Source organism: Lemur catta, chromosome 15, assembly GCF_020740605.2.
Source record: "Lemur catta isolate mLemCat1 chromosome 15, mLemCat1.pri, whole genome shotgun sequence".
Classification (NCBI taxonomy): Eukaryota; Metazoa; Chordata; class Mammalia; order Primates; family Lemuridae; genus Lemur; species Lemur catta.
Window position 1 is genome coordinate 42,027,458 of NC_059142.1, and position 65,003 is coordinate 42,092,460.

The 65,003-nt window shown below is 43.4% G+C and overlaps 1 protein-coding gene and 1 long non-coding RNA gene across 6 annotated transcripts; both read right to left on the reverse strand.

Annotated features, from left to right (window-relative positions):
• Positions 1-873: 873 nt before the first annotated feature.
• Positions 874-52,028, reverse strand: LOC123620555 (leucine-rich repeat-containing protein 37A2-like). 5 transcript variants are annotated; one of them, XM_045525889.1, is made up of 15 exons: positions 51,865-52,028; positions 48,235-48,312; positions 44,377-47,588; positions 41,040-41,111; positions 34,326-34,397; positions 31,080-31,151; positions 30,340-30,420; positions 21,139-21,210; positions 20,447-20,521; positions 12,147-12,265; positions 8,082-9,868; positions 7,635-7,739; positions 2,597-2,649; positions 1,111-1,251; positions 874-1,004 (listed from the first exon to the last, which is right to left on the reverse strand). In XM_045525889.1, the coding sequence occupies exons 3-15, from the start codon at positions 47,586-47,588 to the stop codon at positions 929-931; spliced, it is 5,937 nt and encodes a 1,978-aa protein (XP_045381845.1). In that variant the 5' UTR covers positions 48,235-48,312; positions 51,865-52,028; the 3' UTR covers positions 874-928. The 5 variants fall into 5 exon arrangements, with proteins under 5 accessions (XP_045381845.1, XP_045381847.1, XP_045381843.1 ...); XM_045525891.1 differs by lacking the exon at positions 51,865-52,028 and adding an exon at positions 48,437-49,071; XM_045525887.1 differs by lacking the exons at positions 48,235-48,312; positions 51,865-52,028 and having other exon boundaries at positions 44,377-47,038; positions 47,135-47,854.
• A 6,263-nt stretch (positions 52,029-58,291) lies between these two features.
• LOC123620557 lies at positions 58,292-59,151 on the reverse strand. The gene is made up of 2 exons (XR_006728904.1): positions 58,532-59,151; positions 58,292-58,425 (listed from the first exon to the last, which is right to left on the reverse strand). It is a non-coding gene; the product is annotated as an uncharacterized LOC123620557 (long non-coding RNA).
• Positions 59,152-65,003: the final 5,852 nt, after the last annotated feature.

The window sequence follows — 65,003 nt, forward strand, 5'->3', positions numbered from 1 at the left end:
AAAGATGGAGCAGAGGAACCCTTGCATCTTCTGCAGAGTTGCACTTGAGTTACCACTTGGAACAAGGCAGCCATGGATCTGCGTTGGGTGAGGCAGGAAGTGGGTGGATTTGGTGCTGGGCGGTGCTGGGGGTGCGGGAGGGTCAGGAGTGGCCAGGGCAGAACGTGTGAGTGGAGAAGCAGCCCCTCCAACGAACGCGTTTTCTGCGAGAAAGGCTGCAGGAGGGCTGTCTTGGGAAATTACTGCTCCCACACGTTCTTCTTTACCTTACCCCCCAGCTCCTCCCCACTAGCTATTCAAGGGTTGGGATTTTTAAAAGGAAAACACAAACCAATAACCCAATGTGAATTTTCCAGCTTTAAAGGGTGGAGAACACCCTACCAAGGCAAGACACACATTCACACAGGAGATTGAGGGCCTGGGAAGAAAGACAGGACTCGGCCCCACAGTGCAGGGAGGCTCAGCCATCCAAACATTCTGGCAACCCCACTGACCCTATGAGAGGGGCCAGAAGGTAGACGACCCCCTGTGGGCAGGAGGTCAAGTATGTCACAAATGACTGGTTCTTGAAGAACCAGGGGAGAGATCCCCAGAACAACTGTATTTGAGGATGATATGTTTTCAGGTTCCCAGAGGCTGATCAGACTGGGCAATGAGGCTGGGGAGCCCCTGGGAGTCCTCTGCCCTCACCGCCCTTGGGGGAGTGTTGGCCAGCACCAGGGATTTGGACCTCAGTCCTGTTTTTCTTTCCTGTGGCCCTTGTGAGGTGTAGATAAATATTTAACTAGTTACATTTTAATTTCTTACCATATGGGTGGAATTGGCAATGGATACAGTTTAGTACGAGAAAAATAAGTCTCTTACAAGCGATGCTGAGAAGCCAATGTTAGAGAATTTATTGACAGGCTGCCTGAGGCAGGCTGGGGCACTATGCTTCCTCCTCCTCCTCCTCCGGTGCTTCAGCTGACTCCACCGGTGTGGTCACCACAACTTCCGTGAGCTCCCTGGGATAGGAAGACAATGCCAAGGCTTTCACTCTTGAAAGGAGCAATTAAACTTTTCATTATCCCTCATTTTAGATACGATTCTAAATTGTCCCCAGCCATTTACCCTGCATCCTTGTGGAAAATCTCCTCCTCATCAGAAGACTCCTTGTCGTGTAGCTTCTCTGCCATATTTTTCTGGCGTGTGGCATTGAGAGGTCTGTACATATCCCTAAGCCAAAGTGGTCGCCATCCGCAGAAATAGCGCCTTGGGGGAAACACACACACACACACACAAGACAATTAGTGATTCCTGCCATGTTCTAGGTCTCTCACGATGTACATCTCCGGTCTTATTAGGACTAAATGCATACCTTGGTCCATAATCACAGTGAGCAACATCACTACAGACCTTGGATCCTGAAAATAATTCCATGTGTGCTGGATTCCAGAAGCTCTCCATGTCTGTCCAAGAGGGCCCCACAATGTCACTGCGGAGACCTTTGTGCATGGCTTGGCATGGAGTGCAGGCAGGATTATCAGCCCCACTTACCCCCTTGGCCACGTGCTCTTGTGCAGTGAACAAACCACACAACCATACAGGGCAGAAGTGTTTTACTCTATCCAGAAGCATGTTACATCAGTCCCTTTCCAACTTAGTCCCACATGCAACATTTGCTGGGGAGTGAGGGATAAAGTGCTTCTATTTTCCTAGAAGCTTTACCCTATAAGTTGAGTCACATCAAGCAAATGCCTGGGTGTAGCTAGCAAAGTTATCTGTCTTACAGATTTTCATACTGCAGGCTGTCACTGGGGAGTGAGCTGTGAAATCAGTTTAAAGGACAAAATATTCTTTTTGAATATGAACAGAATGGAAACAAATCAGAGTGCATTGTTTTAGAAATTACTTATGTCTACACAGCATATGTGTATTGTTTGTGATATAAAATGCAGCTCACAGCCCAAGTAGAGTATAATCAATGGAGAAGCCCCCGGCTGGAAAGGGACCATTCTCTTTCTGATACTCACTAGCAGTGTGACCACAGGGCAAGATAATTTCCCTTTCTGTGTCTCTACTTCCTTCTTATAAGAGGAAGAGACAAACTACTGCCTAAGGTCTCTCCTAGTTAAAATTCTATGAGGTTGAGATAAAAGGAATAGAGAGTGGGGTCCCAAAAACCAGTAGGATGAGAAGGTAGGTTATCCTGCCACTCTAGAGGCAGGATTCATATCTTCTACCTTCCATCAGTCTTGAAGGAGACTAGCTCCCTTGCCCCCATATCATGTGGCCTTCCCTATCTCTTCCCCACAGCCTATGAAAAGCCCTCCGGCCTGGCCTGATGCCCACCACCAGCAGGGACAGACACAACCACAACTCCCCCACCTTCCCTTGGAGCACTGGTGACAGTAGGTGCGTCCTTGCCAGTCCTATCCAACTCAGCTTTCCTGGGGAGCTAACTTTGCTGGAACAAGGCAAAGCGCTAGGGTAAGTAAGTATTCGTCCTGCCTCTGGCAGTTTCCTCCCTGTAAAATGAGGGGACTGAAATAGATGAGTTCTAAGTTCTCCTCTAGTTCTAAAATTCTAATTTAAAAATCGGCAGACCAATATTTACCTCCTCGAGGATCCTTCCAGTTCTCCCTGTGTTCCTCCCCTGTGAACATAAATCTGTTTTGGAAGAAAACAATCATGATTATCCATCATAATGGCCAATATCTCCGAATCTTTGTTCATTCCTTTTAAGTCTTATCTACCCAGTGGGGTAACTACTTTTTATTTATTTTTCAATAGAGAAGGGTCTCACTCTGTTGCCCTGGCTAGAGTACAGTGGCATCATCATAACTTACTGTAACCTCAAACTCTTGGGCTCAAGTGATCCTTCTGCCTCAGCCTCCTGAGTAGCTGGGACTACAGGTGAGGCTAAGAGATAACTTCTTTGAAGACAGGAATTCTTTTTGTTTTTCGAGACAGAATCTTGCTCTGTCACCCTGGCTAGAGTACAGTGGCATGATCATAGCTCACTGCAACTTCAAACTCCCAGGCTCCAGTGATCCTCTTGCCTCAGCCTCTCAAAGTTGCTCGGACTAGAGGTGCATGCCACGACACCTGGCTAATTTTTCTATTTTTAGTAGAGATAGGGTCTTGCACTTGCTCAGGCTAGTCTTGAACTCCTGACCTCAAGCAGTCCTCCTGCCTCACCCTTCCAGAGTGCTAGGATTACAGGCATGAAGCGCCACTGTGCCTGGCCTGAAGATAGGAATTCTATCTTGTTTAATTATTCTTTGACTCTTTCCTTGGTATCTTCAGGGTACTGGTTCCAAGATTCCCCCCACCCCCATCCAATACCAAAATCCAAGGACCCTCAAGTCCCTATATAAAATAGTATAGTGTGTATACATAACCTATGTACATCATCCTATATACTTTAAATCACCTCTAGGTTGCTTATAATATCTAATACAATGTAAATGCTATGTTATTACACTCTATTTTTTATTTTATTTTATTCATTCAAATATTTGGATTCACTGGTTGGTTGAGTCTGCAGATGTGGAACCCAATAATGCAGAGGGCCAACTGTACCTAGCTTGGGGTCTTGTATGCAGCTGGCACTTAATACATTTTATTGACTGTCTTAGATAACGAATAATTCCTGATAAAAACTCTTAAAATTAGGAAAAAAAAGAAACATCCTTAACTTGATCAAAGTATCTATCACAAACCTATACAACAGCATTGTTTTAAAGTCAAGAACAAGAGTAGGACGCCTGTCATTATTGCTATTATTCATCATTGTTGAGGAGGTCATGATCAATGCAATAAGAAAAATAAATGGGTTGTAAGCATTGGAAAGGAAGAAACAAAAGTATCACTGTTTCCATATGAAATGATAGACAAGCTAAAATGCCCAAGAGAATCAACTTTTTATTGGAAGTATATGAAAATTCAGTAAGGTGGTTATATACAAAATCAAGAGATCAGCACACAAACCTCAATAGCTTTCCTGTGTACCACCAATAACTAATTAGAAAATGGAAGAAAGATTCCACTTACAAACACAATAGAAATGTATAAAGTATTTAGGAACAAAGATACAAAGATCTTTTACCTAACAGGAGATGTAAGGTCTATGTGATGCAAACATGAAAACTCTTCCGAAGGACATTAGGAAGAAATGAATACACACCATGAGATACCATGTTCCTAGAATGATATAAAGATGTCAATTCTCAAATTAGTCTACAAATTTAATGTGATCCTCTTCCAATCCCATGATAGTTTTTTACAAAAACTGGCTAGCTGATGTCTGGTAGAGAAAATATGCAAGAATAGCTATGACATGTATGAAAAAAATAAGACCAACGAGAAGGAGGTTGATCTGCCAAATATTTAACTCAAAATATGTCACAAAGCAACTGGAATTAAGTGGTATGATACTGGTACTGGTACAGAAAGACAACTAGATCAATGGAAGAGAACAGATTTCAGATATAGATGGTATTTTAGGTCAGTGAAGAAAGAATGAATCATTCCACAAAAATTATTTTAAAACAATTGGGTATTCATGTAAGACAATAAAAGATCCTGTACCTCAACCGTACTAAAAAACAAATAATAGAACAAATTCCATATGTGTTAAAAAATTTAAATAATACAATGTCATGAAAGTACTAGAAGAAAATATCAGGGATGGCCTCTTTCCCCGCCCCCACACCAGGTAAGCCGTGAGGTGAGGGCCGCCGATGGGATGGCTCAGACTAAAATCACACCTGCTCGTCATAGCCTTTGTTCCCTTTTCCACTGGATTGTTGGGCTTGTTGATTTATAACACTCTTTTTATATTAAATATATCAATGCTTTCAAAGGTTTTCATTGTATTTCAATGTTTCAAATACTTCCCGGTGTTTTTGTCTTTAAGGAGGCGGAACGGTAATGAAGAACGCAGGCTTTGCAGTGAGCGGGATCTAGGCTCTGTGTTTGGTTTGCTACTGGGGCTTTAAGGTGATCTCCTTCATCTGTACAAGAGGGATGATGGTCTCTTCCTCACAGGAGCGTTGTGAGGATTAAACCAGACAGTATACGGAAAACTCTCCAGCCCATGCTTGGCCTCCCCCAGGGCTAAGTTTGCCAGTGGTCTCACAGACAAGGTGGTCAAATCCACCAAAGGTTTCTGCCTGTGCTATCAGGCGTAGAAAGCTCTTTTCCATCACATGATTATAAAAATATTGCTTCTATTTTCTTTCTAATACTTTTCTTTTTTTACATACACTGATATATGCTTAAGGTGAGAGATAGGGATCTGCCATTACGTGTCACCCAAAGAGCTAGGCAGAGCTGCTCCATTTCCATTTATTCATTTTCTTTCACTGCTTGGAATATGAAAAGGTGACATTTCAAGAGCCTTAGGAACACATGGATTGTCTGTTGCCAGACTCTATATGCTAATTCAAATAAATATTAGGTTGCGTTATTCCTCATTGTGGAATTAACAAAATGCCACATCCCTCTTCCTGGAAATGCCTTCGTCTACTAAAGGTAAAACACCACATACTACCTTATCCTCAAAAAACTTATCATCTAAGTGGGGAGAGGAAATAATGAAAAGATATAAATACAAATATAAGGTTAAACTGTACATAGAAACTAAAAGCAATAGAGGAGTTTATAGGAATTTCAAAAAAAAAAAAAAAAAAAAGCAAAAGGCCACATGCCACCTGGAGATGATGCAGAGGGTACTGTCTGGGTAATGGCCAGGGACCGTCTTCCTGAGGCCTTGACAAACTGACCCCATGCTGGTCTCTGCTTCCTGGGCTCCGAAATCAGACTCTGTCCTCAATTCACTTCTTCCTCTTGGAGCAGTGTCACCATACCAAGATCACAAGACTGACCAACAATCAGAATGCCAGATCATGCCTTGTCGATGAGAAATACATCTGCTCCTTAGACAAAACCTCTGTGGAGGGAGGCCTCCGCGGCACGCTCAAGTACAACCAGAAAGCGACTTAGGGAAAACAGAATTAGAACAAAAGGAATCAGCCGAATCCAGAGTTTAATGGAAAGGGCTGAGGTGCCTGCCAGGATGCGGCCCTCTCCCCCTAGGCACAGTCTCAGCAGTGGGCCTGACCCCACGTCTGCCGCCTGAGGCCCAGTGTGCTCTTGTGCGATGGTTGGATGGACGCTGCCCACGCTGGTCTCTTCCTCACCTTTTCTAAGTTTTTACTACTGACCAGCCTCCTGCAGATAGATGTGTTTTTCTTTAGATAAGTTAATACAGGTTGAGTATCCCTAATCTGAAAATCTGAAATCCAAAATACTCCAACGTCTGAAATGTTTGAGCACCAACATGGCACTCCCAGGAAATGCTCACTGGAGCATTTTGGATTTCAGATTTTCAGATTAGGGATGCTCAGCTGGTAAGTATAAAGGAAATATTTCAAAATTTGAAAAATCTGATATCTGAAACACTTCTGGTCCTGAGCATCCAGACAAGGGCCAGTCAACCCGTACATTCCGCCAGGTTCTGCTCCTGCCTCGTGGACCAGGGGGCCACTGGTCCTTGTGGCTCTGCTCTGCTGCATGTGCTGACCCAGGGGATTCTGTCTCGGATAGCCGTCTTTAAAAAAATTGTTTGCCACATTTTTAAGTTCTGAGGGGAGGGGAAAATGCTTCACCATGGCCTCTAAGAAATGGTGACAAATCTCACAGAGGGACTAGGACCAGGAGGGCTGGAGTATTCAGGGAAGGCATCAAGAAGAAAGATGAATGTGAGCTGGCTTTTGACAGGTTCACAGCATTTCCACGGGCAGAGTGAAATAAGAGAATTGTAGATGGGTTGAGGTGCAGACGAAAGCAGGGATGGGCATGGTGTGACTGGGGTACGGTGTGGGGCTGCTTTGGCTGGAATGGAGGGTGGCCTCGACAGGAGAAAAGGTAAATTAATTTGGATTGGTAGGGTAGAGTCATGATTGTCACCTTATTAAACCAGTCTTTTAATATGCTAGAACCTACCTGCTGTGAAAAGTAATAGACCATTATGAAATTGAACAAAAGGTAAACGGAGGCAAGCTCCAGGAAGGAGCCACTGTAAATATGACACACCTTAGAGTAGCTGGATGCAGGGTTTAGCCACAGGGCTTTAACTGGACCTATTTAGACAATGCCTTACACACTGGAGGAAGATGCTACCTGAATCTATTGAATCTACAAGATGACACTTCTATCTTTGCCTGTGTCCTTTCTCCCCAGGGTGATGACAGCTCAGTGAGGGTGGAGATAATATATTTCAGCAACAAAGAAAGAAATCAGTGGTAGAATGAGAGTGATTGGTGAGTACATCAAATTGTTGACATAGTTTTGGGTTGGAAAAATTTTGCTGTCATATCAACTTTAGCTTTCTTAACTTTAACTTCTCAAAATAGCATCGTGGTTTGTTAACTTGGTTTCAATCCACAGTGACCTCCTGGGAGTGGGGTTACTTCAAAAATCCTTGTATATACTTTGCAATAAAAGAACAAAGCATACCTCAGTCTTAGTGACTGAAGAGGAATGTCAAGTAATAGTAGGTAGGAAAGTAGATTTGATTTTCAATTCATGGGTTCTGAATCTATTGTAAAGGATGTATTCTGGAGACCTGAATTAACTGTTGTCCTTACCTCAAGGAGACAGAAAATTATAATCAAAATCGTCACTGTTGCAGTCACAGATATTGCCAAGATGAGTTTGTTGTTATAGCCATATCCTGGAACTTTTTTAGTGAGCTAAAAAAAAGGAAAGAACAATTAAAAAAAAAAAAACAAACAAAGAGACAGAAAGGATGAAAGCTAACTATTCAAAACCCCATTCTTCCAGGTAAGTAGCTTACAGGTTCTTAAAGAACATACCAAGTTTAATGTGTTACATAATCTTATTATTAAGGATTTTGCTCTACAATTTATCTTGAGTGTTAGGTCTGTTTCATTCCCTAAATGAGCAAAGTGGGAGATCAGTGTCACGGCCAGGACAAAATATGGGCTTGTCTACCCGGGTCTCGCTGCGTGGGTGTTTTCATGGCCTGTGCTAAATGATGGAAAAGTCCATCCTGTTTCTGCAGTTGTCCTCACCTCACTTGACTCCTGCTCTTTCTGCTCGCTCTGGGGTTCTGTGTTCTCACTGATATAGTTCTCGGTTTTCCATTGATCTGTGTCCCATTCTGCCTTGGATACTTTCACTTCTTGCTGCTCACTGAGAAGCTTCATCAGGAGGCCTGTTCTAGCGATGAGCTTGGCACAGGCCAAGTGCACATGGCTCTCAGAACAGTCCATTTTCAAAGTCCGGATGACGTGAGCAATGAGCCTTCGCACATCATTGTTGGGGATGAGGGATCGTAGCTGCTGGTTTAGCTGCATTTCAAACTGATCACCTGGGGATGAGCGCACGGGATAATTAAAGTCGTGGGGCATGGGGGTGAAGTCAGTGCCGGTGTTGTGGTATTCCCACTGGGTTTCGCTGGCTTCTTTAACCGTTGGCATTATGTTGAATGCAGCCCCAGTGGACCCTGCAGTGGAAGGATTCTCATAGGTTGGGCTTTCAGGGACAGCTTCTCCGGGCACAGCAGTGCTTGCTACAGAAATCTTTGCATTTCCTTCAGGGGATGTACCAATGTGTGCTGTAGAAACTTCTGAAAGGGAAAATAACTCTGGAAAAGGATTCTCCTGATGACTCGGGTCTCCTGAAGATGAAAAAGCTTCACGTGAAGGGGAATTGATGAGGCTCCTGACTGGAGAGAACGGAGGCCTGTTTGCAAACACCAGTCTTTTGAGCAAACTTTCCGTTTTGACCTCTTGACTTAGTTTGCCCTTGGGTGTCCCATGGGCCACATGGGAATGAGTTTTACGAAAGCGGTATTTTTTTCTGGAATGTACGATTGGCTTAGCAGCCTCCATACTTTTAACTCTAGCATTTGCGTCTTCTAAAACAAAAATGGTGTCGGTCAAGTCTTTTGATTTGTTTTTAACCTTAGGTGGGGGTTTTGCAGTGGTGGGAGCAGCAGACACGCCCACCGAGACCTGTTGCAGTAAAGAAGAGACAGCTGCCTCATGCTCCTGCGTGAACGAAGGCTTGGTGTGCAAGGAGCTTCCCACAAACTTCTTGGGGCTCTGCACCCCGGGAAGCTGTTCCAGTTCACTTGGGACTGGTCTCCCAAGCCTTCTCGCTTCGGCAATTTCCTTTGCAACTGGCCAGGCACTCTGTTTCCTCCTGATTCTCTCCTCTACTAAGAGCTTTTTCCTTATGCCCTTGGGCCCCTTGAGGACTATCTTCATCCTCTGCCGCCTTTTCCCTATACCCTCAGTCTCTGCCAGGCTGTTTTCCTGTGGTTGAGCGGTTTCCAATTTTTTGGGAAAGATTTGGCGTTTAAATTTGGGACCTAAAAGGCTGGACTGCATAAGCATAGTAGCTTTTTCTTTCTTTTTAACCTCATCAATTTTTTCTTGAATTTCGGCATGTAATAAATTTTTCAGGAAATACAGTTTCCTCAGTTTATTTGTGTACATTGGATTGTTGGATGCAGGTTGAAGAGAGGGGGTCTTTATATTGTTTTGCAGATGACTCAGGGGCTTGTCTCCATCTTGTTCGTTTGAAAAAAGCAGTTTAATGAACGGTAATAACGTTGATTCTACATCTTCTAGATTTCCCTCTGAGAAGTAAGGCAATATGTAATTTAGTGCACTAATAACATTGCTTTCGTCATTGAAGTCCAGCGGCTTGTTCGTGAAGCCTGACAAGCTGATGCCATGTTTATCCGAGGGTGCCTCTGGCTCAATAGTCAGCTCAGTGCTGGTGTGCTTCTTTCGGGCTTGTAATACCTTCATGAGCGATCCTTCTGTATTCCCTAGAGATGCTTCTTCACCTGTCAAAAAAGAAGAGACTGGTTTTGATCATGGAAGACTGATGGAGCAGCTTTTTTTCAGGCAACAACCATATATCCAGTCAAAGAAATCATCAGTCACCAAACAGGTGAGTGCCATTCAGAGAGGAGAAAAACTAACCCAAACTGAAACCTATGAGGCGGCCACAGCAAAAGGAGAAAGAGGCATCTTTTGAAACAGTGTCTACCTACTGAGAACATTTCATAATGTGAAATACAGCAACTCTATGTAGGATTATTCCACTGGTCCGCAAGGGCCCAGCACTCAGCCCAAGCCCAGGGCAGAAGCCGAGCGCCCCCCACTGAGGCAGCCTCTCTGCGGATCTGCTTCCTCAGGCTCCCCTAGCCCGTGCTGTCCTGCTCACATGCAGGGGGCACGCCTGCGTTCTCGCTGCCATCACAGAGGAACAGGACGAAAGACAGTCCCCTGAGGGGAGCGAGAGCACAGGCCCCACGCCCACTGCTGAGAGGTCCTCCTCTGGACGCGGCCTTCTCCGCCTCCCCGCCAGTTCCCCTGCGAGGCCCCTGCGGCCATGTGTACTGGCACCCAGGGCAGAAGGCTCTCTCCACACAGAAACCAGTAGGTCCATCCCGGTTCTTTCCTTAAATTTAGGCAGGGATCTCGGGTGGACGTGAAGAGAGTTTTAATTTGCCAGATTGTATGCCTGTGTGGAATGTTCAATAAATTGAAGGAATGACAGAAATTTCTGGATAAACAGTAATTGAGGGCCGGGCGTGGTGGCCCATGCCTGTAATCCTGGCACTCTGAGAGGGCGAGGCGGGCGGATTGTTTGAGCTCAGGAGTTCCAGACCAGCCTGAGCAAGAGCGAGACCCCGTCTCTACTAAAAAAATAGAAAGAAGTTAGCTGGACAACTAAAAATATATAGAGAAAAAATTAGCTGGGTATGGTGGTGCGTGACTGTAGTCCCAGCTAGTTGGGAGGCTGAGGCAGGAGGATCGCTTGAGCCCAAGAGTTTGAGGTTGCTGTGAGCTAGGCTGACGCCACGGCACTCTAGCCCAGGCAACGGAGTGAGACTCTGTCTCAAAAAAAAAACAAACCAAAAAACCATTACTTGAGGTAATTACTTGAGGCAGAAGGGAAAAAGCAACTTTTGTCAGATGCCTACTTTGCTTTTATTTCATTTCTGTAATTTCCAGCTTTACTTGGGGTACCATCCAAAGCTTCTAACTGCATGAAGGACAAGTGTACCATGGTGTAGCTGGGTTTCTTTTCCAGAATTAAAAGTTTTTGTGGTGGTGGTGAGGGTCCAAGGAGTAGGTAAGCACTATGAGAAAGAAGGAACATGGGCTTGTGGAGAACCCAGAGTTGGGGACAGAAGACCTGGCGATAGGCTACGGCACTTAACGCCTCTGATCTTGTTTGTCCTCATCTGTAAAACAAGATTAAAAATGTTTGTTCTGCCCACCTCTGGGGAAGAATGGAATAATATAATACAGTTGGTGAAGAACTGTTGTAGAAAGTGAGCAACACTGTGTTTCTATAAGTAGCAAAGTGTTCTTATTGATTATCTGCCCTGTGTCACTGGTAGAGACCCGTATTCAGGTTGTCTGGACATGAAAGCAGTCGCATTTTGGAAGTCATGAAGTTAGCGCTAATAAACCCAATATGTAGAAAAACACTTGAAAGCACCTGAGTGTTTGCTCTGTGGCTAGAAAAGCTTAAGATTCAGAGCAAGTTCAGAGTTGGACAGTCTAAGAATGGAAGAGCCCTCCATTCCGTTAGAAGAGCCAGGTAGCATTTTCTGGCTGTGGAACCAGAAACTCTCGGGTTCCAAATAAAACAGAGTCACTTTTACTCTTCTATAAAATTATAAAAACAAACAAACCAAAACCAGATCTACACCTGTCCTATAAGGCAGAGGGCACTTGAGATCTAATGCATATAAAACCAGTTTATAAACTGCGATGTGCTGTGTGGACAAGTTGTCACCAGGAGGCAAAACACCAAGCAAAGGGCACAGTACACAGTTGTGGCCAATAATGTTATGCCCTTGCCCTTCCATTCCTTCCTCCTGGTCCTTTATGGACATGGAACAGTTATATTATTAAGTTACATAATAATAACTGAGAACTTGACTTTCAGCAAGGGAGTAGTTCAGAAATTTAGGGAGTTTAACTCTGAATGAATGAATAAAAATAAAGCAATGACAACATTAGCTTAAAAACTATCAATTAACAATTAAAAATTAAACAGCAAATAAAAATTTAAACATTTATCATCAGGCAATTTAGACTCACGACAATCTGTGGTGCTTGTCAGACATGCATTGTCACACTGTAGCTTCACTGTCTTGCAGACAGCCTCAATATTACTTTTAAATTGGCAGAGGCAGCAGGCCAGACGGCTAGGTAAGATCCTATAAATGGAAACAGAGAATTAAATTAACGTAAAGTAGGTACCAATCTTCTGTTGGTAAAAGAGGCAGGCCAAGGCTACCACAGGCGTAGGCAAAAAGGAGTTCTTGAGGCATATGGCCTGGTCAGTTGTTGGGTAGGAACCAGATGGCCGATAGGAAGGACAGAGGTGGGTGAGCATGGCAGTGGGTATGGTATGCCTAGAATAAAGGTGATAGAGATTAGAGTTGCCAGAAATGGTAGCTTACACCTGCAATTCTAGCCCCATGGGAGGCTGAGGAAGGAGGACTGTTTGAGGCCAGGAGTTCAAGACCAGCCTGGGCAACATAGCAAGAACTTGTCTCTTAAAAAAATAAAAATTAAGATAAAATAAAAGGGATTAAAATTGGGTGATTTGATTTGTAGTTTAATTCAGAAGTTATCTTCTCCCAACTCAAAAGTCTCAATTTGGATTGAGAGTACACAGCAAGAAGACCGACTTCTAAGAAGAGTCCAAATAAGCCCCCAACTTCTGAAGTCCCTTTCTCAATTACTGTTGAGAGTGGTAAATATTAGAAATTACTCTGGGCATAAATAACAGCTTAGTTTAATCCATATCGTGGGGTTAAACAATAATGGAGATTGCATTGGCCAAACCTGGACAATTTGGGCATTCAAAAGAATAATGATGATAATAAGGTACCACATAATTACTATAAAGAAGAATCCATGAATTCACATGGATGCTGTAAAAGAAAAGGGAGGGGTCCTTGTTTAATAGAATAATGCCAACTAATAAATGTAGAAGAATGACAGAATTAGAAAAGTGTCATTTTGCAACCACCAACATAATAATTGATTCAGATGAGGATCACCACGGATGCACAGTTGGGTAAAAAGATGTTTGAGAACAGGATCTTCACTGATACCAAAGTATCACCACAGAGATTATTAATTACCAAGGGAAAAGATACTTTTACAATGGAGACATCTGGAAGATAACACCTTAATCAAGTGATTAAACTTAGCATCATGGGCCACCTGAAGTCATGAGGTAGGAAGGATACATCGCCTATGTAGTATTCGTCCCAAAAATGTTTAACCTGAATCTAATCATGAGGAAACAGACAAATCCAGATCATGGGAGAATTTATAAGACAACTTTCTTAGACTATTCAAAAGTGCCAATGTCACAAAAGACCAAAAAAGGTAGAGAAATGTTTTAGACAAAAGGAAACAAAGACATGCCATGCAATGCCTCATCTTTGATTGGATCCTGGATCAAAACAAAACAGACTTAAAGAATAGTATTGGCTTCAGGCCAAGATGGAGTAATAGGGACATTGAGCCTTGTGCCTGAAACAACTAAAAATACCAGATAAAATATATTAAACGACAGGTTTCAAGACACTGGACATCAGGCAATGAAGAACAGTGATCTCTGTGAGATGGGAAGTAAATGAAGTGCGACCTGTGACTGCCCTAGCTTACCGCTTTGAGAGAGTTTCCGGGCCGTGGTGCAGGGAGAGGAAACTCAGGCATAGACCGGTGGACTCTCTGATTAAGGAAATGGAGCTGAGAGTCTGGGAAAACCAAAGTGGCAAGAATTCCCACCTTGCAAAGTACTAGAGAGAAAAGAGGCACACAGACAGGGAATTCCGGGATAGGCAGAGGGATCGCCTTAGCATTCAGCAAAGTACTGATTGGTGCGTGTGTGTGAAGAAACTCCTTGAGCCTAGGAAAAGAACCACCCAAAAGGATTAGACAGAAGAATAATCAGATATTGCACAGGATTAGGAATAGTGCCTGTTACCACAAGCTAGACTGGAAAACCTCGTGATTCATGGGGCAATGGGTACTCTCAACAAACTCAAATTCACAATGTCTAGGATCAAATAGAAAATCACCAAGCATGCAAAGAAGCAAGAAAATACGACCCATATTGAAGGGAAAAAGCAATCAATCAAAACCAACTCAGAACCTACACAGATGTTAAAATGACCAGACAAGGACATTAAAACAGTTATTTCAAAAACTTAAAGACTAAAAATGTTAAGTAGAGGCATAGAGGATATAAAACAGACTGAGACTGAACTAGGTATTAAAAACTACAATGTCTAGATGAAAAATCCACAGGACACAATGAATGGCAGATTAGACACTGCAGAAGAAAAGATCAGTGAATATGAAGGCATTGCAATAGAAACTACCCACATGCAACATAAGAAGCAGCAAAACAAAGCAACAAAAACAAACACAGCATCAGTGAGTTGTGCAACAACTTATATTCTGGGCCATAAAACAAATTTCAATATATTCAAAAGGATTCACGTCATTCAATATAGGTTCTCTCTTCTCTGACCATAATGGAATTAAATTAGAAATCAACAGAAAGATCTGAAAAATTCCCAAATATTTGGAAACTAAACAATACATTTCTTTTTTCCCTTTTTTTTTTCTTCAGACAAGGTCTAGCTCTATTGCCCGGGCTATAGTGCAGTGGCGTCATCATGGCTCTCTTTAACCTCAAAGTCCTGGGCTGAAGCATTCCTCCAGCCTCAGCCTCCCAAGTAGCTAGGACTACAGGCACGTGCCACCACACCCAGCTATTTTTTCTAATTTTTGTAGGCATGGGGTCTCGCTGTGTTGCTCAGGCTGGTCTTGAATTCCTGGCCTCAAGCGATTCTCTCTCCCCGGCCTCCCAAAGTGCTAGGATTACAGGCATGAGCCACCATGCCTGGCCTAAACAACACATTTCTAAGTAACCCCACGGATCAAAGAAATCAAAACAGAAATTAAAAACCATTTTGAACTGACTGAAACTGAAAACACAATAGGTGAACATGTAGGATGATGCTAAAGCAGTACTCAGTTTCTTCAGCTTCTACCTCAACAAATCAGAAAAGGAAGAGCAAATTAATCCCAGAGTATGGAGAAGAAAGGAAATAAAGAACAAAGCAGAAATAAGTGAAATAAAATGAAAAACAAAAAAATGAAATCAGGCTGGGTGCAGTGGCTCATGCCTGTAATCCCAGCGCTTTGGGAAGCTGAGGCGGTGAGAGGATCACCTGAGCCCAGGAGTTTGAGACGAGCTTGCACAACATAGTGAGACCCCATCTCTCCAAAAAAGTTAAAAATTAGCCAGGTGTGGTGGCACATGCCTGTAGTTCCAGCTTTGGGAGGCTGAAGCAGGAATTACTCGAGCCCAGTAATTTGAGGTTGCTGTGAGCTGTAATGATGCCACTGCACTCTAGCGTGAGCAACAGAGTGAGACCCTGTCTCACAAAAAAAAAAAAAAAAAAATTAAAGAAATCAGTGGAACAAAAAGATGGTTCTTAGAGAGGATCAATAAAATTGGTAAACCTCTAGATGACCAAGAAGAGAGAAGACGCAAATTATTAATATCAGGAATGAAAGGGATAACATCCCTATAGACTTTATAGATATCAAAATGATAAGGAATTATTATAAAATACTTTATACCAATAAATTCAACTCAAGAGGAAATGGACAAATTCCTTTAAAGACATAAATTACTAAAGTTTACTAAAGAATCAATATGTAACTTAAGTATCACTGTTAAGTTAATTGAATGGGTAGTTTAAAACTTTCCCACAAAGAAAGTTCAAATCCTATATGGCTTCACTGGTAATTCCATTAAACATTTAAGGAAAAAGTAATATCAATTCTACACAAACTCTTCCAGAAAATTGAAGAGAAGGGAATACTTCCCATTCATTTATAAGGCCAGGTTTTACCTCATCAAAATTAGACAAGAAAAAACTACAGAGCAATATCCCTCATGAACGTAGAGGCAAAAGTTCCAGACAAAATTTTAGCAAATCAAATCCAATATATACAAAGACAATATATTGTGATGAAGTGGTGTTTATCCCTGGAATATGCAATGTTGGTTTAATATTTGAAAGAAAGAAAGAAAAGTATGTATGTTAACAATTGAATCCACATGAAGGTCTCATGGGTGTACATTGTTCTATTCTTTCATCTTTCTGGTAGGTTTAATTTGGTCGAAATATAAATTTGGGCAAAAAAGATAACCAAGATAATTGATTAGCCTATCGTTGTGGTTTACTGGGGCAGTTTCAAGAAGATACAAAGTAACTGGAGTAAATTCTCAAGGTTAACCTTAAGCAGTATAGCATGGTGATTAAGAATGCAGACTCCATATTAGGCTCAAATACCAGCTCTGCTAATAATGTGAACTTGGACAAATTGCTTAATCTCTGTTCCTTAGCCTCCTCATTATGACAGCACCTACCTCTAATAAGCTTTGAGAATCAAATGAATCAATACCTGAAAAGTGCCTGGTGCACAGTGAATGCTCAATAAATGTTAACTGCTCTAGTTGCTCACTTGCAGAGACTGCCAGAAAAGTAATGATGCTCTCCTACCTTGGGTTGTTTGGGGTATTCTCTGCGCCCTCCAAAAGGATGATTTTATTAGGACCACATTAGGACCATGGAAACAAGTGTGTTTCATGCATACATATAAGGCTGTAAGTTGGGAGTATGATATATAGAGTTTTAGATTAAAACTGCATCCAGTAAGTTGGCCTGACACATCTTTCAAATGTATAAAGGATTAATTACAGGTGACTAATATGATTCCTTTGGGTCCAGTGGAAGCCTCTGATCTTCATATAAAAAGAAAGGACCCAGAACAGTAACCTAGCATTTTATATATATACCCTTCTTAAACTTGACACAAAGTTTTTGTTATTGCTTTCCTGGCTCCAAATTTTTATTCTGAAAATTTTCAAATCTACAAAAAACTTGAAAAAATAGTATAATGAACATCTGCATACCTTTCACCTGGATTCAACAGTTGTTAACACTTTGCCACATTTGCTTTCCATGTGTGTATGTCTATACATTGTCTGGGCAAACCATCGGAGAGAAAGTTGCAGACATAATGACCCTTCACCACTAAATACTTCAGCATGCAGCCCCTAAGAACCAAGGCATTTTCCTATATAACCGTGATGCTATTACCACCCAAAATGAAATTTAACGTTAATATCATTTTTTACTATATATAGTCCATACACAAATTTTCCCAATTGTCCTGATCATGTCATGGCATTTAAAGAAAATCCAGAATCTAATCAAACATTAAATATTGCATTTAATTTTCATAATTCTTTAGTCTCCTTCAGTTTAGAATGCTTCCCCATCTTTTTAAAATCTTTTATGGCACTGATATTTTTGAAGCAGTCAAGCCAATTGTTTTATGCAATGTTCCTCAATCAACCTGAATATAATGACAAGGGAATATTTTTAGCAAGGACACTTCGTAAGAAGTATTGTAGTTTTTATTACTCATTAAAATGTATGAGCTAGAAATTATACAAGTAATGATAAACGTAAAGAATTGTTTTACTATATACTGACAGATCTTTGAGACTGCAAATGACCTGAGCTATAGAGTATCCTTATTTGAGAATAATAATTTTTCAATATGCATTAAAGATCATTACACAGCTGGGCGCGGTGGCTCATGCCTGTAATCCCAGCACTTTGGGAGGCCGAGGTGGGAGGGTCACTTGAGGCCAGGAGTTCAAGACCAGCCTAGCCAACATAGCGAGACCTGTCTCTCCAAAAATAAATTAACTGGGCATGGTGGTGCATGCTTGTAGCCCCAGCTACTCAGGAGGCTGAAGCGGGAGAATTGCTTGAGCCCAGGAGTTGGAGGTTATAGTGAGCTATGATCATGCCATTGCACTCCAACCTAGGCAACAGTGTGAGACCCTATCTCTTAAAAAAAAAAAAAAAAAAAACAACCATTACTCACAACAGTTAAGACTCACATGAGCTGGCCTACTTACTTTGTATATAAGTGTGTAAACTCCTGAGGACTTCCGATAATGAACTTCCACATGGCAGTTGCTTTAATCTCTTTATGGCCTTGGTGGCAAAGGGCTACAGAGAATGAGAACACTTTCCTATCCACTACTGGTCAAGAAGAAAGCAGAGAGAACCCCACTACCTTGGACAACTGAGAAAGCTGGTTGATGATGAGGACTTTGACAACCCAGAGAGGAAGGCATCTAGCTAATGTGGAAGACGCTGCAAGACCTTGAGAAAGATGAGGCTAGAGCAGTAAGATGGGTCTGACATGGTGAGGATAAGAGAGTGATCTGGCAAAAACGATTGGAGCAGAGTGCTAAATGAGGGCCTTTTTCCATACTAAGCTTGTGTAGTCTTCTCACCTAGCCTTGGAATAACAGCAGGTTTCTATTTAGCTTGCCTCCATACTGGGGGGGGGGGGTGGCGGCACAATTTAAGCTGCAGTAAGTTGTATACCAAACTACCACACAGGACCCTAAAGAAATAGTTTTTAAAACTGCAAAAAATTGAAATACATCACACCATACATGAAAATTAACTCAAAATGAATCATAGACCTAAAGATATTAATAACTATACAATTTCTGGAAGGAAACATAGGAGAAAAATCCTTGTTACTTTGGATTAGACAATGGGTTCTTTGACAAAAATGTCTTAACTAAGACACAGAAAAGCACAAAGCACACAAGAAAAAAATTGCTAAATGAGAGTTAATCAAGACTAAAAACTTCTCTTCTTCAGAAAACACTTTTAATAGAATGAAAAGACAAACCACAACCGAGAGAAGATATCTACTAAACACATATCTCAAATGACTTATATCTAGAGTATAGAAAGCACTCTTAAAACTAAAAAAGAATAAATATCTAATTAAAATACGGGGTCAGATTTGAACAGACAATTCAGTAAAGAAGATATTTGCACACGAATAGACATTCCACATCATCAGCTATTAAAGAAATGCAAATTAAAACCACAATGAGATTCCACTACACACCTACTATTAGAAAGGCTATAATTTTTTTTAAAAAACTGAAATATAAGGATCTGCTGATGCTGTGAAGCAACTGCAGCTTTCACACTGCCCATGGGAATGCAAAATGGTACAGCCACTTTAGGAAACAGTTTAGCAGTTTCTTAACAAGTTAAATATGCACCTAGCATGTGATGCAGCAATCCCACCCCTAGGTATTTGCCTGAAAGAAATGAAAGTATATGTTTCATGCATATGAGAGTTTTTAGCAGCTTTATTCATAATTGCCAAAAAACTGGAAACAACCCAGATGTCCATAAACTGATGAATGGGTAAACTGATATATCTATACACCTGGAATACTACTCAACAATAAAATGGAATGAACAGTTGTCCCTCAGTATCAATGGGGGATTGGTTCCAGGACTCTCTGGAGATACCAAAATCTGTGGATGCTCAAATGCCTGTATAAAATGATATGCTAGTCGCATATAATCTCCAGTATACTTTAAATCATCTCTAGATTACTTAGAATACCTAATACAGTATAAATGCTATATTAATAGTTGTTATACTGTATTTTTAAAATTTATATTATTTTTATTGTTATTTTATATTTTTATTTTTTCCAAATATTCCCCATCTGTGGTTGGTTGAATCTGTGGATGAGGAGAGGACCAACTGGACTTATGGATACAACAACACGGATAGTAGCATAATCTCAAAAACCTTATGCTAAGTGAAAGAAGCCAAAGAGAAAAGGCTACACACTATTTGATTTCATTTATAAGACAGTCTGGAAAAGGCCAAACTATAGGAACAGAAATTAGATTGGTGGTTGCTAGGGGCTGGTGGTGGGAGGAGGGGATTGATTGCAGAGGAACATGAGAAGCCTTTTTAGGGCGACAGGAATGTTCTATGTTGGGAATGTGATGGTGGTTACATAACTATACATTTGTCACAACTCTTTGAACTGTACACTTAAAAAGGGTGAATTTTACCCTTAGCTAAAGCAAGAGCGAGACCTCGTCTCTACTAAAAAAATAGAAAGAAATTAGCTGGACAACTAAAAATATATATATATAAAAAAATTAGCCGGGCATGGTGGCACATGCCTGTAGTCCCTGCTACTCGGGAGGCTGAGGCAGGAGGATTGCTTGGGCCCAGGAGTTTGAGGTTGCTGTGAGCTAGGCTGATGCCTGGCACTCTAGCCCAGGCAACAGAGACTCTGTCTCAAAAAAAAAAAAAAAAAAAAGGGGGAATTTTATTACATGAAAAGTATACTTCAATAAACCTGACTTAAGAAAATAGAAACCTAAAAAAACAACTAAGTGAAAATTAATTTAAGAAAAAAAGTAACTTACAGTTTTTCCAACTCAAGAGTTTCCATGAGGATGTTCTCAATTGTTGTAAGTGAGACTTGTGTTGTTCCCACGTCTCTGAAGGAGAAAGCCCAAACAGTCATGATATGAACCCCAATACAAAAATTCTATACTTAAAAAGATATTTCAAAGACTTATGATCACTTCAATTTTGGCTTCTCTATAAAACAAGCCAGCTCAAGAGTTTATTTGCCATTGAAGATAATTCTAGACAGCTCTTATTGAAGAAATGTGATTATTATGTTCATTTGCATCGTCAAATGATGCAATGCCAATTAATGGCATTGAATAATAGAACTTACATACTTTTAAACCATTATCTTCCCATTTTAGTATTGCATTCACCTCTCTTGATCATTTACTCTATTTTTTCTTTTTAAAATAGTGAACACCTATTCCTCCTTGCTTTCTGGGATAAATGATGTTCCTACATGCATCTGTGCATTCTATATCTGTATGTGTTCTTCAGCACTGCTCTCTTCCCCTGCTGGCTGTCTTGCCCATCATACCTCCTTTCTTAATCTCTCGTCATTGCCAATAACTTTTTTTCAATAACCTAGTTAAAATTTAAATTATGACTTTTTAGCCTAAAGTCAAAATATTTGATCTTTGATGCAAATAAAATACAAGGGAAGAAATCATCCCATGACTCATGAGATTACTGTAATACTTACAGATATTTTAATGCTGGCAATTTATAAAGATATGAATCTTCAACAGTGGCCAGAGGATTTTGATTGAGAATTCTGAAAAAATGCAATGGAATTAAAATTACCTGCATTTTCCGTGCGCACGAGACTACATGAAAAGTTGATATTCATTTTTTAGTATGAAACTTGTAGGTAAAAAAAAATCATTTTCTGTCTTTACCTATAAATCACCCTTAGACTCTGTAAAACACTCTTCCTTTGGGAACTACCCACATTTCTAAAAGATAAAATGGAGACGAGAAAGAGAAAAAATAGGAAAAAAAAAGTGGATAGCAAGGAACAAATATGCCAATTATCCTCCATAATTCGAGGTGCTTGCCTTTCATCTCTAGAAATTAAAAAAATCATGGTTTAATACACACAGTTAAGAAAAATGTGGACCAAATCCTTGGCTTTAGAGCTAAAGAAAAAGAGATAAATCTAAGAGAAGGGAACTCTCATCACATACTCACACTGGTATTCTTGTATCACATCACAGCCTTGGTTACTTTGCACGTAATCACCTGTTCACTTGTCAGTCTCCTGGACTGTCAGCTCCTTGACAGCAGGGACCACACCTTATTGTCATTGTCATACCCGTGCCTGGCACAGTGCCTGAAATTTACTAGGTATTTAATAAATGTTCGTTGACAAATGATATTGTGTTTAAATATCAGTAACATGAATAAATTCATTTTTTGATGTAAATTTTATTCCAAACTGCTGGAACAGATTTCCTTTTCAATTCTTTAAAGCAAACAAAGAAACAAATAAACAAATAAAAATAAAACAAAAGAAATGGGAAGGAAGAGAAGGAAATCTGTCTTTAGGTTAACTCTACTCGGCCTGGCGTGGTGGCTCACGCCTGTAATCCTAGCTCTCTGGGAGGCTGAGGTGAGTGGATCGTTTGAGCTCAGGAGTTCGAGACCAGCCTGAGCAAGAGCGAGACCCTGTCTCTACTAAAAAAATAGAAAGAAATTAGCTCGACAACTAAAAATATATATGTAAAAAATTAGCCGGGCATGGTGGCGCATGCCTATAGTCCCAGCTACTCAGGAGGCTGAGGCGGGAGGATTGCTTGAGCCCAGGAGTTTGAGGTTGCTGTGAGGTAGGCGGACACCAAGGTACTCTAGCCCGGGCAACAGAGTGAGACTCTGTCTCAAAAAAAAAAAAAAAAAGAATAATAGGTTAACTCTACTCAAGAATCATCAGTATACTGCAGAACAATATAAAAATAACAATTATTACAACTGATATTTATTGCGCTGCAAGGCACTGGTGATTACCATTTCACATTTAATCCTCACAGTAAGCTCACATGGTAGATTTATTATCTCACTTTATAAATGAGGATACTGAGGCACAGAGAGGTTATATAACTTGTCCTAGATCACCAAGCTAGTTAGAAGCAAAGATGGAATTTAAACTCAGTACTGACTCCAAAGCCTGTGTTTATCTTCTATGAAGAAAAGAGGTTTAAAATAGTTGTTATTTTAACCTTAATTCCGAGAGAACTAAATATAAAATCCCTTTTCAAACTTCACCCACTCATGGGGAGAAGCTCTTGAGAATTACAGTTCTCTTTTTATTCATTTTCCCTAATCATTTCCTGTGATTAAGTATTTGATTAGCCCATGATCATTGAGGCTTTAGAAATTTAAAACCATGTTGTAGGTGACATCAGTGAAAATGGTGGAGTAAAGACATCTGAAAATTCATCTCTTCATAAAAGCAACAACAAAAGATATGGCAAAAGTGTCCAGAATCAACTTTTTCAGAACTCCGGAAATTTGCCTAAAAGCTTACAGCAGCCCAAGGAGCATTTATTCAGGGAAAATGGCTGACTTTCTGTAAGAACAGTGAGATTGGTGTTGTTTTAGCTTGCCCTAGACCATTCCTCACTCCCCAGCTCAGTAGTAGCCTTGAAAAATGGCTCACATCCGAAGTACCCGAGGGAACAGAATGGAGCTGGATGGAGCTCCTTCAAAGCCTCATCCCCAATGAACTGTCATTATTTGACCTATCTGGTGGTTCCATGGAAGACCTTACTTGAAACGTTTGTCTTTATTTGACCCAACTATGAGCTGTCAGGTGCTAAAAGCCTCTCCCCAGAGGGTGTCTGTGGAAAACAATTCCAGGAAAAGTGTTTAACATCACAGGTGCATGAGGCAATGGATAAAAGTTGGGGCAAAAAAAGAAAAAAAGCCTAATTCAAAACCTTAATAGAAAACGCTGAGGAATAAGATGTCCATAGGGGCTTTGAAACACTCCAACGTATCCTTGGGAAAGTGGAAGACCATGAAACATATTCCTGGGAATCTGGAAGGTCATGCACAGGTTTAGGGCTGTGGGCATGGTCAGGAAAGACCTGAGAAGTCCCTAAACTCTCATCTCTGGCTGATCCTGAGGTTCTGCACAAGCAGTAAGGGAAAGCTAAGGTGGAGCTGGAAACTACCTTGCTGAGTGCTGAAGCTATGCCCTAACATGCACATGATGAACACAAAATCTATAAAGACGTATATGTGACAATAACAGTATAAAGGGAGATGTGAGAGTGGAACTTTAGAGAAGCAAAATTTTTGTATCCTATTGAAATTAAGTTGGAATTAATCTGAACTAGAGTGTTATAAAGTACGATTAAATGACTAGAATGTAATCCCAGGGCAACCAGTAAGAAAAACGACTCAAAAAAATATAGTCAAAGAAATAAGGGAATTGAAATGGTATACTAGAAAATATCTATTTAACACAAAGAAGGCAATAATGGAGGAAGTGAGGAATGAAAAAGACATAAGACATAGAAAAAACAAGTAGCAAAGTGGCAGATGTAGATCCTACTTCATCACTAATTACATTAACTATAAATTTATTAGATTCTCCAATTAGAAGGCAGAAATTGGCAGAATGGATTTTAAAAAACATGATCCAACTATATGCTGTATCAGAAACTCACGTTAGATTGAGAGACACAAATAGGTTGAAACTAAAAGAATGGAAAAGATATATAATGCAAACAATAGCCAAAAGAAAAGCTGGAATGACTATCCTAATAACAGACAAAATAGACTTAACACAAAAATTGTTGCTAGAAACAAAGACGGACTTTTATAAGGACAAAAGACTCAATCCATTAAGAAGATAAAGTGATTATACATATATATGCATCTAAAAACAGAACCCTAAAATACATAAAACAAAAACTGACATAATTAAAAAAATAGATAATTCAGCAATAGTGGCTGGAGACTTCAATACCCAACTTTCAATAAAGGATAGAACTAGACAGAAGATTAGCAAGGAAATGGAAGACTTGAACAACTATAAATGACTAGACATAACAGACACCTATAGAACACTTTCCAACATTAGGAACATTAAAATAGCAAAAGACACATTCTTCTCAAGTACACACAGAACATCCTCCTGGATAGACCATGTTAGATCATAAGACAAGTCCCACTAAATTTGAAAAGACTAAAATCGTACAAAATAGGTTCTCCAAGCATAGTGAAATGAAATTAGATATCAATAACAGAAATAAATTTGGGAAATTCACAAACATGTAGAAAGTAACATATTCCTAAATAACCAATGGGCCAAAGAAGAAATCATAAGAGAAAGTAGAAAATACTTTGACATGAATCAAAAGGAAAATACATACGTCAATACAATGGGATGCAGCTAGAACAATGCTCAGAAGGAAATTTATAGATATAAATGCTGATGTTAAAAGTCTCAAGCCAATCACCTAAATATCCACCTGAACAAACTGGAAAAAAAAAAAAAACTCAGTAAACTAAATGCAAAGCAAGAGAAACAAAGGAAATAATAAAGATTAGAGCAGAAATAAATGAAATAGAGAACAGAAAAACAATAGAGAAAATCAACAGAATCAAAATTGGTTCTTTGAAAATATCAACAAAACTGATAAACCTTTAGCTACACTGACCAAGAAAAAAAGAGAGAAGATTCAAATTATTTAAATCAGAAATGAAAGAGGAGACATTACTACTGACCTCACAGACACAAAAAGGGTCATAAGGGAAAACCATGACCAATTGTTTGCCAATAAATTCGGTACCCTGGATGAAATAGAAAGATATAGACTACTGAAACTGACTTGAGATAAAAACAGACAACCGACATTAGGATCCTGCATTTGTGCCTAGTGAAATCAAAACAGGGGGACACTCCATGTTGTCCTATTTCTTCCTCCTGCTGTAGAGCTTTCTTGTTTTCACTATGTCTGTGCTGGGGCAATGGAGGGAACGAGAGGGAACTGACACAACAACTCAAGTCTGGGGATGCTACAAGCAACTCTTTTCCACAAACCAAATGATATGAATGCGTTTGGATTCCCAGTGGATACTGTCTTAAACCATTTGCATTTCTGGTTCAATTCCCTCATTTTACACATAAACTAAGGTGCACTGACACCTAATCTACTGCCTTTTTGATATCTTTATGGGAGTAAAATGTGGCACGCTTTTTATTTGCTTCAAAGTTTAAGAAATATCACTCTAAATAATTTTTTAAAATATACCTTATTAGAAGAGGAAAACCTAACTCTTTCTGTATAAACCTTTTGCTGTACAACAATGAGACAGAATAAAGGCAGCTCACAAAATAAGGGAACATTTCTTACCTGTTATTTTTTTTTTCTCCAAATTCTTCTATACGGTCCAGACAGATGGGCTACATTTCCACTCTATTAACTGAGGAGACACAGCAGACTTGAGGGCTGAGGCATGCCATCACGGCCCTGAATGTACTGAAATCCTAACAGCTTTAGCAGAACAAATGTCCAAAGCAGGCAGTGAAAATAAATTTTAAATAGGACAAACTCCAAAACTACCTATGCTAGAATCCCAAGGCAGGCAGGGAGAACCGGTTCCTTGGCAGAAGGTAGACAAAGAACGAGGCAGAGTGACCTAGACCCTGTTGCGGTATGTCTGAAGGACTCGGGGATGGAGTCACCCTTTCCTTCCTTCATCCACACGGCTCCATGAGCCGTGAGAACACGTCTCCCACGCGAAGCTCCTCAATACGGGACCTCTGACGGCATCACCTGAGGCCTTTCTCGGGGCAAAGTCTAAAGAATCTGAAATGGGGACCTGTACTTTAATCCAACTTCTGAGCATAGCCTTGGAGAGGACTCCTTGGCAGTGAAGAACAACGGAAGCAGCGAGGGCCCTGGAACCAGGCAGACCTGGGTTTGAATTCGGGCTCTGTCACTTTCTGGTGAAGTGACTTGAACAAGGACTATCTCTGAGCCTTACTGAGTAGCGTTCGCCTCACAAGGCAGGTTGGGGATGAAGTGAAAGCCCGTGAAGGCACCTAGTGCGGCGCTGGCCACAGGGCCGGTCTCCGCAGTGGGGATGTCGTACCTGCGCGGGACAGGGCGCAGCAACCCTGGGCATGCCCAGTGGCGGCGCGGCCGGGAGCTCCGCAAGCGTGCAATTCTCAGAGGGAAATGCAGCTCTCTGCTCTAAAGGTCCTGTTCAAGTTAAAAACTAACTGTAAGATAAAACGCACAAAAAGGCAAATGGTCGTCATTCAGCTCCTATGACAAGGGAACGAGGAACTGTATTGAAAATTACTTGCAAAGCTTGTAAGTGGTTCCACCACTTACTAAAAGGTGTGAACCTAGGCAAGTTATCCGATGTCACTGAGTTTCAACTTCCTCATCTGCAAAATGGGGATAACAATATGTACATCACAAGAGTTGTTGGGAACATGAAAATGAGAGATCACAGGAGGCAACATGTATCCATGTTTACCATGTGCCAAGCCCTGTTCTAAGAACTTCAGGCATGTTATCTCACTGTATATAAGTACTTAGGTGCCTGAAACATAAACGTCACCTATTAAAGTTATGGGGAAGAGGAAGAAATAACTCAGCTTCCAGGAGAAGAGAAGATAGCTTGTTATATACGTGGGAAGATTAAGACGCAGCTGGGAGAAGAAAAGTATAACAGCTGCTGGGTGTGACAATCTCAAAACTTTTGAACGATTACAAATTAAACAGCCATGTTAAATCGCCCCAAAGGACAGACCTGAATTGTTATTTCCATCTTTAATGTTTACGCCGCTCTGAATCTGAGAAAAAGCCGCCAGGATTCCAGTACATACCAAGACGTGATGACAATATCCCAACGATACCCTGAAGTGTGTAAGCTTTTGTGCATCTACAGCCTCCAGAGGAAGCTGATGTTAGTGGACTGGGGGCAAGGAGAGCATTGATCCAATAGGGATGAAGCTCGGAGTTTCCTCTTATTCTTAGTGTTTCCTTTCTTGGCCTAAGGTTGATGTACCGCTGACATGTCAGCATGTGAACGTGCTCTATCTGAATAAGGCTTTCTACACTGTAGAGTCAGTTTCTAAAATGATGGAGCTTGTACTATTAGAACCAATGAAGTGACTAAAAGAATTTTTAAAAATAAGCCATCAGTCTGGACCTGTGTAGGTGAATGAAGGAGAAGCACTTTAAAGTCAGGAAAAAGAAAGGATAGTAACATTTAGGATTATCAACCACTGCTGGTTTTCCACTAAATATTTCAGCGGAAAGAAATACGATTATTACCATCATTTCAATAGCAGTACTTTACTAATAAGCTCTTGGTATGTCTTTTTTTGTTTTTTTGTTTTTTTTTTCAGACAGAGTCTCTCTCTGTTGCCCGGGCTAGAGTGCCGTGGCATCAGCCTAGCTCACAACAACCTCAAACTCCTGGGCTCCAGCAATCCTTTTACCTCAGCCTCCTGAGTAGCTGGGACTGCAGGCATGTGCCACCATGCCCGGTTAATTTTCTCTCTGTATATTTGTAGCTGTCGAAATCATTTCTTTCTATTTTTTAGTAGAGACGGGGTCTCGCTCTTGCTCAGGCTGGTCTCGAACTCCTGACCTCGAACAATCCTCCCACCTCAGCCTCCCAGAGAGCTAGGATTACAGGCGTGAGCCACCGCGCCCAGCCTCTTGGTATGTCTTTGAGGTGGATTTCAGATTCAAAATAGACTGACCCTATATCACACTGCTGACTTGTTCACTCAGTGTTTGTCAATAACATAGAGGCTTCACCCAGGAGATTTCCTGGGTTGTAATTACCTGGAACCCAGGGGTGATTCTAGGCTTTGTGAGGCCTGAACCGTATCTAATTTGGGAAATCTTCTCTAATAAAAACACACAAAATTATGAATACAAAAACTGCTAGGGCCCCTCCCAGGACGTTGGAAGGTGCCGGTGTAAGCGAGGAGCCCTGAAGCTTAGGCTCCATTCAATTCATGATAAATCCACCCCAGCTGGGGCCTTTTTACAAACTTCTGCAATGCTGGGAAAAATATTGCTTCAACTTGTGAACAACCCAGAACTGTGTCATGTTGGTCATGAAATTACCGGCATCTTCCTTTGGCAACTGGCCTTGGGAAAGAGACGCAATAGGCTTCTATCTCACTACAGCAAATTAGCTTTGTCTATTAGAAAGGTGTGACCCAAAACAAAGGAGCACAGCCCCCAACACATGCTCGGTAAACTGTGACCCTTGTGGCTATCTCTGAAAGTAACTGTGAACTAGGTGGAGGGGTACAGCTCTATTCAGATCTCATAACGGGAGCATTAATCTCTAACACCAGCTAGCTCTGGTTTCCTCATCACCGTGAAGCAAATGCCTTTTTCTGCTGTTTGAGATGAACACAGAAACTCGAGATAAACAAGTTGGTGCCTCCTCCACTGTGAGTCTTTCCTAACCCACCCCTCAATTCCTGTGCTGTCCCTTCCCCTACCTTGTCACCCGGCTGTGTAGACCCCAGCATGGCTCTCATGTCTTCTCATCATCATCCCTCTTTCTCCTGATATGAAAGCCTCTTGGGGACAAAGAGGCTTTGTCCTATTCCATCTTGCACCCCCAGCACTTAGTATAGTACCTGGCACACAGCAGGCATGACACTCATTAATTTTTACCAAACGTGATTCCGTGGGTTGTGTTTTTTTCTGGTGTTGCCTACATAATTAGAGTGAAACTTGGGTTCTTATGAGGGACTCTCAGTGTTATAAAATGTCCACTAAAGGTGGTGAGTTTAAGACATTTGTAAGAAGACTCCGCCTAAACCTCTTGGTGGAGGGATCCAATGAGTGTGCCCTCTGCTGGGAGGGCAAACAAAAAACAGACCCACAGGGTTCCTCCCTAAGTGAGGCCTCAACAAAGTAACAAGGGGACAGAGGAGGCCCCTGAAGTTGGGCATTGGCAAAAACTGTTAATTCAGCCCCAGACACATCCTAAACCCCTTCCTCTAGCCCAAAATGAACTGTGGGAAATTAGACTTCTGAACCACAAGACAGGTGGACAGTCTTTTCCAGAGTCAGGTTTAGAGGAGGATCTTCACCTTGAGTCTAAAATCCCCTTCAGGCCACTGAACATACCCACTAGGATTTGCTTGTGTCACAGAGAAATCATGGAATTTTTGAGCTGAAAGAGAATAAAACCCACCCTTCTTGTTGAAGAGTAGTCAGGGAAGAAAGTATATGGAATTAGACTAGAGCAATGTATTTTCTTTACGAATATTTTTTGCACCGTAGCTTAACATAAATATTATCTTTTCCTACACTGCAAAGGTTCCTATTGCCCACAGATAATTCTTAACTTCTTAGGTATATACTTTTTGAAAAATAATGTTCTGGGTGATTGGGGAGAGAAGTGCCCTGTGGCAGGTTTTCAGGAATTCTTTCTGCTTTACCATCTAAAAGACACTGACACTGAGAAAGCATCCTGCACCTTTCACTCCCTGGAGGACTTTGTGTTAAGCTCCCTTCTTTATGGCTACATGTTGCACACATTTCAGCAGTTAGAAACTCTGCACATGAGGAGGAATCAAAGTCATATTCAAAAGGAGGATTTCAAGGATAATTCGCATAACAGGGCTCCCATGACAAAGCTAATTGGAGCATTACTTGCTTGCTGTCTCTTATTGCCCAAACCGAAGATGACTACTGGGGGAAAGCAGAGCCCGTCATATGTAAGTTACACAAGTCTCTTGGCCTCTTTGGACCTTAGTTTCCTCATTTGAAAAAAATGGATGGATCTTAAGACATACTTTTCAGAGTTCATGATGAGCTTATACCCAGTTAACCAGTAACTGTAGGATGGTTTCACACACAAATAGTTTTTTTTACATATGTTCATCTATTTCACTTACAACGTCTGTAAAAATTGCATTCCATGCCAAGCCTGAAATGTTCCAAAGGTCACTTCTGTCAGTGAATTGCAACCAAGATTTCTACAAAAGAAGAGAGAGACAAGCCAAAGAAGAAGAAGAAAAAAGATATTGTTTGAGAACATTTATCATTTGGCAGTGATCCTAATTCATATATGATGAAACATGCCCTCAATACTTTCTCCATACACTAAAGAAATCTCACTGTAGAAGATATTGGCTTACGATTTATACTTTCATATTTACACATGCAGTGCATTAGATACAAAACAGTGAGTGCTCAACCAATACTTGTGTTAAGAGATCTTTATTTCTCCAGAACAGAGTTTTACAGCTTCAGTGCTGTTGACATACTGGCCATGTAATTCCTTGTCGTGGGGCTTTGTCCTGTACTTTGCAGGTTGTTTAGCAACATCCCTGGCCTCTGCCTCCCAGGTGTCAGTAACATACCCACAGTTGTGACAGACAAAAATGTCTCCAGGCATTGCCAAATGTCAGCTGGGTACAAAATACATTGGATGAGAACCACTGTTCTATAATGATTCACTCTGATCTGTGTAATGATTCTCACACTCATCTTTTCTAGAGATGAAAAGGATTTGCTATATAATTTTAGTAACGTTCTACCAGTAAAATTTCAATATTTCAAAATGAATAGCAAAGAGGTTTACAATAGGTTTAATAAAAATTCCAAATAGAATGAAGTTATATTTGTAACTTACACAAACTGCAAAAACGGTGGGGTTTCAAATGTACCTCTTTCAATTGACTGTATTTTATTGCATGATAAATCTCTAGAAAAAAGAAGATATTTCTTTGATTAGCTATTAGATATCAAATTAGCGGGAACAAATAGCAGAGTTTAGAATGATAATACTGACTAAGTAGTTTTTGTCTACAGTGTCAACTTTTGGATTTGTATTAGAACTTTCCAGAGCCCCTAATCCTGCCTATACCTCTTCTAGAGTCTCACCTTCATGATTTTCATAAACATTTTTTATTTTATTTTAGTTTTTTTTTTGAGATAGGGTCTCACTCATGCTCAGGCTGGTCTCGAACTCCTGAGATCAAGCAATCTTCCTGCCTTGGCCTCCCAGACTGCTAGGATTACAGGCATGAGCCACCAGCGCGTCTCGCCAATTTTCATAAATGAAATATGCAACTATAGATCTTGATAGATTTTGGATGAGATCTTTCCCTAGAGCAGGAGACTTGATTACATGACCTTCTGTAGTCTCATCAAATTCTAGATTATGAGCTCAAAGTTTTTGTCTTTCAATAAAATTTCTAACATGAGAAGAAATGATCTCACATTTATTCACCTTCCTGGTTTAATTCTGTTTTTCGAAGGCAGTTCAATACCAAAAGAAATAAAAGATATCCTTTCACATCATTTGAGAGGAAATTGCTCCTCTAATTAATATCTAACTTTGAACTAATTCAGAATTTTACCATATTAATAGAAATTCATTTTGGTTTTAATATTCCACAAAAGCAACTTGTTTGTTGTACAGTGATGGGACAACAAAAAACAACATGGAACTGGATTTTTATTTGAAAACACCCATTCTTGACTACAGTTGACTATTTCTGTCGATGCCAGCCTGTCCCTCACTCTTCACCTGGCTGGTATAACTCTGTCTGACTGGTGTCTCCATCTGTAGTCTCTTCCTTTCTAAACTATCCTGCACACAGTCACCGGATGAACTCTCCAGAAGTGTTCTCAAAGACCAGTACCTGGGAATTTATGGAAGCTGCAAATTCTCGGCCCTACTCTAAACTGACTGAATCCGAAACTGTGGGGGTGGCATCCGGAACCAAGGCCTAACAAGCCCTCCAAGTGCTTGTCAGGCAGGCTCAAGGTGGTCTTCAGCACTGCTGGTATAACATGGTTCCCCATCATGGCTCCTTTGCTTGGCATTCAAAGCCCTAGAAAATCTGGCTCCAGTCTCCTACTGTCCCTCCTTCTAATCTACAGGTAGTCACGGCATTCCTCAAATACTTTCTTGCGTCTTGCCTTTCTCCCCTTTTCCAAGTTTAGACTATTTTCCCAAAGATGTCTGTCTAAGGATACCCAATGGCCCTGTGAGGTCCTGTTCTAAGAGCATTGCTCTGGTAACATCTTCTCCGATCCACACTGAAGTCCTTTCTCCCTTTTCTGTGCTCCAGAAGCAATTTGTCTCTCTTAGTGCCCATGTCCATTTCTTCTTTTTGATACAGTTATCTTTGCATCCCATTTCTTCTGAGTGTAAACTCCTTGAATGCGTGGACTATGTCTGGCTCATCTGCATGGCCCGCCGTGTTTAAAATTGACACACAAAAATCAAGCAAACTGAAATGTTTATAAAATGAATGAATAGCTGAGGAATGAACAGCACAAGAAAAGTAACTATTTTAAAAGAAATATAATTTTAATATTTGTGGTCCTTCTTCTGCACCTCTGCGGCACTTTGTCATCTACTTAGTGCTTGTTGCATCATGGTTTGAGCTTATTTGTTTGTTTTCCCCTGTGAGATGTTAAGTTCTTAGAAGGGTAGGAACCCTGTCTTACTCATCTGCCTCCAATATTGTCTGCCTCCAATATTAGGCACAGTGCTTGGCATATTCTTTCTTAGCTTTTTCCTTCATTGACTGGCATCTTTTAAATGAATGAGAATAGGTATGCTAACGTGAAATAATTAGCTTACAAAGTATTTCATAGTGGAAGTTATAAAGGGCCTCCTCCATTGAGCAATTCATTCATTTGCTTTTTTCCAAATGTGGCAGAGATTCCCAAGAAGACCAATACAAAAGTGGTCATCCCCTTAAAGCCTAGGAGGTTTGATAATTCAAAGGACTATTTGTAGTGTCATGTGAAGCTCTTTGTACCCACTTCCCTTAAGCCTTCTACATTTGAAAGAAGACTCTATTTGTGCAAGAGGATCATTAATTAGCTTTATGAGGATTAATGATGTACATACTTCTGGACCTCATGGACAAAGGATAAGAATCAAACTTTCATACCAAAGAATATAGTATCTTCTTATCTCTAAACAGATAGAAATACTACGCAAATATTCCCTCCTTGGCAACAAGGCTGGAGAGATTTTTATTTTGTAATTAGTGAAGAATTAGGAGCATTTCTGATATGCTTACTTAGTGTAAACATTTCTAGCTATACCACTGAATCATCATTCTAAACAACCATTTTTAATATAACAATTCCTGCAATAAAATCCTTAATACCAGTCTATTCTCTTAAATATATTTTAATATTCTTGATATTATTTATATTAATATAATTCATGTTATTTAATATTTAAATGTTAATTTAATTCAGATTAAATTATCAAAATATTCTGGACTAATGGCATTCGAACTAGTATAGACGGTCCATATTTTCCTTTCCTTTAGGCAATGACTTGAGGTAAACTTTAATTCCTCTCATTCTACTAAACCAACGTTTTCAAATCTTTTTCTGAAGGCTAGAGAGTGACTATTTTAGGCTTTATGGGCCACATACAGACTCTGTTGTATATTCTTGTTTCTATTCTTTTCTTTTCTTTTCCTTTTACACCGCTTTGAAAATGTAAACCATTCTTTACTTATGGGGTGTATATAAAAACAGACCGTGGATTAGATTTGATCTATGGGTTGTAGACTAAATATAAATATAAGCAGATGGTGTATGAACACTTATAAAACAAGGTTTACATGGGTGTCAATAATTGCTCAGATCTTATTACTACTTTTTCCCTGTAAGTGAAGTTCCTTTCTGTCTGTACCTTGTCTATATGATTTAAAAAACCGAAAATGCATAGCAAGTATCTGATGCTAGAGATGGGCTAAAACCCTACACAGATTTAGAGAACTGCAGAATTTTATTGCTGGAAGAAATTTTAGAGATTGTCTAATTTGAATCTCTTATTTACTTTGCAGATAATATCACTAAAGGCTCATAAATAAATATGATTAACTAAGTAACTTACAAATACCGGAGGGATAGCAGGCCTTCAAATGAATCTTTGCGTAATTCCGTCAAATTGTTTTCACTGAGAATTCTGGAAAATGAAAAGGTTATTTCTGGATCAAAATGCAAACTAGCAACAAGTATTTGCTACACAGGACTAACTCCTATCTATGGAGGAAACCTGGGTCACGGTGCTGCCCGAATGCCCTAATTCTGAATTAACTTCAAGATGGTAATGTCTGCTCTGTTTTCAAACCTTATCTCACGTTCTCCTTTTTGTGTCCATCTCTCTCCAACATGCGCGTGAACGTGTGCGCGCACACACACACACACCTCTACCCGCTCTTCCCACCAAATTTGTATTTAATGCCTACTCTTCCAAAGTCCCTATTAGAATCCAACTCTGGTAGCACACCAAGATCAGCAGAACTGCCATTTTCTCATCTCTTTCCCTAAATATTATTATGAAAGCCCCACATGGACCTATGTCAGGGCCACAAACAAGCTATTAGGTTTTTCCCCATTAAAAAAATCTTTTTGAGAACTACAAGGCGCACAACATGCACATAACATAAATGTTCAGTTTAACAATCAGGAAGCAGATGCCCATGCAATATCATCATGTCAGGAAAGAGCACTGCGAGCATCCAGAAGCCCCGAGGGCCCTTTCCAATCACAACCCTCTCTCTAACCCCTACAGGTAACCACTCTCCTGACTTTTATCGTAATTTCCTTGTGTTTAAAATGTAGTGTTACCTATTATATGTCAGCCATAAGCAACATACTTTAGTTTGCCTTTTCTTGAATTTTATGTAAACGGAATCTCATTGCACATATGACTTTCTATCTTGCCTCTTTCACTCAACATTCTGTTTGTAAATTTACGATGCTGCTGCACGTAGCTGAGGATGGCTCCTTTCGATGCCTGTATGGCGCGTCCCACAGGTCACCACTAGCTACATGTGGTTCCTGAGGTCTTATGTGTGGCTCAGTGTGACTGGGCAACTGAATCTTTAATGTCAGTAATTTTAATTATTTTTAAATTTAAGAGCTGATACTCAATGCAGTTATTAGAAAACGTTTAAGTGCGTTTTTCACCAATGTGAGTATAGGATGCTACTTTATTTTTTCTTTTGAGACAGAGTCTCGCTCTGTTGCCCGGGCTAGAGTGAGTGCCCTGGCGTCAGCCTAGCTCACAGCAACCTCAAACTCCTGGGCTCAGGCAATCCTTCTGCCTCAGCCTCCCGAGTACCTGGGACTACAGGCATGCGCCACTATGCCCGGCTAATTTTTTCTATGTATTTTTAGTTGTCCAGATAATTTCTTTCTATTTTTAGTAGAGGCGGGGTCTCACTCTTGCTCAGGCTGGTCTCGAACTCCTGACCTGGAGTGATCCTCCCGCCTCGGCCTCCCAGAGTGCTAGGATTACAGGCATGAGCCACCACGCCTGGCCAGGATACTACTTTCTAAACTGCATATTTTATGAAATCTAAATGTAGATTAAGTATTTTTGATGAAAATTCACCAACCAAATTTAGACTTCAAAAGAGCATGGAAAAAATAATGTGAACTCTTTAATAATAATTTTAGGCTAATTATATATTGAAATGATAATACTCTGGATGCAATGATAATATTGGAATGATAATATTTTAGATATATGCGTTAAATAAAATATATTAATGTTTGTTTCTACTTTTATTTTTTGAGTGACTACCAGAAAATTTAAGATTACATATGTGGCTCACACCAGGTTTCTATTGAATAATGCTGCCTTAGGGTATTTCATTGTATAACTATACCACAATTTATTTATTCCTCTACTGTTGATGAATATTGAGATTTTTCTAGTTTTGAGTTATTACAAACAATGCTGCTTTGAACATTCTTGTACATGTATTCCGATAATACTTTTGCCTGAGTTTCTCTAGGATGTAATAGGAGTACAAAATTGTTTTCCTAAGAGATTGTGCTATTTCAAGTTGGTAGATTGAGAACACGCCACGTCTCTACCCCTCCAACCTCCACCAAATCCCTAAAAATGATAGGATAGATATAATTAAAAATTTCACAACCTTAGCTCAAAACTTGCAAGCAGCTTTACAAATGCTCCCCCATGAGAAATGCGCTGGAGCTATCTGCAGGGTTATTGGTTGGGATACTACAGGAGGAGCAGCCAGAGGCACACGTCAACCCCATATACTTCCTCCTTGGACCAGGCAGCAAAGGTGTCTTCCTCCAGGCAGGAGCAATTGGCCTTAAAAGGGGGCAGGGTCCTGGAACCCTGGAGGAAGGGCACACACTCCCCTACTAGCTGCCTCCCGCCCCTTCCTTATTCTCAGAGGAATCCACCTGTAACACAAGCCCCGGCACCTCATTTCACCTCTCCCCTGCAGCTGGAAAACAGAAGCAGCAGAATTTCAACTACAAAGATGAATTACATTCAGGAGGGACCAAACAACAAGAGAAAGCTAACTCCAGTAAGAACAGAAAGCAAACTCAAAAACAACGGATTAGTTAACAGAGAAAGCACGAGAGGACTTTAGAATAGCAGCATTAATATCCACAGACAGATGTAAGCGGATAGTTTATCCACAAAAAGGAATCGACTAAAGATTATACAAATATAAGGGGTTATTAATAGAAAACTCAGTATATGGGCTGGGCATGGTGGTTCATGCCTGTAATCCCAGCACTTTGGGAAGCCGAGGTGGGAGGACTGCTTGAGGTCAGGAGTTCGAGACCCTGTCTCTACAAAACAATTTTAAAAATTAGCTGGGCATGGTGGCACACACTTGTAGTTTCAGCTACTTGGGAGGCTGAGCCAAGAGGACAGCTTGAGCCCAGGAGTTGGAGGCTGCAGTGAGCTATGATCATGCCACTGCATAGCCTAGTGGATAGAGTGACACCCTGTCTCTTAACAAAAAACAAAACAAAATAAAAACCTCAGCATATGAATAGCAGAAAGGACAGTGGAACAGGAATGATCCTGAGACAAGCCTGACACCTGGGCCTGCCCAAGAAATGTTACAGCCTTCACTTCAGCTACTCTTATAGTAAAGACTAGGGACCTCTTGGGGGAGGGGTACTGCACTGTTTCTAGAACCTGATGAACAAGCAGGCACATAGCTATTTCTCCAAAACAGTGGGGAAAGGAAGTGGTAGCAAGCCAATATGGAAGAAATCCTCTAAGATGTCCAAGGCAAGCTCCTTTTGCCTGGGAGAATCCATTTCTTTGCAAATGGTATCAACAGCTGTCCATCCTTTGGGAGCTTTCAGGAACTGAGAGCATGCTATGTTGCCTTATGAAATTATTTCCACCAAGTTCTGTATTCTTTGACATTTAAAACATTCTGCTTCCCCTCGCTGCATCTGTTGGTCACATATTTATATTAATTTCATCTCATTGTTTATGACAATAAAATTCTACTACCTAGAAAGCATGCATGCCACTGAAATTAAGGGCAGTTCTCAGTTATAAGGTGGTCCATATCATACACAATATAGTTACATATATATTAAAAAGATTATCATTAGGCCGGGCTTGGCGGCTCATGCCTGTAATCCCAGCACTTTGGGAGGCTGAGGTGGGAGGATTGCTTGAGGCCAAGAGTTCGAGACCAGCCTGAGCAAGAGCAAGACCCATCTCTACAAAAAAATGGAAATATTAGGCAGGCGTGGTGGCATGTGCCTATAGTTCCAGCTACGTGGGAGGCTGAGGCAGAAGGATCACTTGAGCCCAGGTGTTTGAGGCTGTAGTGAGCTGTGATGAGACCACTACACTCTAGCCTGGGTGACAGAGTAAGACCCTGTCTCAAAAAAGAAAAAAAAAAAAAGGGTACCATTAAAATAAAAACACAAAAACTTTAATTCCCAAAAAGAACGCTTGGAACCCTGAGAATGCATCAGATTCTGTCTGACCGCACCTGAAATCCATCGTGTTGGAAGGAACAGTGATGGTCAGAATACATGTGAAGGGGGAACCAGGCAATTTGACTTCTCACTTTGGTTAGCTAATACTTTCATGTTTCCATGGAAATGTCCAAAAAGGAAAAACAAATCAATGTGTCCAACAAGGTTTATAGTAACCCTCTTCATAACTAGAAAATGTTGACAAAACCCAACCTCCCTATCACATAACAAAACTGCATGGATATACTACGGGCAATATACAAAAAAGATATAGGAAATGATAGCGAATGAAAAAAATCCAGACAAAAATGAAATATTTATTAATTTTAACTTTAAAAATATTTTAAATTAATGGAGCTTCTTTCTGCAAAGTTGTCTGAATGACAGGACAGGACGGTAAAATCTTAAGAAGTAACAATAAATTCAGCTTAGAAGGAAAGTTTACCCTGAGAAGTGGGTAAGTCATCAAAAGATTACCCAAAAAAAGAGCTTGAAATAAGCAATTGGAATAAAATACATTAATTTATTGAACTCCAAATGTTTATTTTGATTGAAACAAAAATTTTAAAACTATAGGGAATCAATCAGTTATTTCCAGATCTAAAATTTTCTCAACCACGACAATATCCAAACCAGGCCTAAAGTAAAATTGAAGACATCCAGGTTTTGTATTTTTTTTTTTTTTTTTTTTTTTGAGACAGAGTGTCATTCTGTTGCCCAGGCTAGAGTGGCATGGCGTCAGCCTAGCTCACAGCGACTTCAAACTCCTGGGCTCAGACAATCCTCCTGCCTCAGCCTCCCAAAGGAGCTGGGACTACAGGCATGCGCCACCCGTCCTGGTTCATTTTTTTTCTCTTTTTAGTAGAGACAGGGTCTCACTCTTGTTCAGGCTGGTCTCAAACTCCTGAGCTCAAGCAGTCCTCCTGCCTCGGCCTCCCAGAGTGCTAGGATTACAGGCATGAGCCACCGCGCCTGGCCAATACATCCATGTTTAACTCCTGAACTTCACAATATTAATTCTTGCTTCTATATAATAGACAATTAGCCTTCACGCTGTCTTGTAACTTTTAGGAAATTGAGAGAACTCAAGGTTTATTTGGGTTTAAATATACATATAATGCAAACAGTAGGCCATTCTGAAATTGATTGACTCTCCTTTCCCTCCTTTCTCTCTCTTTTAATCACTTATCAGGACTTGAAATTATATCTATTATATTTATACATTTATCGGTATATTTATAAGCCCCTTGAGAACTGGGATATTTGCTTTGTTTTGTTCCTGGGCTGGTATCCCTGGCACATAGTAGATGCTCCATAAATATTTGTTGAATGAATGAATGAAGCGACAGATATCAGTTTTCAGATTTACTACTTTTACTTAAAACAAATCGTCCATTTATTATTATTTGTGAGGATAAGTACAGCTTTGCAGGAAGAGAAATGTCTTTCTTCTCCCCTACATTTGTAACTCAATCTTGTATCAGATAAAACCTTTTGAGAATCTCATAAAAGCTATGGATCCTTTCCCCAGAAAACTGCACTTTCCTGAATATATGCAAACATATGTATGTAGTTTCCATTTGTGGATCTCCCCTTTAGGGCAGAGGTCCATGAAAAGAACAGATTGAATTCAGGGGCCACACCTGAATGTGAAGTAAAATTACATCTCTATTTTCACAAATAGAAATTCAGAAATCAATGATGATACGACACATAAATTATTGTGAAATGGCAGTTAATTATTTTGAATGTAAGTATTTTTTTTCCAAACTCATTTATGTACATAAACTGATTCCTTCGACAAATCAATAAGAAAATGATAAAATGATTCAACATTAAAGATGGACAAAGGACAGAAAACTCAGAGAAGAAACACACATGTTCAATAAACATATAAAGATATTTAAATTCACAAGTAATGAGAAAAATCCAAATTCAGATGGGACCCCTATTGTTCACACATCATATCAGCAGAGTTGGAGAATACTCAGTGACCAAAGGGAAAAATGAATGCTGTCATATTCTGTTGACTGTAGTGTAAGCTGGCACAACTTTGTTGAGAACAATTAAAATTTCATACCTACATAGTCTTCACACCAACAATTCCATTTGTGTATGTCTATTCTACAGAAATACTCGCTCATGTTTATAAAGAAGCATGTACAAGGATTTTATAGCAGCAATGTATGTAACAAGAAAACTGGACAGAAAATATAAACATCCAGCAATAGGGTAATTATTAAATAAACCATGATACATCCATACTATGCAATATTATACAGGAGTTTAAATGAATGGGGCAACCTTCTAAGCACTAGGAAATAAAGAAATCTAAGACATACTGTGAAGTGAAAGAATCAAGGTGCAAGATGTTACCATTTATGTTAAAAAAAAGAAAAGATAAAAAGACCACACAACAAATCTGTTTTGCTATATGTAAATATGCATGTAGGGAAATACCTGGGAAAAGCTCTGGAAGGATATACGCCAAGCTCAGAGTAGTGGTTACCTCAGGGACCAGGGATCAGGGTACAATGAGGGTTTTCATTATGCCTGTTGTTTCGCTTTTATACATTAAGAATATATATAATCGTGTATTACTTGTATAATACAAAATAAATTTAAACTGCCTCGTATTTTAAAGAGAGCCCACCACATTTAGTTTTAAAATAATCATAGAATTACCATCAACAGAGGTTCATTTGAGATAGGGAGGGGGGAATACCTTTCCTCAGAAGTCTTGACCTCAAAATTCTGGACCAAGAAGGATCTTACAATGCAGTTAATTTTTTGTACTCATATTTGAAGAGCATATACTCACAGTTTCTCAGTCCAAGGGTATGATTTCCATACATTCCCATCAATGTGAGAAATAGCATTTCCATGGAAATTTCTGTGAAGAAACATAGTTCATATCCTTGAATAGGTAGGAAAAGAATGAATAGAATAAAAGAACCATGGCAACCTTGTAGGGGATATTCAAATACAGAAAACAATCCCAGCTTTCTAATTTCCAGAGCTATCAGCTTCCCAGTTTGCATAATTGATCTAGAAAGGAGGTGGGACCACTGGCACGGATGATGACGCATCTCCTCAGCAGCTTAACTATTTTTTTCCAAAATCACTTAAGTGTCTAAACTGGCTACTTCTACAAACCAATAAGAAAATGATCAATAATTCAACACAAAAAAGATGGGCAAAAGTTTAACATTATCAGCAAATAAGAATAAAGAAAAGAAGCCTATGTCAGGTAACAGCAAAGCTCTGCTTAATATCCTCTGTTGAAACCTCTCCAGGTATTGGAAGGATGAGGGCAATTAGAAATTAAAGGGACTAATGTGCTGGCATCGAAAGATCTCTTAGACATATTGCGTAGGGAAAAAGCACAAATCACAGAGCAAAGAGTAAAGTAGTACCTCATTAGGAAATAAAAAATGCAAAGGAGAGAGATTGGAAGGAAGGACACACACCAAAATGGCTAACAGAGTTATGGGTGGGAGGATGCAGGGGACAGGGGCGCTGGGAGGATGGGAGTGCGGATTTTCACATTTTATCCTACATATATATGCTGCTTCTTTTTTTTTTTTTGAGTGGGAATATATCCATAAATGACATATGTTTAAAAGAAAGGTGGGGCACGGTGGCTCACGCCTGTAATCCTAGCACTCTGGGAGGCCAAGGTAGGAGGATTGCTTGAGCTCAGGAGCTCCCGAGACCAGCTTGAGCAAAAATGAGATCCCGTCTGTACTAAAAATGGAAAAATTAGCCAGGCATGGTGGTGCACACCTGCAGTCCTAGCTACTCGGGAGGCTGAGGCAAGAGGATCACTTGAGCCCAGGAGTTCGAGGTTGCAGTGAGCTATGAAGACGCCACTGCAACTCTGCTCGGGGTGACAGGGTGAGTCTCTGCCTCAAAAAAGATAAATAAATAATTATTTTAAACTTATAAATAAAATAATTTTAAAAAATAAAAGCACGCATTATTTCCTGATGATTAGCTTCTTATTAAACACTTTTGTCAAGCATGCTAGATAAGTGATATCGTCTGTTTATTATATGATACCAGAATTTCAGGCTTTTCCACTATTGGGGTATGTTCACTGGTTAAGGTGCTGACCACCACGTCACTACATCGCAAGGGACAGTTCGTCCTTTGTAATCAGCAGGTTGGTATCTTGGCACCGTTTGAATATCTTATCCTTTCATTTAACTTTTATGTTTGTGTATATGTTTATAATATATAATTCTTATTTTTACATATATAAAATATTGTATTTTTTAACTGCTTCCTTAATTTCTATATTCTCCCAGTTTTTGAAAATACTTAATATATATTGATATGTTTAAGTTTTGTGCATTCACTATTTGGCCATTGTTTCCCCAGTTTGAGCATATGTTGAATGACTTAATTTTCCCTTAATGTAGCAAATTAAAGTATTTGAGTTCCTAAGAAAGCAAGCGAGCAAGCAAGCAAGCAAGAAAAGAAAGCTGTTAGGTACCTTATGTTCAGTTTCAACTCTGTGGGTGACTCTGAATCTTTACCTTTAACTCTGTCCTCGGTCCTCAGCAATAATTTTACTTATTCAGTTTCCAGTTTCAGTTCAGTTCAGTTTCCTCATTCAGTTTGCCAGTGGGGGGCAGAAAGCAGCCAAACAGACACTGGTCTGCTCATCTGCCTAGTGCACATTTCCATTCAACCAGAAGCTTCTGGTTGCTTAATGCTCACCATTAACAAATTTAAAAATATGCAAACTAAACTCCCTCCCTCAAGCTGACTCTCTTCCTGGACTGCTGCACTTCCACTTGTCACACCACCATCATTCTCTTCATCGTCCAGGATGGAAAGCTTGGAGTCACATTTGATTTCTCCCTTCCCTGTACACACCATTATCTGACTCCCTAGTCAGTCCCTAAATCCTGTCTGTTCTGTTGGTCGTGTTGCCAGGACTTTCGTCCAACTCCTGTCACAGTCACTGGGATTTAGCCCCTTCTCATTTTACTGCTAGATTTTGCTAGAGCTTTCTATTTGGTCCCCCCAAGTTAAGCTTTCCCCTCTACAGCACTCTACGTGTGGATTCTAAAATAATCCTCCTGTCTTAGTCATTGCTGTCTCTTGCTTGAGAACCTTCAATGGGTCTCCATACCTCATCGCATAACTTTCAAACTCCCACATCTGATATTCAAGGTTTCTCATAGTCACGTCTTTCATCGCTTCCTAACCCAATTCTTTGCAGCCAGACTGTCTACTAAATCCCCATCATGCCTCAGCCATGTCTTTGCCTAGGCTTTACTGCCTATGGTTCTTTCTACTTAACAAATTATGGCCACTCTTTAAGGCCCAGAAAGTTTCAGCTTCTGCAGGGAGCATTCCCCTGACCTCCACACCTCAGTGATTATAGATTCCGGTGAATTATGGCGCCTCTGATCTGCATCTCTCGTAGTACTTCATTATAAATCACTTCTCTTTTTATGCCTATTCCCTTTCTTCCCACCTGTCATTTTCATGCTCTACAGACAATGTCATACTTTGCCCTGGGTTGGGCACAAAATGGCTGCCACATATAGAAAGCCAGGTACAAAGATGAGTTTGGGACGTAACTAAGGAACTGAATATAATAATAGCGGCTAACATTCGTCGGTATGCCAGGCACTGATATATGCCTTACATGTCCTCACACACCTAAATCTCACAACAATCCTATGAAATGGTAACTATCGTAATCCCCATGTTAAAGATGAGGAAATTGAGTCACAGAGCAGAATAACTTGCGCAAGGTCACAAAGCTAATAAATGACAGGCCTGGGTTCAAACCCAGGCAGGCTGGCTCCAGAACCCCTCTTAACCACTTTGTTGTATCGTCACTGAGATGGGGAGAGGGCCACGCCACCGTGAAGAGAGTGGAGCAAACACAGGGGCAGAGGTTAAGCAAGGATATGATGGGGCTAAATAAAAATGGTTAAAGAAAAAAAAAAGAGTAAGCACAAGTAAGAGTTTGGAGAATGGCACAATAGCAACAAGGAGAAGGAGGATAAGGAAAAGTTGACAAGTAAAAGGTAAAGGGAGAAAGTGAGTCAATGAAGAAGGCCCAGGAAGGTCTCAAGGAAAATGCTGCCACACGAGGCAGGTGCAGAGAACCAAGGAGGAAAGGTGATGCTTACAAGATGGTGAAGGTGCCATTATAGGCATTAGGCTCCTGCACAGGCACTTGGCGGAGCCTCTTCTTTGGGCTGAGACCAACACACGACATTGTCTCATCTTTGCAGGTACAGAGCTCACATATGTTGGTGGCATATGTGGGGGCATTCTGTTCTGAGATGTAATTTACAGTAAAATCCATCTCAGAAGGTTGAACTGTAACTTCAGGCAGGTTTGGAGGCTGAGTCTGAACCTGGTCTGGAGGTGGAGCTACAGGCTTCTCCAGGGCAACAGGATGTTCAGCCTGCGTGGTGGATACTGAACTCTCGGTAGACTCTAGGTCCGAATGTTGAACTGGGACACTGGGTGACGCTGGATGCTGAGCTTGAGCTTGAGCTTGACTTGGTGTTGGAACTGTTATCGCAGAATACGCAGGAGCTATAACCTCCTTAGGCGGCTCTGGAGGCTGAGTTGCGGTCTCCTGCATGGTTGGAGAAGGGTTAACCTCTGCAGTGTGTTCTGAAGTTACAGTAAATTCCTGGTCCAAAGGTTTAACTGTGACTTCATTCAAGTTTGGCTGCTGAGTCTGTATCTGGTCTGGATGTGGAATTGTCACCTCAGGATGCTTTGAAGAAGGAGCTATAGAATGTTCATCCTCTGCAGTGAACACTGGAATTATGGTAAGCTGGAGGTGCAAAGGACTAACTGTGACAGTGGGTGACATTGGACGCTGAGCTTGACTCTGACCTGGTGTTGGAACTGTCATCTCATAATTCACAGGAGGGTGAGCTACAGCCTCCTTAGGCGGCTCTGGAGGCTGAGTTGGGGTCTCCTGCCTGGTTGGAGAAGGTTCAACCTCCGTAGAGGGTTCTGGAGTTATGGTAAGGGCCAGGTCCAAATGCTGAAGTGTGACAGTGGGCAATGTTGGATACTGGGCTTGATCCTGACCTGGTGATGGAACTGGCATCTCATAATTCACTGAAGGGTGAGCTACAACCTCCTTAGGCGGCTCTGGAGGCTGAGCTAGAAACTCCTGCTGAGGTGGAGAAGGTCTGACCTCTTCAGTGGACTTTGGAGGACGGCCCAAGGCTTCCTGCTGGGTCCCAGATGGTTCAACCTCCATAGGGGACGCTGGTGGCTCAGCTGGGGCCTCCTGTTGGACTGGAGAATGTATTAACTCCTTAGGGTGATCTGGAGGCTGAGCTGTGGCTTCTTGCTGGGCTACAGAAGACTCAAACATTTCAGGGGGATCATGAAGTGGGGCAAAGGGATCAGACTGGATTGCAGAAAATTCAGCCTGTTCAGTGGAAACTGTAGACTGAGCAGTGCCCTCCCACTGGACTGGGTAAGGCTCAGCATTCGTAGTGGGCTCTGCTGTAGTTATGGTAATGTCCAAATCCACATGGTTAACTGTGGTTTTAGGCAACACTGAAGGACCTCTGAAAATCATAGACAGATCTAGAGGTGACAGAGTAATTGCATCACCAATCGGACTGAAAACCGAATAGGATGCTGGGGGCTGAGTTACGTGCTGTTGCTGGCCTGGAGACGGTCCAATACCCACAGGGGGCTCTTGAGGTAATGCTGAGATTTCCTGCTGGCTTGGAGATGGTTCCTCAGGAAGCTCTTCAGGCTGAGTTGGGACCCCTTGATGCACTGGAGAATGTTCATCCTTTTCAGGGAAGTTGGGCTGCTGAAATATAACCTCTTCTTGGCCTTTCAGAGGTTTAAACTGCTGAGGGACCACTGAAGACTGAGCTGGGGCCTCCTGTTGGCTTGGAATTTCAAGTTCATTCGTGGACTCTGGAGTTGTGGTAACCACATGATCCACAGGTTTTATAGCGACATAGTGTAACACTGGAGGCTGAACTTGAGAAACTGTTACCTCATGATGCTCTGGAGACTGAGCTTGTTGCTCCTGCTGGGCTGCAGAAGATTCAGCCTTCTTGGAAGGCTCCGAAGTGATGGTAACCTCCACATCCGGAGGTTTAACTGTAACATGGGGCAAATTATAATGATGAGGTTGAACTGTCACCTCATAATTTGGTGGCATTTGAACAATAATCTCCTCAGGAGACTCTGGAGCTTGAGCTGTGGCCTCCTGCTGGGTCAGAGAAGTTTCACTCTCCTCAGGAGACTCAGAAGGCTGAGCTGACTGCTCCAGTTCACTCGGGGAAGGTTCAGCCTCCACAGGAAAGCCTGGAAACTCAGCTGGGGTCTCCTCCCAGGTGGCAGAAGGTTCCACCTCCTCAGAGAGCTCTGGTCTTTGAGGTTGGGTTGAGGGAGGTTCAACTTCCTCAGGAGCTGGGGCCTCTTGTTGGGTTGAGGAAGGTTCTACCTCCTCAGGGTGCTCTGGAGGCTGAGCTGGGGCCTGCTGCTGAGTTGGAGCAGGTTCAATGTTGGTACCTGCCTCTGGAGTTACTGTAAGCTCCAGATCCACAGGTTTACCTGTGACTCTGGAGAAGAGTGAGTGCTGAGCTGCAGTCTGACTTGTAGATGGAACATCTACTTCATCACGTGTTAATGGCTGAGCTACAACCTCTCCAGTATCAGGTAGCTGCTGAGCTGGGACCTCCTGCTGGGTTAAAGAAGGTTCTACCTCCTCAGGGGATTGTTCTGAGGCTTCTTGCTGGAGTGAAGAAGATCGGATCTCCTCAGGGGTCTCTGGATTTTGAGTTTCATCCCCTAGGTGGAATTGAGAAAGTTCAGGGGGCCTTGGAGGCTCAACGAAGTTCTCTGGGAATTCCAGAGGTGGACCAGTAGGATAAACTATACCCATACTTGGATCTAGATAAGCGTCATCCTGTAGAGTTTGTGGTTGTTGCTGAGGTTTCGATGTAAATTGATCTGAAGTTCCAGGAACCACCTTAGCAAGCCGTCGATGCTGACCTAGATCATTCTTCAGGTTCTTTGGTGAAATAATAAACCTTCCTGGTCTTGAACTCTGACTATCCACAGGTGGAACAAGTGTTTCAGATGCTTGGTGATCTGCAGCCTGATCTAGACCTACAGCTTGAATCTTACTTCTGAGTTGAGGAGGCAGAGCTACGACTTGAGTTTGATCCGAGCCTGGCACTGGAACCACCTCCGGGTGCCTTTGTTGTCCAGTCAGCTTGTCATTCGGATCCTGATGTGGAACAACAAACCCATCTGGCCCTGGAGGCAGCTCTTGAGCTGAACGCGTGTCCAGGAAGGGAGCCAAAGTGTCAGTCAACTCCTGAGGCGGGGCCGACATCTGGGAAGAAGCAGAGGACCCCAGGGAAGCAAAGCCCTCGGGGTGTGCCGCGGGTGCAAGCGCATGGGGCGATTCGGGTGGGGGATCAGAGGAGCGGGAAGGCCAGGGCTCGGTCGGTCCTCGGGGTTCAGAGGACAGCGGGACCGGGTCCCGGGCCGACCCCCGAAGCGGAGCTGCCTGGATCAGCAGCCACAACGATTCCCACGTGAGAAGGACCCGTAGGGTCCAGAGGCTCAGTAGGGACATGACGTGCGGAGGCTCCTGCGCGAGCGGGAGCCAGAACACTTCTGGCAGCCCCGCCGCGCGACCCTGTAGCAAAGGCGCGCGCGGCCCCGCCCTTTCTCTGTGACACCTGTATTTCCGCAGCGGCCTTTATTTAGCTCAGGCCCAGATGGGCTGCGTGCCACCAGGGCGCGCTTTTCCCCACAATCACTGGGCCCAAGCCTCTCTTCCCCTGCAGAGGGACAGCTGTCCCCCACAGGAACACCACTACCCCCTTAGCGAGGCAGCATTTGGGCCACAGACCCGGGTGGCCCCAGAACTCCAGCAGCCCATTGGGGTAGGGATGGCTGAGCTTCCCAAGGAAGTCACAGGGCCTCGCCTCTCCGTACATTCAGAAGTGTTAGTCCAGTCTGGGCAGCCTCACCTTGTCTTCCTCCAGGCTAAAATCTGAGAGAGATTCTTCCTCTCCCGGGCAGGACTGTTTCCAAGAAACGCAACTGACCTGCCAAATGAGCACCAGTTAGGGTGGCAGGCAGAACACACATTACGGTTATTTACTCGAAAATGTTACCATTTTTCCTCAACTTTCGGTATCCTTTGTTCCACGTTTGATAATTCATACTCACCACTCTATTAGATAGGGGCTGCCACGGAATCAGTGATGACTCCCAAATTTCTGTAGGATGGGTTTTAGGAGTTGTGCAATTCAGTCTAGGAGAGAATGTGTGAATCCGAGTGAATAGCCCTTTATGTCAGCATGGGCAAACTCCCCCCATCCTGCCTTGGCTAAACACAGCCATTACCCCAGAAGTAACTATGCCACTTTTCAGAGGTCTATCCTGTGTGACACACAGAGAAGACACTTAGGATCTTAAAGTCAGCAGGTTAAATAATTTTCTTGAAATACCGGTATAATAGAAACCAACTGACTTAATTCACAATGCTTCTAGAAACCAACTGACTTAATTCACAATGCTTCCTATCTATCTTATGACTTGTTGATTGTTTGCTACACCCTGTAATATGTAAACTGAGGTGCTTCATCTTTTGTCCCAGTGTCTAGCACATGGCTTGGTGCATAGTAATGGTTTTAAGTTGGAAGTGATTCCAAGATTTGCCTCATTTAGGGATGGACCTGTTGTTACAATCGTATTTCTCAAATCAGTGCTGACTTCCTTCCTTCCTTTCACATTTCACAGGAAGCTGGTATTCTTAACGTTTGACATTACCTTCACTGGTTTTATTTAAATAGAATTAACATAATGATTTTACATGGAAAAAAACTTCAAATACTTTTTCAGAATGCAACCACTTTCTCTCCCTTCTTCAAAACAAAACACTTTACAACTCTGGGGCCCGTTAAATAATCAAACATGTAGCCCCAAATTAAGTTCCCACTAACACGAAACACATTTTTTGCTCCTTAAAAGAAAAATCCTATACATAGTAAATAATGAGTATTTTAGGTATTACTTTAGCAACTTAATCCCTGATTAAGGGATTTCATATACAGTTATACATTGCTTGCCACGTGAGGAGGAGCTTGAAAAATGCATCACTGGGCAATTTTGTTGCTGTGCAAACATCATAGAGAGCACTGACACAAACCTAGATGGTATATCCTAACACACACCCAGGCTATATGGTATGGCCTATTGCTCCTAGGCTACAAACCTGTACAGCATGTGTTGGTGCCAAATAGTGTAGGTTTTTTTGAACTTAAAAGATATCATTGTACTAATTGAAGGAGAAGACAGTCACTGTTGAGATTCAAGTCTGTGGCCTGGAAGATCAAGCCTCAGAGCAAAAGTACATAGAGAGGAAGTGAGCTGGGAGGAACCCAGGCAGGAGAGCTCAGGCGCAAATGAAAGAAAAAGTGAAAGAGAAAATAGTCAAGAAATAGATTTTTTCCTGAGCTGAAAAAAGACTTGCATCTACAGACTGACAGGTTCGGTGGGGTCCAGAGGAGAGGATCCCCATCTAGACAAAGGCTACAGAGTGTGTGTTTGACTATGTGTTTGACAGGAGCCCCAGGGGAGGAGGCGGAGCCATTATTGCAATGGCAAATGTAACCGTGGAAGACAAAGGAAACCAACACGTGTAAAATAAGCCAGCATAGAAAACCGAGTACAGCCTGTCAGTTATTAAACGAAACTCGAACAGATCGAATTCTCCTAGTAAAAGAGTCAGCTCCGGATTTAAAATGCAGTGATAGCATGTATACAAGAAATGCAGTTTAGACCCAGCACAGTGGCTCACGCCTGTAATCCTAGCACTCTGGGAGGCGGAGGTGGAGGCGGGAGGATCGCTGGAGGTCAGGAGTTCGAGACCAGCCTGAGAAACAGCAAGGCCCCATCTCTACTATAAAATGGAAAGAAATTAACCAGACATACAGTTTAAAAAATGATAATGGTTGAAAATAAAAGACTTTATTTTTAACGTAATATAATGTAAAATAAAGAGTGGCCATAGTAAAAATAGAAGGGTAAAATTTCAGACTAAGCACTAAAACAGGATAAAGAGAGACGACATGTAATGACAGGAAGGCACAATTTGTAAAGCTAGAACATGCCAAATCTGCATGCTCCCGATTGTCCCATTGTTAAATATGAAAAGCAAAAACTAATAAAAACAACAGAAGAACTTTATAGGGAAAATTTGAGAGAGAGGTTTAATAAAACTGTATCAGAATCAGAATAAGAGACCAAAACCAAAAAGGATACAAAGGAAGTGAAAGTTTGAATTATACATAATCAATAAACTTAATAAACTTGATTTGACACCTATGGGACCTTCAATCCCTTAAATAGAAAGTATACATTTTTTCAATATGTCTATGAAAAACTTAGAAAAAATGATCTACTTGGGCACAATCAATAATAAATTTTAAAAATGTAATGTATACAAATCTAGAGAAAACAAATGCTTTCCTAGTAAAATATAAAATAACCAAAATTAACTAGAGAACCAGTAGACAATTGAATAGACATAATTATCAGCGAGAAAAAAATCTGCCACTGAAAAAGCACCGGGTCCAGAGGGCTTCATGGGAGGAAATTGTAGAAACCTTTAGATTTTGCCTCTGGCAACACCTTCCTCCTCCAGGAGGCATCCCTAGAGCTTCCTCTGGCAGCAAGAGCCTGCACCCCGCAGACGCGCCACGTCATGTCATAACCGCCCCATAGCGCATGGCCACCCGTATCATGTTCTTCCCATGCCCCAGGGCCTGGCACTGACCACCCGTGCAGCTGGCATGTCGGTACTGATGCCCGTCCCCTCCCACCACTGGACACTGTGGGCTCTAGGAAGGGCAGAGAAAATAGGCGCAGACGGAGGCCGACTGCTGGGGCCCAGGAAGGAGGTGAGGAGGCGGGTGGGCTCGTCAAGGGCCCAGCTCAGGAGGCCTGGGGCTGCAGGGAACCAGGGGCTGAGAGGTGAATAATGGGGCCGGGCTCCGGGGAGATCCCCAGAGGACCATGGGGCCGCCTCACGGCCTGCAGGGGACGGAAGGGTAGGTGGGGAGAGCTCTGGGTGGCCAGAGTTATGAGGGCTGGGGGGGGGGACCCAAGAACCTGCTCTCTCACAAGCCAGGACACAGGCTGGGCAGCGGGGCTCCCGGGCCCAGCAGGTGAGTCACGGGGAGGGAACGTCAGGCCAGCTGTGAGGAAACCAGCCAGCAACCCCAGGGCTGCCCTGGCTGGGGGGCGGGCAGCTGTTGGAGGAGGGGGACAAGGGGCTCCCTGGAGTCCCCTCAGCTTGGCTGCAGCTCCCCTGCTGTCACCAGCCCCGCTCGCCAAAGGCCCCTGGCTGGCTCCGAGGGAGGACAGGTGGATCTGTCCCGAGGCCAGTTGCTGTATCTCAGTCACAGCCACCTCGGGCTTCCCTTGGAGTTTGCGCCAGGAAGTGGGAGCCGGTCTGGGATCCAGAGAGGAGGGGTCGCCGGGGGGTGTTGGGGTTTGGACCGGGATAGGGAAGGGCCCGATGGGGAGTCTGGGGGGCGGGGAGGGAGCGGGAAACCGCGGCAGCCCCCTTCCCCAGGCGAGGGGTCACTCACGGTTCCTGGAGGAGGGAGAGGAGGGAGAGGAGGGCCCCGGGCTCCTTCCCGTGCAGGACGCCCGCTCAGGTGCGGCGCCGCCCGGGCCGTTGATGTAAGAAGCGGCGGCAGCTGGGCTGTGACTCCTCCTCCCAGCGGCCAACGTCCGCCAGCAGGGGCGGGGTCCCCGCCACAGCCAGGGCGCTCTCTCACCTCCGGGGCGGGATGCTGACCGCACCCAGAAATCAGGACTGCGGCCTCGGGGGAGGGGCCTCGGAGGCTTTAGCCGGGCTTCCCCGGCTCCCTGAGCGGCCACCTTGGGGGAGAGGTGCCCACGCAGCTCCCCTGCCCTCCCCCACCTCTCCCTCCTCAGAAGCCTTTGCTCCCGCCCTCTCCTGAGATGTCAGATTCTGCCACTGCACCCTCAGCTGCAGATAGCAAGGTCAGGGCTTGGAATTCATGTCCAGGACAGGGCTGGGCACGTAGGTGTGTGCAGAAAAGTGAGCACTTGTTTGCCTTTGGCTTGTACTGTCCTTGCTGAGGTAACAGGGTGGCTAACCCTGAAGGCCACCTGACTGAAATGGCCCAGAACTGACCTGGACACAGTCACTTCCTGGCTGTGTGATCTTTGGCCAGTCACTAAACCTGTCTGAACCTCTGTTTGTACTCAGGGCAAATTGGGGTACCTATGCCTGCCTTCCGAGATGCTGGGAGCTTAACCCTGGGTGCAAGCCTTTGAGTGAGAGCCCACAGGACTGTTAGGTCCTTTGCGACTGTGTCTTATGACGCTTTGGGTCGCCAGTGTCCAGCAGGGTGACCGGCACACACCAGCTGCTCAATATGTGCTATCTGAGTGAACGGTGAATGACAAGGCTGTAAAATGCCATACATGGCAGAGGCTCCTCTCTTCTGGGGCTGCCCTGGCCCTGCCGAGTAGCCTGCCCGGAGCCCTGAGCTGATGCCCTGCAGAAGGCCACCCCTCACCCTCGCCAGCGACCCCCCTTCTCACATCCTTGCCTCTCTGTTCTGGGCCCTCCCTCATCTTTTCTCCCAGGATCCCCTCTCAGCAGCCCCCTCCTCCCCATCCTCAGCCTCCCGGTCTCCTGGCTCTTGCCCATCTAGTTAAACTTGGGGAAGTCTTCACCCTCGGCCCTATGCCCGCTCTGGCGTGACGTCTACACGCCATTCTCATCGTCACCTTCGCGCCTCTGCCTTCAGCAACCCGAGACGCCAGGACCTGGGGGACCTCCTTCCTCCTTGGTCTGGGCTCTTGCGGGCTGGCCCTGGGGCAGACTTACAGAGCCCTGGTTCATGGTCAAGGGCCGCCTCCTCGCCCCTCCTCAGCACACACTCTCTGTGCATGGTGTCCCAGGGCAAGGCCATTCCCCCACCTCCAGGGCACAGCACACTCCCACCGTCGCCAGGACAGAGAATGTGCCTGGGAGTGCGCCACCGGGAGCCTGCCCAGAAGCGAAGGGGCGCTGGGGAAAGGAGCGCTGGCATCCGGCCACCCACCCCAGAGAAGCTACCTGCCCGCTGGCAGAGCCACGGGGCACAGGGACCCGCCTGCGTCCCCGTCCGCCGGGTGCTGTTCTCCGCCCTGGCCACCAGGGGGAGGGCTGCCCCCGAAGAAACCCCCGCGAAGGCGGCGCAGACCCGAACGCGAGCGCACCCAGGGGGACCCCAGGCGGTCTGAGGGGACCGCCCGCCACTGCCCAGCGCTTCCACGGCCCGCGCCGTTTAAGGCTCGCCGCAGCCCTGATCGTTAGGTACAGTGCTTACACCCGAGGACACTAGGCCTGGGGGAGGTAGGTGGCTCATCAGCAGCTGGCAGGGCACCCAGCAGAGTCCAATCCGAGCCTCTGCCCCTCCCTTTGGGCTGAAGAACAAACCGAGACCCCGAGAGAGGAAGTGAAGCGCCCGTAGGTGATCACGCGCCTGGCGCAGGATCCGCGGTTTCTGCGCAGCTTGTTTTGCTCTCAGGCCGCCCCTCCCTGAAAAGTTGCTAAAGTTCGAGATGTCAGGGCCGCCGCGAGGATTCTGAGGATGTAAGAGTGTTTTTAAAACGTCCTCTATTTTCGATTTCCCAAATTAACACCACTGAACTCGGAAGAGGAAAGAAATCCCCCCCTTACCATAACTGGACTTCTTTCTGAAACTAACTCATCTAGAGGTTTTTGGTTTTAGTTTTTTCAAAAAAAAAAAACAAAAAACTGAAATGTTGGAAACAGCCCAAAAGGGAAAGGGACGCCGGACTTTCACATCCATCTAGTCTGAACCCCCAAGCTCCGGGGAGAAAGGCGAGGCAGGTGGAGCCAGTGCAGGTCCACAGGCCCGTATCCCGCGTCCAGGTGCGTTTCGGAATACAGATCGCCTGGGATTTTAGAGACTAGGACAGCACACACCTGCCAGAGGTCACATAACCTCCCGGCAGGGCTTGGGCTGCACCCTGCCATCGAGCTTATTTGCATTTCTGCAGGAAAACATGAATATTGACACTAAGTGGGATAAATAAAGACCATCAACATCCTCATATCGGTTCATGTGAAATTTTGTCACGGGGTGAGTTACAAAAAACCTTTGGGCTCCCAGGGAGCTTTGGCCCTTGGGAATTGCAGGGAAAGGATTGTGAGCCTGTACCACTCTCGTTTTGGGTTCGGGGAAAGTGAGCTCGTCCGAAGTCGGTGGACACAGGGCCGGGCGTCCAGCGGGACGCTAAGCCGAGCAGGTCCCCTCGCACCCCGGCTCCGTGCAGGCACGGCCACCCGCCCGCCTCCCCGCGCCCGGCTGCGTACCTGCTCGGGGCTCTCCTCCCGCTGCGGGCCGCGCACGTCCAGGATGGCCTCGTAGACATTTTCCGAGTCGCTGCGCGCCAGGGGCCGCGGGCACAGCCAGGAGCCCGCCACGCTGCAGGCCTTGAAGCGCCCTGCGCTCCCGAGGAGGCCGGCAGGAGGCACGGCGGTGGCGCGTGCCAGGTCGTCCAGGGACTGCGCTGGCCGCGCGGGCGCCGAAGGCCCCATATACGGGCGGGCGGGCAGGCCGGGCGCCAGGTTGCTGCGCGGGGCCGCGCAGGGCACTGGCACGGCCCCGGGCTTGGCAGGGGCCGTAGACGCCGACGCGCTCACGAGCCCGCTCATGAACCCCTAGTCCTGGGCGAGAGGCTCTGGAGCTGCGGGGCCCGGGAGCGGCGCGGGCGGCGACGGGGCGGTGGCGGGATGGCCTGATTTCTGCGTCTCGGTTTGCTTCCTACAGACTGGGGGTGGGAGCACCTACTTCGTAGGACTGTTGGGAAGATTAAATGACATGCGCTAAGCACAGTGCCTAACACATGGTAAGTGCACACGATGTATTAGTTACTATTGCTACTTTTATGATGAGATGAGCTCTTTGGCGTTGGGATGGCTAAACCTCCCATCTCCCTTTAGGCAGAAGGGGAGAAGGGGAAACAAGTGTCCTCAGAAGCACCTTGCAGGGGGTGGAGGGGCTGAGCCCACAGTGGGGCAGCACCACGTCAGGTGCCCCGGCCCTCAACCCCAGTTCCTTTTCTCCTCTCTGGACCTGCCATCTACTGGCCCCGAGGAGGTAAGGCCCTTGGGGGAAGCTGGGGCTCCCACAAGGGCAGAGGGTCCCCCCTTCCCCCGGTGGGCTGAAAGGGTTCTTCAAGGACAGGAAACTGTGGACCTGAATATTGTCTTTTAACGTCCCATTTCCCTGCAACCCGATTGCCTGTCCCTTAGTCTGTTTCCTTCTGTTCTTACAATGGACAGTGGTGGCCTCCCCTGGAGGGACCCCTGGGCGTCTCCTGGAACTTCTGAGGGAGGCCAACAGCCAAGCATAGGCCACGCGGAACCCGAAAACCATGAGGCCTGAATCCGGGGCCCTGCTCAAATAGCCCAGCCCTCCTAAGCCCCTTCTCTCTCCTGTATCCCTGAGGTTTCACGTGATTTGGTGTCAAGGGTCTGTGCTTGGACATGTGAGGCCCAGGAAAAGCAGCCGTCGTGGTGGAATCAGCTTCCATATGAGTGTCTGTGAGTAAACCTCCCCAAAGTCCCTGAAATCCTACCCAACGGGGGACCCTGACTGCTGGGTGTGGCAAAGGTGGCAGGTGGCATACACACTGACACTGTTGCTTACTTACTCTCTCCTCGCTGCCCACTCCTGACACACGAGCCCCCTGCCCGCAAGTGTTTGCCACCGACCCCCCCAGGCCCTTCACAAGAGAGTGAGGGGCCCTATCATATGCTAATGGGTGGCTGGTGGCCTCCTGCAAGGGCAAGCAGTGCAAGGATTCAGAAGCCAGGCCAGTGAGTAGAAAGACCAGGTCCTTACTGCAAAATCATTCAAAAATCACACAACACGGCAGCAATACCTTCAATACAAAGCACTACTCAGGGCCAGGGCCCCACTGACTAGCAACAGTTTATTGCATAAAATAACATTTTAAAATAGTGTCGGCACTACTGAGGTTCACCTCAGCGTTCCCCTGTTGGGTAAGAGTCAATTCCTCTGAAAGCATTAGCAGCTTCGCAGTCAGGGTCACGGTCACGGGGAGGGGCCAGCTCTAATGCTAACAATCCCGCAGGTGGGGGAGGCCCCTCCAACCAGGGCCTCACCCCTGCTGCCTCCTAGGGCACCTTCTGTGGGGGGCGGATATCCTCACAGGCCCAACAGGCCCAAGCCCACCGGGCCAGGCCCCTGCCCTACACCCTACAGGCCCCTGCCCTATACCCTACAGCAGGGAAGCCTAATGGTTAGGAGGCTTGGGAGTCTAACAGTCCTGGGTTCAAACTCTTACTCATAGTCTTGGATGTGTGGCCTACGTTCTTAGAGCCATTTCTTTATCTGTCAAATGATGATGGTCCCATGGATTGTTGGGCTAAATGCTATAAGGCTGTAAAATGTCCAGCCTAAGGCTTAGCACCAAGTAAGCAAATTGTAAATGGTGGCTGCTGCCACTGCTGCTTCCTATGATTATTGCTATTCAGTCTTCTGCTTTAAACTCAGTAAGTGTTTTCTGCTGAGATAGGGTCTCGCTCTGTCACATGGGCTAGAGTGCAGTGGTATCATCATAGCTCACTGCAACCTCAAACTCCTGGGCTCAAGAGATCCTCCTGCCTCAGTGTCTCAAAGAGCTGGGATTACAGGCGTGAGCCACCTCGCCTGGCCTTCAGTAAATGTTTGATGGCTCACTGAAGTCAACACACAGAGAAAGACACTCGTTTTTCATTCTTAGTAAGGAACTTTGGGAGGTCACTGGGGCAGGCATCAAGACAACAGGTGTGTGTCTTGCCCAGCACTGGTGAATGGATCGGCCAGGTGGGGAACTGAGGGCCGTTCACTTTGCCAGACCCCTCACCAGCATACATGCGGGGCTGCTCCCCAGCCGAACGGCTGGGGCCGCTGGGGCTTGCTGTGCTGTTCTTCCGTGGTGTGCACAGCTCTTCGTCTCTTATTGAACTGCCAGCATTCATTCAGTTAGGTAGAGTGTCAATTCTTGTTCATTCAGGTTTTCTTTTACACACTAATGTGCTTAACTCTCACCGACTTGCTAAATGTGATTTATTAATGACTTTTTAAAGATGGAGCAGAGGAACCCTTGCATCTTCTGCAGAGTTGCACTTGAGTTACCACTTGGAACAAGGCAGCCATGGATCTGCGTTGGGTGAGGCAGGAAGTGGGTGGATTTGGTGCTGGGCGGTGCTGGGGGTGTGGGAGGGTCAGGAGTGGCCAGGGCAGAACGTGTGAGTGGAGAAGCAGCCCCTCCAACGAACGCGTTTTCTGCGAGAAAGGCTGCAGGAGGGCTGTCTTGGGAAATTACTGCTCCCACATGTTCTTCTTTACCTTACCCCCCAGCACCTCCCCACTAGCTATTCAAGGGTTGGGATTTTTAAAAGGAAAACACAAACAAATAACCCAATGTGAATTTTCCAGCTTTAAAGGGTGGAGAACTCCCTACCAAGACAAGACACACATTCACACAGGAGATTGAGGGCCTGGGAAGAAAGACAGGACTCGGCCCCACAGTGCAGGGAGGCTCAGCCATCCAAACATTCTGGCAACCCCACTGACCCTATGAGAGGGGCCCGAAGGTGGACGACCCCCTGTGGGCAGGAGGTCGAGTATGTCATAAATGACTGGTTCTTGGTGAACCAGGGGAGAGAGCCCCAGAACAACTGTATTTGAGGATGATATGTTTTCAGGTTCCCAGAGGCTGATCAGACTGGGCAATGAGGCTGGGGAGCCCCTGGGAGTCCTCTGCCCTCACCGCCCTTGGGGGAGTGTTGGCCAGCACCAGGGATTTGGACCTCAGTCCTGTTTTTCTTTCCTGTGGCCCTTGTGAGGTGTAGATAAATATTTAACTAGTTACATTTTAATTTCTTACCATATGGGTGGAATTGGCAATGGATACAGTTTAGTACGAGAAAAATAAGTCTCTTACAAGCCACGCTGAGAAGCCAATGTTAGAGAATTTATTGACAGGCTGCCTGAGGCAGGCTGGGGCACTATGCTTCCTCCTCCTCGTCCCCCTCCGGTGCTTCAGCTGACTCCACCGGTGTGGTCACCACAACTTCCGTGAGCTCCCTGGGATAGGAAGACAATGCCAAGGCTTTCACTCTTGAAAGGAGCAATTAAACTTTTCATTATCCCTCATTTTAGATACGATTCTAAATTGTCCCCAGCCATTTACCCTGCATCCTTGTGGAAAATCTCCTCCTCATCAGAAGACTCCTTGTCGTGTAGCTTCTCTGCCATATTTTTCTGGCGTGTGGCATTGAGAGATCTGTACATATCCCTAAGCCAAAGTGGTCGCCATCCGCAGAAAAAGTGCCTTGGGGGAAACACACACACACACACACACACACACACACACACACACACACACACACACACAAGACAATTAGTGATTCCTGCCATGTTCTAGGTCTCTCACGATGTACATCTCTGGTCTTATTAGGACGAAATGCATACCTTGGTCCATAATCACAGTGAGCCACATCACTACAGACCTGGGATCCTGAAAATAATTCCATGTGTGCTGGATTCCAGAAGCTCTCCATGTCTGTCCAAGAGGGCCCCACAATGTCACTGGGGAGACCTTTGTGCGTGGCTTGGCATGGAGTGCAGGCAGGATTATCAGCCCCACTTACCCCCTTGGCCACGTGCTCTTGTGCAGTGAACAAACCACACAACCATACAGGGCAGAAGTGTTTTACTCTATCCAGAAGCATGTTACATCAGTCCCTTTCCAACTTAGTCCCACATGCAGCATTTGCTGGGGAGTGACGGATAAAGTGCTTCTATTTTCCTAGAAGCTTTACCCTATAAGTTGAGTCACATCAAGCAAATGCCTGGGTCTAGCTAGCAAAGTTATCTGTCTTACAGATTTTCATACTGCAGGCTGTCACTGGGGAGTGAGCTGTGAAATCAGTTTAAAGGACAAAATATTCTTTTTGAATATGAACAGAATGGAAACAAATCAGAGTGCATTGTTTTAGAAACTACTTACGTCTACACAGCATATGTGTATTGTTTGTGATATAAAATGCAGCTCACAGCCCAAGTAGAGTATAATCAATGGGGAGAAGCCCCCGGCTGGAAAGGGACCACTCTCTTTCTGATACTCACTAGCAATGTGACCACAGGGCAAGATAATTTCCCTTTCTGTGTCTCTACTTCCTTCTTATAAGAGGAAGAGACAAACTACTGCCTAAGGTCTCTCCTAGTTAAAATTCTATGAGGTTGAGATAAAAGGAATGGAGAGTGCGGTCCCAAAAACCAGTAGGATGAGAAGGTAGGTTATCCTGCCACTCTAGAGGCAGGATTCATATCTTCTACCTTCCATCAGCCTTGAAGGAGACTAGCTCCCTTGCCCCCATATCATGTGGCCTTCCCTATCTCTTCCCCAGAGCCTATGAAAAGCCCTCCGGCCTGGCCTGATGCCCACCACCAGCAGGGACAGACACAACCACAACTCCCCCACCTTCCCTTGGAGCACTGGTGACAGTAGGTGCGTCCTTGCCAGTCCTATCCAACTCAGCTTTCCTGGGGAGCTAACTTTGCTGGAACAAGGCAAAGCGCTAGGGTAAGTAAGTATTCGTCCTGCCTCTGGCAGTTTCCTCACTGTAAAATGAGGGGACTGAAATAGATGAGTTCTAAGTTCTCCTCTAGTTCTAAAGTTCTAATTTAAAAATCGCAGACCAATATTTACTTCCTTGAGGATCCTTCCAATTCTCCCTGTGTTCCTCCCCTGTGAACATAAATCTGTTTTGGAAGAAAACAATCATGATTATCCATCATAATGGCCACTATCTCCGAATCTTTGTTCATTCCTTTTATGTCTTATCTACCCAGTGGGGTAACTTCTTTTTATTTATTTTTCAATAGAGAAGGGTCTCACTCTGTTGCCCTGGCTAGAGTACAGTGGCATCATCATAGTTTACTGTAGCCTCAAACTCTTGGGCTCAAGTGATCCTTCTGCCTCAGCCTCCTGAGTAGCTGGGACTACAGGTGAGGCTAAGAGATAACTTCTTTGAAGACAGGAATTCTTTTTTTTTTCGAGACAGAATCTTGCTCTGTCACCCTGGCTAGAGTACAGTGGCATGGTCATAGCTCACTGCAACTTCAAACTCCCAGGCTCCAGTGATCCTCTTGCCTCAGCCTCTCAAAGTTGCTCGGACTAGAGGTGCGTGCCATGACGCCTGGCTAATTTTTCTATTTTTAGTAGAGATAGGGTCTCGCGCTTGCTCAGGCTAGTCTTGAACTCCTGATCTCAAGCAGTCCTCCTGCCTCACCCTTCCAGAGTGCTAGGATTACAGGCATGAAGCGCCACTGTGCCTGGCCTGAAGATAGGAATTCTATCTTGTTTAATTATTCTTTGACTCTTTCCTTGGTATCTTCAGGGTACTGGTTCCAAGATCCCCCCCCCACCCCCATCCAATACCAAAATCCAAGGAACCTCAAGTCCCTATATAGAATGGTATAGTGTGTGTATATCACCTCTAGGTTACTTATAATATCTAATACAATGTAAATGCTATGTTATTACACTCTATTTTTTATTTTATTTTATTCACTCAAATATTTGGATTCTCTGGTTGGTTGAGTCTGCAGATGTGGAACCCAATAATGCAGAGGGCCAACTGTACCTAGCTTGGGGTCTTGTATGCAGCTGGCACTTAATACATTTTATTGACTATCTTAGATATCAAATAATTCCTGACAAAAACTCTTAAAATTAGGAAAAAAAGGAAACATCCTTAACTTGATCAAAGTATCTATCACAAACCTAGATATCACAAACCACAATGCCTAAACAACAGCATTGTTTTAAAGTCAAGAACAAGAGTAGGACGCCTGTCATTATTGCTATTATTCATCATTGTTGAGGAGGTCATGATCAATGCAATAAGAAAAATAAACGGGTTGTAAGCATTGGAAAGGAAGAAACAAAAGTATCACTATTTGCATATGAAATGATAGACAACCTAAAATGCCCAAGAGAATCAACTTTTTATTGGAAGTATATGAAAATTCAGTAAGGTGGTTATATACAAAGTCAAGAGATCAGCACACAAACCTCAATAGCTTTCCTGTGTACCACCAATAACTAATTAGAAAATGGAAGAAAGATTCCACTTACAAACACAATAGAAATGTATAAAGTATTTAGGAACAAAGATACAAAGATCTTTCACCTAACAGGAGATGTAAGGTCTATGTGATGCAAACATGAAAACTCTTCCGAAGGACATTAGGAAGAAATGAATACACACCATGAGATACCATGTTCCTAGAATGATATAAAGATGTCAATTCTCAAATTAGTCTACAAATTTAATGTGATCCTCTTCCAATCCCATGATAGTTTTTTTACAAAAACTGGCCAGCTGATGTTTGGTAGAGAAAATATGGAAGAATAGCTATGAAATGTATGAAAAAAAATAAGACCAAAGAGAAGGAGGTTGATCTGCCAAATATTTAACTCAAAATATGTCACAAAGCAACTGGAATTAAGTAGTATGATACTGGTACTGGTACAGAAAGACAACTAGATCAATGGAAGAGAACAGATTTCAGATATAGATTGTATTTTAGGTCAGTGAAGAAAGAATGAATCATTCAATAAAAATTATTTTAAAACAATTGGATATTCATGTAAGAGAATAAAAGATCCTCTACCTCAACCATACTAAAAAACAAATAATAAAACAAATTCCATATGTGTTAAAAAATTTAAACAATACAATGTCATGAAAGTACTAGAAGAAAATATCAGGGATGGCCTCTTTCCCTGCCCCCACACCAGGTAAGCCGTGAGGTGAGGGCCGCTGATGGGATGGCTCAGACTACAATCACACCTGCTTGTCATAGCCTTTGTTCCCTTTTCCACTGGATTGTTGGGCTTGTTGATTTATAACACTCTTTTTATATTAAATATATCAATGCTTTCAAAGGTTTTCATTGTATTTCAATGTTTCAAATACTTCCCGGTGTTTTTGTCTTTAAGGAGGCAGAACGGTAATGAAGAATGCAGGCTTTGCAGTGAGCGGGATCTAGGCTCTGTGTTTGGCTTTGCTACTGGGGCTTTAAGGTGATCTCCTTCATCTGTACAAGAGGGATGATGGTCTCTTCCTCACAGGAGCGTTGTGAGGATTAAACCAGACAGTATACGGAAAACTCTCCAGCCCATGCTTGGCCTCCCCCAGGGCTAAGTTTGCCAGTGGTCTCACAGACAAGGTGGTCAAATCCACCAAAGGTTTCTGCCTGTGCTATCAGGCGTAGAAAGCTCTTTTCCATCACATCATTATAAAAATATTGCTTCTATTTTCTTTCTAATACTTTTCTTTTTTTATATATACTGATACAGCTTAAGGTGAGAGATAGGGATCTGCCATTACGTGTCACCCAAAGAGCTAGGCAGAGCTGCTCCATTTCCATTTATTCATTTTCTTTCACTGCTTGGAGTATGAAAAGGTGACATTTCAAGAGCCTTAGGAACACATGGATTGTCTGTTGCCAGACTCTATACGCTAATTCAAATAAATATTAGGTTGCGTTATTCCTCATTGTGGAATTAACAAAATGCCACATCCCTCTTCCTGGAAATGCCTTCGTCTACTAAAGGTAAAACACCACATGCTACCTTATCCTCAAAAAGCTTATCATCTAAGTGGGGAGAGGAAATAATGAAAAGATATAAATACAAATATAAGGTTAAACTGTACATAGAAACTAAAAGCAATAGAGGAGTTTATAGGAATTTCAAAAAAAAAAAAAAAGCAAAAAGCCACATGCCACCTGGAGATGATGCAGAGGGTACTGTCTGGGTAATGGCCAGGGACCGTCTTCCTGAGGCCTTGACAAACTGACCCCATGCTGGTCCCTGCTTCCTGGGCTCCGAAATCAGACTCTGTCCTCAATTCACTTCTTCCTCTTGGAGCAGTGTCACCATACCAAGATCACAAGACTGACCAACAATCAGAATGCCAGATCATGCCTTGTCAATGAGAAATACATCTGCTCCTTAGACAAAACCTCTGTGGAGGGAGGCCTCCGCGGCATGCTCAAGTACAACCAGAAAGCGACTTGGTGAAAACAGAATTAGAACAAAAGGAATCAGCCGAATCCAGAGTTTAATGGAAAGGGCTGAGGTGCCTGCCAGGATGCGGCCCTCTCCCCCTAGGCACAGTCTCAGCAGTGGGCCTGACCCCACGTCTGCCGCCTGAGGCCCAGTGTGCTCTTGTGCGATGTTTGGATGGACGCTGCCCACGCTGGTCTCTTCCTCACCTTTTCTAAGTTTTTACTACTGACCAGCCTCCTGCAGATAGATATGTTTTTCTTTAGATAAGTTAATATAGGTTGAGTATCCCTAATCTGAAAATCTGAAATCCAAAATACTCCAACGTCTGAAATGTTTGAGCACCAACATGGCACTCCCAGGAAATGCTCACTGGAGCATTTTGGATTTCAGATTTTCAGATTAGGGATGCTCAGCTGGTAAGTATAATGGAAATATTTCAAAATTTGAAAAATCTGATATCTGAAACACTTCTGGTCCTGAGCATCCAGACAAGGGCCAGTCAACCCGTACATTCCGCCAGGTTCTGCTCCTGCCTCGTGGACCAGGGAGCCACTGGTCCTTGTGGCTCTGCTCTGCTGCATGTGCTGACCCAGGGGATTCTGTCTCGGATAGCCGTCTTTAAAAAAATTGTTTGCCACATTTTTAAGTTCTGAGGGGAGGGGAAAACGCTTCACCATGGCCTCTAAGAAATGGAGACAAATCTCACAGAGGGACTAGGACCAGGAGGGCTGAAATATTCAGGGAAGACATCAAGAAGAAAGATGAACGTGAGCTGGCTTTTGACAGCTTCACAGGATTTCCACGGGCAGAGTGAAATAAGAGAATTGTAGATGGGTTGAGGTGCAGACGAAAGCAGGGATGGGCATGGTGTGACTGGGGTACGGTGTGGGGCTGCTTTGGCTGGAATGGAGGGCGGCCACGACAGCAGAAAAGGTAAATTAGTTTGGATTGGTAGGGTAGAGTCATGATTGTCACCTTATTAAACCAGTCTTTTAATATGCTAGCACCTACCTGCTGTGAAAAGTAATAGACCATTATGAAATTGAACAAAAGGTAAACGGAGGCAAACTCCAGGAAGGAGCCACTGTAAATATGACACACCTTAGAGTAGCTGGATGCAGGGTTTAGCCGCAGGGCTTTAACTGGACCTATTTAGACAATGCCTTTCACACTGGAGGAAGATGCTACCTGAATCTATCGAATCTATAAGATGACACTTCTATCTTTGCCTGTGTCCTTTCTCCCCAGGGTGATGACAGCTCAGTGAGGGTGGAGATAATATATTTCAGCAACAAAGAAAGAAATCAGTGGTAGAATGAGAGTGATTGGTGAGTACATCAAATTGTTGACATAGTTTTGGGTTGGAAAACTTTTGCTGTCATATCAACTTTAGCTTTCTTAACTTTAACTTCTCAAAATAGCATCCTGGTTTGTTAACTTGGTTTCAATCCACAGTGATCTCCTGGGAGTGGGGTTACTTTAAAAATCCTTGGTATATACTTTGCAATAAAAGAACAAAGCATACCTCAGTCTTAGTGACTGAAGAGGAATGTCAAGTAATAGCAGATAGGAAAGTACA

Coding starts and splice junctions, on each gene's coding strand:
- LOC123620555 (XM_045525886.1), bottom strand. CDS start 47,834: ATGTCCCTACTGAGCCTCTGGACCCTACGGGTCCTTCTCACGTGGGAA. Junction 30,421..31,079: donor CCACCGTTTTTGCAGTTTGT/GTAAGTTACAAA, acceptor CTTCTTTTGTAG/AAATCTTGGTTGCAATTCAC. Junction 2,650..7,634: donor TAATTTTCTGTCTCCTTGAG/GTAAGGACAACA, acceptor CTTCCAAAACAG/ATTTATGTTCACAGGGGAGG.